This window comes from Myxocyprinus asiaticus, chromosome 26 (assembly GCF_019703515.2).
Source record: "Myxocyprinus asiaticus isolate MX2 ecotype Aquarium Trade chromosome 26, UBuf_Myxa_2, whole genome shotgun sequence".
Taxonomy (NCBI): domain Eukaryota; kingdom Metazoa; phylum Chordata; class Actinopteri; order Cypriniformes; family Catostomidae; genus Myxocyprinus; species Myxocyprinus asiaticus.
Genome location: NC_059369.1, coordinates 4,819,042 through 4,891,130, shown reverse-complemented (window position 1 = coordinate 4,891,130; position 72,089 = coordinate 4,819,042).

The window sequence follows — 72,089 nt, the reverse complement described above, 5'->3', positions numbered from 1 at the left end:
CCAGTGGGCGATCCTCTGTTTGGAGACAGCGCTTCCTTTCCGCTGTCCACCAAAGCAGACTAAGAGCTGCTCGGAGCTCCTTAAGCTCTGCGTGCGATCCAAATAGATGCATAAAGCTAGCACCGGACACAGCAACACCAAGGCTGTGTCTGCCTCCTCCTGGGGCAGCACTTGCAGGTTCACCACCTGATCCCTAAAAGGGGTCGTGGGAACCTTGGGCACATAGCCCGGTCGGGGTCTCAGCTGACTCTAAGGGCTCAAAGGGAGCTTCCTGTAGACCCTGAAGGACTACAGAGAGGACCCACGGGGGAACGAGGCATGGTCTAGAGGGGTTCAACCTCCTAGTGCCTCTCAGGAACCTGATGATCAAGTCATGCTCCCCAAGTACTTACCATCTACTGCATCGTGATGAGCCGAAATAGCAGCTACATACACCTTCATGGTGGAGGGGGACAGCTGCCCCTCCAACCTCTCCTGCAGGAAGGAAAGCACCGATCTGACTGCGCATCTCTGGGGGTCTTCCTGTTGGGAAGAACCCCACTTAGCGAACAGTCGTAGAGGGAGCCCTAGCCTGAGTGATCGTGTCTACCACCACGGGCGGTAGGGCACTTAAGTCCTCCGCATCCCGTCCAAGGGCCAGATGTGGAGATTCCAGAGGTCTGGTCATGGGTGCCAGATGGTGCCCTGTCCCTGAGAAAGAAGGTCCTTCACTCAGGGGAATTTGCCGGGAGGGGTGGGGGGCTGTCGCGAAAATACACCATGTTTGGGTGGGCCAGAAGGGTGCTACTAGGATGACTTGCTCCCCGTCTATACTGAGAGGTGCCTCGGTCAGGGCGTACCAAAGCGGGCATTGGGAGGATTCCCGGGAAGCAAAAAGGTCTACCTGTACTCGACCGAATCGACTCCAAATCAGCTGGACCACCTGAGGGTGGAGTCTCCACTCTCCCCTGAGGGTAACCTGACATGACAGCACGTCCGCTGCGGTGTTGAGGTCACCTGGGATGTGAGTGGCTCGTAGCGACTTGAGACGCTGCTGACTCCAGAGGAGGAGATGGCGGGCGAGTTGTGACATGTGATGGGAGCGTAGGCCGCCTTGGTGGTTGATGTAAGCTACCGTCGCTGTGTTGTCCGTCTGGACCAGCACGTGCTTGCCCTGGATCAATGGCCAGAACCTCCACAAGGCGAGCAGTACTGCCAACAACTCTAGGCAGTTGGTGTGCCAACGCAGCCGTGGGCCAGTCCAAGAACTGGCGGCTGTGTGCCCGTTGCATATGGCACCCCAGCCTGTCTTGGAGGCATCTGTTGAAACCACGACGCATCTGGAGATCTGCTCTAGGGGAACCCCTGCCCATAGAAATGCCAGGTCGGTCCAAGGGCTGAAGAGGCGGCGACAAATCAGTGTGATGTCCACGCGATGTGTCCCGCGGTGCCATGCCCATCTCGGGAATCGAGTCTGAAGCCAGTGCTGAAGCGGTCTCATATGCATCAACCCGAGCGGTGTGGCCGCCGCTAAGGATGCCATATGCCCCAGGAGCCTCTGAAAATTTTTCAATGGAACCGCTGTCCTCCGTCTGAACGCCTTCAGACAGTTCAGCACCAAGTACATTCGTTCGTGAGACACGCTGTCATCGAGACCAAGTCCAACTCCAGACCGAGAAAAGAGATGCTTTGAACTGGGGAGAGCTTGCTCTTTTCCCAGTTGACCTGAAGCCCCAGTCGGCTGAGGTGTTGAAGCATGAGGTCCCTGTGTGCGCATAGCAACTCTCGAGAGTGAGCTAAGATCAGCTAGTTGTCGAGATGGTTGAGAATGCGGATGCCCACTTCCCTTAGCGGGGCAAGGGCTGACTCCACGATCTTTGTGAAGACACAAGGGGACAAGGACAGGCCGAAAGGGGAGGACCTTGTATTGGTACGCTTGGCCCTCGAAGGCAAACCGCAGGAAGGGTCTGTGTCAAGGTAGGACCGAGACGTGGAAGTACACGTCCTTCAGGTCTACCGCCGCGAACCAATCTAGATGTCAGACGCTCGCTAGAATGCGTTTTTGCCTCAGCATCTTGAAAGGGAGTCTGTGAAAGGCCCGGTTCAGTACTCGCAGGTCCAAGATTGGTCACAACCCACCGCCTTTCTTTGGTACAATGAACATTGAAAATTACATTTTTTTATTTATTTATATTACGATGAATTCTCTCATAGAGTGTTTTTTAATGGCGACGGCTTAAGATGCGCGTGGTATTTATTTCGCACACTTTATTCATCAGAAAATGGCCACCGAGTTAGGCCTCGGAGCATGTCCAATGAGACTCGCACTTTCGCTCAGGGGGTGGGCGACAAGCACAAGGAAGAATCCGATGTTCGTTCGCACTCCAATTCTTTCAGACACAAAGCCGAAAACCAAAATGGCTCCCGCACACTGAGCTCCAAATCTGCAGGCTGTGGAACCGGAAAAAGTGGGGATAACGCCTCGTGGTGAGAAATTGCGAGCCTCAAAAGCACTGCTGTCCCCGTCAGAACCTTGTAACGTTTGGAAAAACTCAATAAAAATTGCTCTGAAATTTACACTGTATAAATCACATCCTTATGTGTTTGCCACTCAAAAGCAAGAATTAATAATCCTTGCTTCGACATGAGTCCCTAGAAACAAACACGGGCTTAGACAAAATCGTGAACTGAAGAACAGAAAATCTGACTCAATGGCGTGAAAGTGAGCACCTTTATGGAGCCCTTGATGTAGCTCCCTAGGGTCGTTGTTTAAGCGCCATCAGCCAATAAATTGGTGTGATTGTATAAGGGCTTCAGACCACATGACACTTAAATGTGTCCCATAGCAATTACGCAGCTCGAGTTCCTATGAAAGAGAACCTGCATTTGCAATTGCAGCTTAATTTATAATGCAGTGCAGCTATTTAACTGCACTGAACTGCAGGTAAAACATACAAACTACAGCTCTACTGCATTGATTTGAAATTGTACTATACTGAACTGCTATTATTTTGCAATGTACTGCAGTTATACCAGTGTGGAATGCAGATACACTTCACTGAACTGTAGTAATACTTCACTGACCTGCAATTGTACTGCAGTGTACTATATCAGTACTGCAGTTAAAATGCATTGTAAGTGCAGTACAGTTTGACATTGTGCAGTACAGCATCATTGTTCTACACAAAACTGCATTTTTTACTTCATAGATTGCAGTACTACTTCAATCAGACTGCGGTTTTTCTGCAGTTCATTTTTGTAAGGGTAGTAGCATTAGCCAAAGTTAAACCACATCCTTCATTAGTCGAGGTCACTGGGGTGGAGTGGCTTTAGGTATAAGTCTGAGTTTATTCACCATCTTACTGCAGCCATCATGTCTTGTCCACTCAAAGGCTCTGAGATCTTTATCACCGGATGACTGTGATTAGATCAGCACCAACGGCACAGAGATAACATGACCTTATGCAAACTACTAAGTACTAGCTGACTCTTGTACATGCAGGGTTGCTCACAAGGTAAAAGAAAATATATCTACATTGTTTTTAATATTAGGTTCTCTATATTTATGTTCTTTTCACTTTTCTACCATTATATCAATATAAAAATTATTGTACATTCTTTATCTTTTGTGTTTTGAGACTAACTGAGTAATTTGGATGAACAAATAGTTTTTAATAGGACAATTCTGGTAACTTTCCATACACGGCAAAAACATCCTTAAAAAAAACAAAAAACAAACTTAAATTCACATATAAAGCAACATTGCATGTGATATTAAAAGTTGTTCTCAGAGAATGTGTCTTGAATACAATACACAATATACTGTATAAAGAGTGACACCACACTGAAAATTCAGATATTTGAAAACACTACATTAATGTTCTCTTTGTTTTTGCTATTAACATTTTTATTGATTCTTATATGAAATATGGAATAAACAGAACATATACACACAGAATCAACTTAACTCCCTCATCAAATATCTCTGTGGTCAAAGCCTAAATTATACTATGCACACATAAGCAAACAAACAAAAGAAAATATTTGAGAACATATAATATATATATAAATCAACAAACAAAGAGAAAAGAAAGAATTTCACAAAGAATAAAATTTACAAGTACCACCACAATTCTGTTTCTTTCCACATGTTCCTCACTGAGAGCCCTCCAGAAAGGCCAAATACCTATCCCATTTCTTACCAAACGTGTCTATTTTGCCAAGCTGTTTATATTACATCTTTTCAAATGCTGCCACCCTACCCAATTCGGTGAACCATACATGAAATGAGGGAGCGCCAAATGACTTCCATCCTCTAAGAATGATCTATCTGCCAATCATTACACTAGTTTGGACCCAGCTTTTTGTATATTTGTCAACTACTTTAATGACCACCCCATCACCCAATATACATAGTCTGGGGCAGAATGAAATTTAAGTATCTAAAACCTCATAGATAAAATTCTGGACTCTTAACCAGAATTCTTGAGTCTTACTGCAGATCCACAGAGCATGGGCCATGTCTCCATCCTCCAACTGACATCACCAGGAGGTAGGTGTGTCTTTTAGACCAAGCCTAAATAATCTAGAGGGAGTCCAATAAAAACGATGCAAAATCTTAGACTGAATAAGGCGCACTAGACATAGTTTCCCACTCCCCAGCCTCCAATACCAAGTTCAAATCTTAATCCCAAAACCTCTTAAGAGCAGTTAAGGCCCAGTCACCAAGACTCTGAATCAACGAGGAATAATACACTGACGCTTCATGCACCTTTCCAAAGGCTGTGAGCACCATACATAGGGTGTGTGCAGCTTTAGGGGGCTGTGTACTACCACCAAAAATAGTACAAAGTAGATGGCGCAACTGTAAATACCTGAAAAATTGAGACCTAGAAATCCCAAATTGCTGGGTAATATTTTCAAATTATCTCAAAGCTCCGTTTTCATAAAGGACACCAAGTGTAGCAACACCTCTCTCAATCCATTCTTTCCAGCAAAAGCGGGACTTGTTAATACATAATTTGGTGTTCAGCCATATACTTGAGGAAACATTTAGGTAAGTATCAGAATTGAACATGTGAGAAACCTTTGTCCATACTGAATGTAAATGTGAAATAACAGGATGCATTTTTTGCTTCTCTAGGCAATTTCATAGAAATAATTTGCAATGGTGTGATTGGGGCAAGGACTGCTTGTTCAATGTTGTAGTATGGAATGAAAAAATGTAATTTTTTTTTTTTAACCTTTATGTTATTTCTGCAACAACTTAATGCCAATTATAGAGCAGCACATAATGGACTGCAGCAGAACAGCAACAAGGATATCAGTTACTGGGGGTGTGTGTGTGGGGGGGGGGGGGGGAATACAATTCATTTTTATAACATTGACCTTCCCTACTATAGATAGATGTAGTGAAGCCCACCTATCCACATCACACGAGAACATTTTCATTAATGGGTCAAGATTAACTCTAACTAAATCTCTCCAATTTGCTGAAATAAAATGCCTAAATACCTAATGCCTTGCTTGGGCAATTGAAAGGCACCAGGTTGGAAAGCCATGCTGTCAATATGCTGTCAGAGCAAGAGCTTCCGATTTAGACCAATTCACCCTGTATGCTGAAACTTTGGAGAAAGAATTAACAATTCTATGGAGGCTAGGCATAGATCATTTAGACAAATAATAATATATCATCTGTGTAGAGTAGAGCCCTGTTTTTAAGAATGAGACTGATCAGGGCTTGCATCATGGTTGGCGGTAGTTCACCTTTTTATTTATTACTCTGTGTAAAATTCTAACATAAGTGGAACCAGTTCTGTGACATCAGATCAAAACAATTCTGTGGCAAAACCATCTGGCCCCAGTGCCTTACCTGTTTTTACCTCAACAAGCTCCTCCAAAGTAATATCTGAGTCAAGAAAGTATTTTGCTCATTCGTCAATTTAGGAAGTTCTAATGGCTCTACGAAGTTGCTAATATCCTTATTGGAAGATGTGGACGTGAAACTACAAAGATCAAAGTATAATTTTTTTAAAGGCTTTATTAATATCTGTGGGAGAAGTAAATATATTGCCTCTAGAAGACTTCACTGAAGGAATGGTGAATAAAACCTCTCTCTGTTTTATGTATCTGCCAAGAAATCTCCCTGCCTTTTCCCCCGAATCAAAATATGGCTGCCCTGAATAACCAAAACTCTACCTTCTGTGACAAAATTGTATTGTACCTATATTTTAGCTGAGTCTCTAACTCTCTAAGACCACTGTATGACATTCGGTGCTTCAGCTATGCTTCAGCACTTTTAATACTCTTTCTCCAATTCCCTTAATTCCTGTGCTTTGATCTTTTTAATGAATGAGGCACATTGAATGAACCAGACTCAAAGAACTGCCTTTAGCGCCTCCAATGCCACACCTACAGAGGATATATATATATATATATATATATATATATATATAGTAAATCTTATGAATTTATGAAAAAAGAAATGGTGTAGCCCCTCCCAGATGGGTTCAGAAGTCTTCAAATGTCTGTAAGAGTAAGATTTTTACACATCCTCTACATCCTCTACTATCATTGCTCTAAAGGGTTGACACACCATTGCATCATTATGATCAAGGACCGGATCCATTAAAAGACTGTCCCAAAGTCTCCACCCAAAACCATATCATGAAGGATCCCAGCAGCTTGTAGCCTACTCTCAAGATCTATAAAAAAGTTCTGATCATCAGCGTTGGGTGCATAAATATTAGCAGGGTTGGGAGGGTTACTTTTGAAATGTATTCTACTACAGATTACAGAATACATGCTGTAAAATTTAATTTGTAACGTATTCCATTAGATTAATCAAGGTCAGATTACTCAAGGTCAACGTATTCTAAATACTTTGGATTACTTCTTCAGCACTGGTAGATTTTTTCACTTGTTTTGACTATAAAAACTCTGCCAGTACAGTAAGACAAAATACACATGCTAAAAATACATTCTCTGACAAACCATAAATATCATGCACTGTTGTTTCTAAAACAAGATAAAACAAACTGATCTTGTTTTTAGGATTTTTAGATATTTTTACAGGAAAACAATACAAAAATTATTATCAAGAATACGATTTTTGCCCTAATATCAAAGGTCTTACAAGAAAAAAAGAAATTATGATCCAACGTGAATTTTCTTGATAAAAAAAATATGATCATGCCTGGTAACGTGCATGTTAAATGGCTTAGAATAGCATTTTAGCTTAGCGTAAAGCTGACAATTTACACAAGGTTTATTTCTATTTCTTCTGCTCCAAACTTACTTCAAACTTACTTCTCTGTCTGCTCGTATGAATGTAACACATCATAAGAAAGTGTTTCACCACTGTTCAAATGCACTTTGGATCGCATCATTTATATGTATAAATGTTTTCCATCTGAAAGGACTAAATATTAAATGAAACAAATGACAATAAAATGCAAAGTAATCTCTTCAGTAATCAAAATACTTTTTGAATGTAACTGTATTCTAATTACCAATGATTTCAAATTGTAACTTTAGTGGAATACAGTTACTTATATTTTTTATTTTAAATACGTAATCCCGTTACATGTATTCCGTTACTCCCCAACCCTGAATATTAGCTACCAGATTGCTCAAATCTGGTGAATTTTACATATACACTACCGGTCAAAAGTTTTGAAACACTTGACTGAAATGTTTCTCATGATCTCAAAAATCTTTTGATCTGAAGGCGTATGCTTAAATGTTTGAAATTAGTTTTGTAGACAAAAATATAAATGTGCCACCATTTTAATTTATTTCATTATAAAACTAAAATGTAAAAAAAAAAAAAAAAAAACATTTTTGAAATTGATGACTTGGACCAAATAACAAAGAAAAGCAGCCAATAAGTGCCCAACATAGATGGGAACTCCTTCAATACTGTTTAAAGAGCATCCCAGGGTGATACCTCAAGAAGTTGGTTGAGAAAATGTCAAGAGTACATGTCTGCAAATTCTAGGCAAAGGGTGACTACTCTGAAGATGCTAAAATATAACACAGTTTTGATTTATTTTGGATTTTGTTTAGACACAACATAATTCCCATAGTTCATTTTATGTTATTCCATAGTTTTGATGACTTTACTATTATTCTAAAATGTGAAGAAAAAAAATTATAATAAAGAATAAGTGTTTCAAAACTTTTGACCGGTAGTGTATATATATGTGTACATATAATTTTTTTGTTTGTTTGTTTGCTTTTTTTTTCTTAACATAAACAGTGCCATTAAACTATACATAAATATGATCAATAAAATGAAAAATAAAATAGACCTCAGTGAACAATAACATCGAACCCACAACGTGAGCAAATGAACTCTACAACAGGTTAACAAAGTGAGAAAAAAATGGAAAGAAAAAAAGAGTCAGGCAGTTGCCAGTGGGCAGACAACAGAACAAAAAACTTTATCAGGCTGTATAAGTAAAAAGCACGATTTGTAGTTGTTGATCGAGTGCAGGCAAATTTACTCACTCCATTGATTTAATGAAAGCCATAGCTTGTCGTGGGTATGTAAAAATTCTTGCACCCATTCTTGCCGTCAATTCTCAGCTTACCTTCTGTTGGTGTAGCAATTTGTTACACTCTTTGAATCCGTCCCGCTTCGCTTGAGTCGATCTAGCAAAGTCCGGTAAAACCATGACGTTGTGGTCCTCTTGCCTTTATTCCTCGCCGCTCGTAGAACAAAGTCTCTGTCAGCCGATTCCAACGAAACGAACATTATTACGCCTGCTCCGAATTTCCATACTCTCTAGTTTTTCCCACATGCGTTCCATATGAGCCTTGGAAGCAGGCGGATTAGCCTGTAGCTCTATTTCGGCCGACATCATCCATTCTTGTGATCAGGGTGGAATGTTTCTCCTCCACAGATGGGATCGGTTGATCAACCCTCGCATAGCATCACGTGACTCAATGTTCTCTTTGTTAATGGTTAATAAAGGGGTTATATCACACTGATGTAAAAAAAAAAAAAACAAAAAAAAAAATGGTTTTACCTAGTACTTTTCACCTCTTCATGCTCATTCACAGTATATCATTTAATAAAGCCTGATGACCATTAAACCATACTGAACATTTATGTACAGATTTCTAATGTTTGCAACTCTGTAATAAATGCTTCACATGTGTCCACTTTACAATGGGAAAGTGTTCTAATGTAGAGTAAGTGTAATTAAGCATTTATAACAAAAGAGTTAATATGGCTTAATATTTGGCAGGTATTGCATGAAAGTCGCCTTTGTATCCATGATATAATCGGGGCAGATTATGACTAGCAAGGGCCCCAGGGCCAATTTTCTTTTAGGGCCCCCCCGGTCCAATTATCTTTTAAAGTTGAGATCTATGCAAACGATTTTCATTGATTTAAGTCTCTTTTAATACCTGTTCTGTTATTTACAATCAGAATAACTCAAACACACAGCACGGATGTGGCAAAAAACCACTCAACCAAAACACATTAGCTGAACAGCCACTGTTCTTAAATACACAGTACCATTTTAACATTTGTTATACATAATATAAACTCAATGTAAATACTACAAATTACGCATACAAAATGCATATATTTAAAGGGGCCATAATAAATTATGAAATATTTTAACTTCATCAAACACTTTAAATATTGATGAATTTAACAAATACAGTAGGTTCCTACAGTATCTATGCAAGTGTTTGGTGAAATTTGGCGAAGAGCTCAGACAGTTCTGGCTTGTGCTGGTATATCGTTTCTAACTCATCTCAATGATGGAGTGTGTTCCATTCAGAAGTGACCATCCCTACACCCTATTTCCTTCAAAGAGTTTACCCTTAATTGTGAAAGCTTTTGATGGGCTCAAAAATAGTGGTCATTTGGTCATTTCTTTGGGAAATTCTGTTTGGAACAACCCTACAGCTTGGCTAGCATTATTACTCTTCCATCAGAAAGCCTTGCTGAGGCATAATTTAAGACTTTTCAAAGTGTATAAAAATCCCCTAGACTACATTACATTTGACAGAATATTTAAATGAGCTACGAGTCTGTTTTGGAATGTTTTTGGGATGTGGAATTTCAAACTTCAGCTGTCAAAATTTACACACAAGCCCTTTAATCTGCTTTAAGATGGACTAGACTTTCTTTCTTTCTTTCTTTCTTTCTTTCATTCTTTCTTACTGTTAAACCTGTAAAAATGTCTAACTTCAGGCATTTAAAACTATTTAAAACTTTCAGACAAGGTTTTATCAGACCAACATTATAGTTTGTCTCAACAAACTTTACATATCTAGTTTAATCAGTACTTCTGAACCACACAATATAAAATATCAATATTTTCTTTTTCCCAACCACCTAAGCCAAGTAATTTTTTGGAAATGTAGGGCAATGAGTAGTATAAAATTTTTGTTCGACAGCCCTTTTATACAAAGAATAAAGCTTAACCATATAAAGTCTAGCATATGAAATAATGGTCAGAAAACATATATTTTTAAACCTGTTTAAACCTATTTTTATATGAAATAATGACATTTTAAGCACATGAAAGATTTCACATAAAAAGATGGGTGCATCAAAATATGAAGGTAACTGTTTTGAAAATAATTTTACCATGTCTTGTACATCCAGAAGAGCATGGAAACTTTCACCAGGTGGCGTTATAAGATTAAAGAGTGGCTCAAAAAATTTAATGAGAAACAGGATGTCAAAATGGTCCTATAATAGTGCTGGGGGCCCTCATAGTCACAGGGCCCTGTTGAGGGGGCCTTGTATAAGCTGTGGGGCCCACATATTTAAGCATATACAAACATTTGTTTTTAAAGTTGTTGGGCTGCGAGACCTTGCAACCCACTGGCTCGGTCTGTAATACATCTATGACTATAATGCATTTTCAAATTTATAATGCATTTGTAAATGACTTATTGGTAATTAATGAACCCCTTTATAATCCTTTAGCAAAGGGAACAATAATGTAAAGTGTTACCAAATTATTTTCTAAAATGTATAAAAGAATGAAGAGGAAATATTTAAGATTCTCTCTATTCTCTCAAATCGAATCAAATTTGTGACATTGACAATGTATTTTTTTTTTACATTGCAGCACACAAGATGCCCTTTTGAACATTCTCAAATTATGATGCACAAAATTGTTCAAATGCATGCTGTATTTTAAGTGAAAGAGGGGCATGCCAAATACTAAGACATTGTAGAATTCATATTAATTTGTCAATTCTGCTTTGCAATCAAAGTGTTGATAATATAATTTGTATAAAAACAATCTGTAAAATTGCATTAAATAATGCCAAAAAATAAGCATTTTCACAAGTACACTTTTGAACTCCTCTGTAATAGGTGAAATCTTGGTCCGAGGAAAATCCTGAATCCTGTTCAACCAGCTTTCAGAGATTTGTGATAAAATGTTACTCGTGAACTCACTTTCTGATGTCTTCCCTACATAAGAACCCCTATCGTTTTTCTCTCTTGGCTCTCCTGTGGCGTTTATGTCGCCTAGCATAACCCGTCTGGAAACAGTCCAAAACCCTCACTTGAAAGAAATCCAAGCTTTTGTAACTAGATCAGGAATTGGAGATGCTGGCCTGCCACAACAAATTGGCCTTGTTCAGTGAGTGATAAAAAGTGAGAGAGGGGTGGTGGGTTGTGTGTTGGGTTTAGGCTTGGAGATATCGCTCTGACGTAACGTGAGAGCTCTTGTGGCCGCTGTGGGTGAAGGGGCTCGGTTTGGCTGTGACCCAAGAGCTTCGATGATGAACATCACATCAGTTAACCTTTTCTTCATACCATGCATGCATCTCTTGACTGCTCTTTGTCTGTCACTCATGGTGTAATGGTGTTTGCCACAATGTGTCTTTGTGCTTGTCTTTTTATTATTGTATTTAAGACTTCTGTCCATGTGTCTCTATTCATATTTCAATACTAATGAAACTGTCTACTAATTTAACACTAATATACTGTCATTCTTGGTGTTTTTAATTATATAATTTAGGGATTGATCTAGTGTCCTACACAAACGTTTCATTTATGAAGGGAAGGAGTGGGAAAATACAGGCCTACATGGAAAACTACACCCCAAAACTAAAAAATGTAATCATTTACTCACCATCATGCCATTTAAAACCAGAATGACTGTCTTTTTGGAACACAAAAGAAGAAATATTGAAGAATGTCCCTGGTGCTCTTAACCAAACAATAAAACTGAATGGGAATGGATGCTGCCAAGTTCCATAAATTACAAAAAGGACATCTACTTAACTATCATAAAAGCAACTCGTACTTGGGTGCTATATTCCTTCTTGAAGTCTTCTGAAGTCATATGACTGGCTTTGGCCAGTTTTGTCTCATGACTCACAAGACATGCAAGATACATTAAGTTTTCGCCTAATGATGTTAAATCTATTGCAGTGGGTGCGAATTCAAATTATATTTGCTTTACAATAAATACCCTGTAAAAAGTATTTGTAAAGCATTAGTTTATAGGTAACTGATCATTTATTAAATATTGTTCCTACATTATTAATACATTAATAGGCTACACACAATAGTATGTTATTTGTTGATATCTACTGCAGCAATCTATTATTGGTAAATGCATTCATGGATCATTAATGGATCAAGAAATGGATAAAGTAATAGGTCATTAAAAAATGTTTAATTAGGCATATATATATATACACACTACCACTCAAAAGTTTTGAATCACTTACTCATTCTTTATTATATATATATATATATATATATATATATATATATATATATATATATATATATATATATATTTTTTTTTTCTTTTTTTTTTCTCACATTTTAGAATAATAGTAAAGTCATCAAAACTATGGAATAACATAAATGGAACTATGTGAATTATGTTGTGACTAAACAAAATCCAAAATAAATCAAAACTGTGTTATATTTTAGCATCTTCAGAGTAGTCACCCTTTGCCTAGAATTTGCAGACATGTACTCTTGACATTTTCTCAACCAACTTCTTGAGGTATCACCCTGGGATGCTTTTTAAACAGTATTGAAGGAGTTCCCATCTATATGCTGGGCACTTATTGGCTGATTTTCTTTATTATTTGGTCCAAGTCATCATTTTCAAAAACATTTTTTTTATTTTTTATAACATTTTAGTTTTATAATGAAATAAATTAATTTGGTGGCACAATTATATTTTTGTCTACAAAACTAATTTCAAACATTTAAGCATACGCCTTCAGATCAAAAGATTTTTAAGATCATGAGAAACATTTTAGTCAAGTGTTTCAAAAGTTTTGACCGGTAGTGTATATACTAATAAATTATAATAATTTAATTAATTTATAATAATACTTTTATTTATCACACATTTGCATGTATACAGTGAAATTCTTTTTTTTTTTTTTTCACATATCCCAGCTAGGCTGGGGTCAGAGTGCAGGGTCAGCCATGGTACAGCACTCGTGAAGCAGATGGGGTCAAAGGCCTTGCTCAAGGGCCCAGCAGTAGCATCTTGGCAGTGCTGGGGCTTGAACCCCCAACCTTCTGATCAGTAACCCAGAGCCTTAACTGCTGAGCTACCACTGCTCCTGAATTATTTTTTACACACACACACACGCACGCGCACGCGCACGCACACGCACACGCACACGCACACACTCTCTCTCTCTCTCTCTCTCTCTCTCTCTCTCTCTCTCTCTCTCTCTCTCTTCAGGTCACACAAAATACTAAGCTAGCAATTGGTTATTGCTTTATAATGACCTTTATAAAGCATGTATTGCTTTAAGAGTATGTGTTTTTGAAACTGTTATAAACACATTAAGCATTAATATATGTCCAGTTCAATACATATATACATCATGATGGCGCCGCGGATGGCCACCTCGGTGTGGAGCGCTCCTATTGTTTTGTTGTTTTTGTTTGTTTGTCCTGTGTTTAGTAATCTTTTTCCAGTCAGTTTTACCAGAGATGAACTGCTGAACATTCAACAGCATATACCAGTCAATCTTTTCCCGGTTTTTGAATATTCAGACATTTTGCTGGACATTTTAGTTGGAGGCGCAGCTCTGCTGTTCAAGAGATGCAGGCGAGGGAGATGAGCAGGCGCACTGGTCAGGCTCATCAGCGCGGCTTTCGAACAGCACTGCCAAGCATTAATCTAGCGAATCTCCGCTCTCTTCCTAACAAAATGGATGAACTACATCTCCTCACCCGCACAAACAAGGACTTTTCAACCTGCCTTGTGCTTCACAGAAACCTGGCTGAGTGAAGCCATTCTGGACAGCGCGTTACATCTGCCGGGCTTCCAGCTGTTCAGAGCGGATCGCTTTGCGGAGTTAACGGGGAAAACGAGAGGCGGTGGAACATGCTTTTACATCATATATCAGTTTCTGTGAGGATATGTGCATCCCTACTAGGACTTATTTAATATTTAACAATGACAAACCATGGTTTACAGCAGAACTCAGGCAGCTTCGTCAGGCCAAAGAGGATGCTTACAGTGGTGGGGATAAAGTCTTGTACAATCAGGCCAGGAACACACTGAATAAAGAAATCAGAGTGGCTAAAAGAAGATACTCACTCTGAGAAGCTGAAAAACAAGTTTTCAGCTAACGACCCTGCATCAGTGTGGAGTGGCATGAAACAACTTACGAACCCCAACCCTGTGGTGGATCAACAACTGGCTGACGACCTGAATGTGTTCTTCTGTAGATTTGAAAGGCCCAATCTCACACCCTACACCCGCTCTGACCTTCACTTCACACAAACGGCAACACCTCCTGCAACCCCCCTCCTCCCCCCTCCTGCTACTCAACCTGCACTTAAGATCTGTGAAGATGATGTGAAGGCTTCAGGCCCAGATGGCATCTCACCAGCGTGTCTTCGATCCTGTGCTAACCAGCTGGCCCCCATCTTCACACAGATCTTCAATAGATCACTGGAGCAGTGTGAAGTCCCATGCTGCTTCAAACGCTCTACTATCATCCCCATCCCAAAAAAACCCCAAAATCACAGGACTTAATGACTACAGACCTGTCCCCTGACATCTGTGGTCATGAAGTCATTTGAGAGACTGGTGTTGGCACACCTGAAGGACATCACTGGACCCTTTCTAGATCCCCTTCAATTTGCTTATCGAGCAAACAGGTCTGTGAATGATGCAGTCAACATGGGATTGCATCATATCCTGCAACATCTGGACAGACCAGGGACATATGCAAGGCTCCTTTTTGTGGACTTCAGTTCGGCTTTCAACACCATCATCCCAGCTATTCTTCGGACTAAATTACACCAACTCTCTGTTCCCACATCTATCTGTCAGTGGATTACAAGCATTCTGACAGACAGGCAGCAGCTTGTGAGACAGGGGAAATTCACTTCCAGCACCTGTACAATCAGCACTGGTGCCCCCCAGGGATGTGTGCTCTCCCCACTACTCTTCTCCCTCTACACCAATGACTGCATCGCCAAGGACCCCTCTGTCAAGCTCCTGAAGTTTGCAGACGTCACCACTGTCATCGGTCTCATCCGAGATGATGATGAGTCTGCATACAGAAGGGAGGTTAAACAGCTGGCTGTCTAGTGCAGTCGAAACAACCTTGAGCTGAACACGCTCAAAACGGTGGAGATGATTGTGGACTTTTTGAGGAACACCCCAACATTGTCCCCCCCACACCATTCTAAACAGCACTGTGGCAGCAGTGGAGTCATTCAGGTTCCTGGGCACTACCATCTCACAGGACCTGAAGTGGGAGACCCACATTGACTCCATTGTGAAAAAGGCCCAGCAGAGGTTGTACTTCCTTCGCCAGTTGAGGAAGTTCAACCTGCCACAGGCACTGCTGATACAGTTCTATTCAGCAGTCATTGAGTCTGTCCTCTGCACTTCAGTAACTGTCTGGTTTGGTTCAGCTACAAAATTGGATATCAGAAGACTACAAAGGACAGTTCGGACTGCTGAGAGGATTATTGGTTGCCCCCTGCCCTCCCTTCAAGAACTATACACTTTCAGAGTGAGAAAAAAGGCTGGAAAAATCACTCTGGAACCCACTCACCCTGCCCACTACCTTTTTGAACTGTTGCCTTCTTGCCGACACTTCAGAGCTCTGAGCACCAGAAACGTCAGGCACAGGAACAGTTTTTTCCCCCAGGCTATCCATCTCATGAACAGTTAAAACTGCCTCATTGGGCAATAATTAATGTGCAATACACAGCTTAGTCTTTTTATATTATCCAACACATCAACACACTGCATATGAAATAACGATTGAGTGTTTGAAGCAGCCTGGGACTTCACACTGCTCCAGTGATCTATTGAAGATCTGTGTGAAGATGGGAGCCAGCTGGTTAGCACAGGATCGAAGACACGCTGGTGAGACACCATCTGGGCCTGAAGCTTTCCTTGTCTTTTGTTTCCGAAAGACATGGCTCGCATCATCTTCACAGATCTTAAGTGCAGGTTGAGTAGCAGGAGGGAGGATGAGGGGGGTTGCAGGAGGTGTTGGTGTTTGTGTGAAGTGAATGTCAGAGTGGGTGTGGGGTGTGAGATTGGGCATTTCAAATCTGCAGTAGAACACATTCAGGTCATCAGCCAGTTGTTGGTCCACCACAGGGTTGGGGGTAGGAGTCCTGTAATTTGTGATTTGTTTCATGCCACTCCACACTGATGCAGGGTCATTGGCTGAAAACTTGTTTTTCAGCTTCTCAGAGTATCTTCTTTTAGCCACTCTGATTTCCTTGTTCAGTGTGTTCCTGGCCTGATTTTAAAAGACTTTATCCCCACCCCTGTAAGCATCCTCTTTGGCCTGATGAAGCTGCCAGAGCTCTGCTGTAAACCACGGTTTGTCATTGTTGAACTTTAAATAAGTCCTAGTAGGAACGCACATATCCTCACAGAAACTTACATATGATGTAACAGTATCTGTGAGCTCATCCAGGTCTGTGGCTGCAGCCTCAAAAACACTCCTCTCCGTGCAATCGAATAAGGCTTGTAGTTCCCTCTCTGCTTCAAAGTCCATCTCTTTACAGTCCTTACTACTGGCTTGGTTGATTTTAATTTCTGTCTGTAGGTTTGAAGAAGATGAACCAGACAGTGATCAGAGAGTCCCAAAGCTACTTTAGGGACAGAGCAATATGCATTGTTTATTGTTGTGTAGCAATGATCCAGTATGTTCCTGCCTCTGGTGGGGCATGTAATGTGCTGTTTGTATTTGGGCAGTTCACGTGTGAGACTTGCTTTGCTACAGTCCCCAAGAATAATAATAACTGAGTCCGGGTATTGTTGTTCCATGTCTGTGGTTTGATCAGCCTGCTGTTGCAGCACTGCATTCAAACATGCTTTTGGCGCGATATACACATACCAGAATAAACGAGGAAAACTCCCACGGCGAGTAGAAAGGCTTACAGTTAATAAAGAGCGCTTCCAAAGTAGGAAAGCACATCCTCTTTAACGTTGTTACATCTGTACACCAACTTTTATTGATGTAAAAGCATGTTCCACCGCCTCTCGTTTTCCCCGTTAACTCCGCGATGCGATCCGCTCTGAACAGCTGGAAGCCCGGCAGATGTAATGCGCTGTCCGGAATGGCTTCACTCAGCCAGGTTTCTGTGAAGCACAAGGCAGCAGAGGTTGAAAAGTCCTTGTTTGTGCAGGTGAGGAGATGTAGTTCGTCCGTTTTGTTAGGAAGAGAGTGGAGATTTGCAAGATGAATGCTCGGCAGCATTGTTCGAAAGCCCCAGCAATGGAGTTTGACCAGCGCACCGGGTCGTCCTCCTCGCCTGCGTCTCCTGAACAACAAAGTCACGCCTCCAACTAAAATGTCTAGCAAAACGTCTGAATATTCAAAAACCGGAAAAAGACTGTCTGGTATAAGCTGACGAATGTTCAGCAGTTCGTCTCTTGTAAAACTGACTGGAAACAGATTACTAAACACAGGACAAACAAACAAAAATAACAAAACAATAGGAGCGTTCCACACCGAGGCGGCCATCCGCGGCGCCATCATGATGTATATCAGAAACAAGTGTTAGACCTATAGCGCTCAGGTGTGTGCACCCTTACCACTTTCTCTCTCTCCGGATGAACACTCCACCTCGCCCCCACCTCCACATACCCACATACATTTATGTATGTGTGTATGTATGTATGTGTGTATGTATGTATGTGTGTGTGTGTGTGTGTGTGTATATATATATATATATATATATATATATATAGTCTATTGTGTATTCTATATATACTTTATTTTCTTTTCAATATTTATTTATTTATTTTTATTCAATTTTTTATTATTTTTTAAAAGTCTTGTTGCTGTTTTGTATTGTTGTGTACTGGAAGCTCCTGTCACCAAGACAAATTCCTTGTATGTGTAAGCATACTTGGCAATAAAGCTCATTCTGATTCTGATTCTAAAATGTATAACTAATTTATTTGATTAATTATGGATTTATGTCTTCTTAATTTTCTAATAAACTCTTCTTGACCACTGGTTTGCATCAACTGAAATACATTAGTTGGGTATGGTTAATAAGCTTTTTATAAAGGATGAAAAACAGTTATCAAACTACTTATACTTTATATGAACTTATTAAAAATAATACATTGTTTGCTACATAAAATATTAAGAATAACATACTATTTGTATTTACTTTTTTAATGTATTTACAGTATAGGAACAATGATTTATAAATAATTAACTATTAATTAATGCTTTATGAATATGGTAACACTTTACAATAAGTTTACATTCATTTACATTAGTTAATGCATTAGGTATCATGAACAAACAATAAACTATATATTTTTTACAGTGTAATTTAATCTTTGCTAATGTTAGTTAATAAAACTACAATTGTTCATTGTTCATTAATGTTAGTTCAAAGTGCATTAACTAATGTTAGCAAGTACAACTTTTGATTTAAAACAAATATATAGTATATGCTGAAATTAATAATAACTAAGATTAATAAATGCTTAAAAGGTATTCTTCATTGTTAGTTCATGTTAACTAATGTTAACAAATGGAACCTTATTGTGAAGTGTTACCACAAATACTTTATATCATGTAATTACCATAAAGTGTTATCGATTTAGGATTAGATTTGGACAACTTTATTTATTTATTAGTTTGTTTGTTATTTATTTATTTAGTCATTTTTGGAACTCAGCAACACCTATCCACATTAATTTATAATAAAGTCATTTGAGTTTGGAAATATGGGTCATATGAATCGGGTAACTGATGAAAGAATTTTCATTTTTGGGGAAACAATTCCTTTAAGGGCTGGTGGGATAAGTCGTTCCTCGTCACATAATTTCTTAGACACAACATAATTGAACCAAGATTTGCTTCTGAGAAGCCTCCACAAATTCCTTTTTTTTTTTTTTTTTTTAGGCACACTAATAACACTTTAACTTTATCTTTTTTGTTTATTTGTTTATTTTTTTACCTGTCTGTCACCATATCACCTGGCAACAGGTGTGAATAACACATATTTCAGCCTGAGGTCTGTGTGTGGACCTGTCTGAACATTACAGTATTTCACTATAAATCACAGGCTCCACTTGTTGGCCTGTGCTGTAGCAGCTTCAAAATGGCATTTTTTAGTTCTGATTAGACAGATTAAGATATATTAGTTCTCTAATTTGAGTGGGAAATGTTAAAATGATTGCTGATGGGCAGATTTACATAACATCTAATTATGAATTGTACACTGTAAAAAAAATGCTTAAACCACACTGCAAAAAAAATTGTTTTCTCAATTTGTATTTTTGTCTCATTTTCCAGTAAAAATATTGGTAATACTTTAGATTAATATTCTCTTTGTTAAGGGTTGATAAAGAGGTTCATTAATGACTAATAGGCCATTTACAAATGCATTAATTGCTATGCGGTTATACAGTAACAACATGAATAAAAGGGCAACTTTAATGCAATACTTGCCAAATAGTGAGACATTTTAACTCATGCTATAATTGCTTAATAACACTACTTCAAAATTAATAACCTATGAAAATGTATCTTGATGTAAAGTAGACACATATTATATAAAGAATTGCCATTATTAGAAACCTGTACATCAAATTTCAGCATGGTTTAATGGTCATCAGGCTTTATTAGATGCATCATTATACTTATTGTTATAACCACATATAAATTATTTATAGTGTATTTTCAAATAACTGATTAGTCATTAATAAACCACTTTACAAACTCTTAACAAATGGAACATTTATGTAAAGCATTACCAAAATATCAAAACATCTTTAAAGGAAACTTTCTTGAGAAGCAAAATTTAATAAAACACAAATCAAATAACAGAAGTTTGTGAAGCTTTTGCATTTAAAAATAAAAATAAATAAATAAATCAAGATATTGCCTCATTAGGATAAATCATGATTGTCTCCAAAAGCCCCATTCACACATGCAGCAAATTTATCTCTTGATGTTGCTAGTCTCTATACCGTGAAGTCACTAGTGAGCGTTCCTACTGCTGTCGCTCTAACATTATTGGTGGACTACACGTCTATCCATGCCTTTATAAAATATGAACACAGATGAGACATATTGCTAGTACAACAAACGTTTCATTTTAATTTGACAAGGAATCTGTATGTCGCTTCTATTCATAGAAGTTACATTATTCTGAATTTTTGGAAGTTGCTGGACAAGAAGTCACTTTCATTTCAGCTCTCATTGAAAATGAATAACATTATGTTGCTTTGTCGCTAGAAGTCAAGGCATGTGTGAACGTGGCTTTCGGATTAATCGCTTTTGCTGTATTCCTCATTTGTATGTTACTTTGGATAAAATGAATGAAATGTAAAGATATATTCTCTCAAAACTATTACTCTTCTTTAGGCACCCTTTGAAAAAGGACAGTTCTCTGAGGAACTAACAAAATAAAACCACTGAAATTTAAGATTTGCATTGATTCCTGTAATGTCCCCATCATACAGGAAATGTTTTGTGGAACTTGAGAGCTATATATTGAAGTTTCTGGAGTAGGCATACACATATATTTCATACACATTCAAAAGGCAGTCTAGAGGTTCTCTGGAGAGTTCAGATAGTGTGGCGGTAACGTGTAATACATATTTTAAGAGTTACACACTGAACTATTCACCTTTTTTCCTTGTTTTTCACAGGAACCATATAATTTGTTTCCAAACTTATCTACAAATATGTAGTTATCTTAACAAAAAAATAAAAATAAATAAATCTTCATAAAAGCAAAAGTTTCAAAATAATGAATGATCACCTTTTCAAAGAAATCTAGAGTTCTGACGAAATAGCCACAAACCACTAATTATTTTCACATACAAAAGAGTATGTGATTCGCTGCAGCAAACCTTTAGCGACAATGGACAATTTACCACATGTTTGCTGCAAAGCTCATTTGCATGTGAAAATGATCAGTGGAATAATTTGCCATGAACTCTAAATTTTTCTAAGGGCATATGAGGTCAGAGAATGAATCTGGCTGACAGCTTAATCTCCTCAGATCAGACATTTCCTTCCATAGGAAGTTCCTGTTGCCAGAGAGGCCATACAGCTCCTCATTCTGATGTGATGAGACTAATAAAAGCATAATGTCACCTTATATTGCTCCCTTAATGTATTTTTATTATTATTATTATTATGAATCCTGATAATTATTAAATTTTGTGAACAGTGTAGCACAAATTAAAAATCTTTTCAAGTAACTTAAGTATGTGCTTTATGTAACATCTAAATTATCTGAGTTTATTCAATTATAACATTTTATCTTGGCTGTATGAACCTGAATAAATGAGGTTACCCAAACAAAAGTAATTTTTAAGTGTCAGATCAGGGATAAACAGCTATTTAAAGGTGAATTATGTCATTTTTCACCAAAAAGATTTGCTAACATTGCAACTGATTTCAAACAAATTTCCACAAATATTCCTCCAATCTGCCATTGGTCAGATAAGCTGATAGTCCATCCCCAAAGTCACATTATTGTTTTCACACCTGGCTCAGCTGGAGCATTTGTTTTCTCCCTTAGTTTTGTTCGTTTAGGCATATTTGAACATGGCTATCACATTCTGATCCACATCAAAACAATTGTTCCACAATGATGAGGTAGTCTTGGTCCAATTTCTAACGAACTCTGGAACAGTTCGCTTGTGGTGAGAATGTAATCTGACCCAATGGACCAACAAACCAACTGATATCCTTACAATAACCATGAGCATACCTGATGGATCTTCAGAGTTGAAATCTGTATAGGTCAGCACCACACTGTAATTCATAATGCAAAAGTGGATTTATCCTTTCATTGAGTACTGGAAACCTTTTTGAAGATGACTATATTAGATTTTCACGATGACACATTTAATTTTAATATGTTATTTAATGATTCCAGAGGTAATTTTATGATCGCTTTTCTATGTTGGATAGTGGCAAAACAGACAGGTAGGAACATCTCAGTTACGTACAAAACCTTAGTTCCCTGAATGGGAACAAGATGCTGTGTGATGACGCAATGGGGAGCATGTAAGTGGTCACGTGGTCTGAAGCCCTTATACAATCACGGCAATTCATGCAAACCATAAGAAGCTATGTCATAGGCTCCTTATAAGCGTCAGCCTATAGCGGCATCCCTCAAATTTTCTGCAAGAGGCATGAGCCTATGCAGCTCCTAGAGAGTATGGCCAGCTACACAGCATCTCATTCCCACTCAGGGAACCAAGGTTCCCTATCTGTCACTCACTCGACGTTGTGTCGATGTAGTGACACTAGGGGTTGAACTTGGGAGCCGCAATCACCTCTGATATTTGAGAAAAGGTCAATGAGAATTGGCAGGTGGAATTTGCATACCACTCCCCCGGACATACGGGTATAAAAGGAGATGGATTGCATCCACTCATTCAGATTTGTTCTTCGGAGCCAATCAGTGTAGAGCTTCCCACTGGCATTCCATTCACCTCTAAAAAAAGTGTACAAGCTGTTGGATATGCAGCACATTTACAGCGGGTTCTCTCTCCTCACACAGATAAGTGCAGAGAACCCCCCTGGGTGCTTCAGAAGCCACACATCTAAAAGAGAACTTTCTCTAAAAGAGCAAAGCACTGGCGGAGAGTGTCTTTTTAAAGATGACTTTCCGTCTATGTGCAGTTCCTGGTTGCAGTCGGTATCTTTCATCCTCTGATGGCCACGATCGCTGTCTCACGTGTATCGGCTGTAGTCACGCTGAGACAGCATTCGTGGATGGCTCATGTTCTCACTGCAAGAACATGACCATGGCAACGTTGCGATCACAGCTTTCTTTCTTTCATAGAGAGAAAGCCACTCCAGTCGCTCCCCATCCTGGTTCTTCTGCTTACAAGCACAAGGCCGTGGCGGTTAGCACTGGGGCGATTTGGGGGCTTCAATGGGAGCATTTCCACTGGGTGAATCCCCACGGACCTCCCATTCCCCAGCACACTCGTTTCCACCAGTCAAGTTCATGGATGAGTCAGGTGGCCCGCCCCAGGGTGTGCTTAATGTCTCATTCGGGGCTTGCGATGAGGATGAGGTATCGATCACAGCACCGAAGAGTGGGCTTTTGCAGTCTGACGCTGAGGACTCGGCTGGGCTCCCACCATCTGGTGCGGTCGCCCAGTCAGAGTCCGACGCGGAGCTGACGGCCATGCTTGCCTGGGCCGCTGTGAGCATCGGGCTGGAGTGGAACCCTCCACTCCGCCCTGAGCATTCGCTACTGGATGATTGGTTCCTGGGCTCAGAGTGCTGCACACAGCCATACTCTGCCCCTGTTCCTTTCTTCCCAGAGGGGGCTCAGAGTGCTGCACACAGCCATACTCTGCCCCTGTTCCTTTCTTCCCAGAGGTGCATGAGGAGCTCACAAAGTTGTGACGGGCACCTTTTACTGCCCAGTCCTGTTTCATGGGTTCATCCGCTCTCACTACCCTCGATGGCGGGGCGGCCAGTGGGTACACGGAGGTTCCTCGGGTGGAGCAGGCAATTGCGGTGCACCTGTGCCCGCAAAACACCGCCACCTGGCAGAAACGTCCTAGGCTCCCGTCCAGGACCTGTAAGTTCACTTCATCCTTGATGGCCAAGGCTTACAGTGCTGCTGGACAGGCCGCCTCTGCCATTCATGCCATGGCCATCCTGCAGGTCCACCAGGCCAAGGCTCTGAAAGAGCTGCACGAGGGTAGTCCTGACCCGGGATTGATGCAGGAGCTGTGCTCTGCAACCGACATAGCCCTGCGGGCAATGTCCACTATGGTGGTCCAGGAGCACCACCTGTGACTCAACCTTGCAGAGATGAGGGACGCCGACAAGGTTCGCTTTATTGATGCCCCATCTCTCAAGGTAGCCTGTTCGGCGACACTGTCAAGGACTTTGACCAGCAGTTCTCGGCATTCAAGAAGCAGATGGAGACGATCCAGCACGTCCTGCCCTGGCGTGATTCCTCCGCCACCTACAGGCAGCCGAGATCCCGTACCCCGTCTGCTAATCGCCGAGGGCATCCACCTACGGTAGCAAAACCGGCTTCGCCACTGCCCAAGCCTAAGGCTCGGCCTCAGCATAGAGCCTCCTGCAGGAAGTTGATGCCCCCCGCGACCCAGAGGTGAGGAGACCCGCTGTCAATCAGGAGGTGGTACACCGACCACTTTGTCCCCAGTGGAGGGCCGGGTGAGAATCTTTGATTCCCTTTTTTATTATTTCACCGCATGCCCAAGGGGCACCGGCACTTTCATTGTCAAAAAAGAGCGGTTTCCTCATTCTCTGGGTCACACACTCACGACAGCCGTACATTGAACACTTGCAGCAGGGATGCTGCGGATAGGAGTCTCCCACCTTCGCATACCCAGCTGCATTTCTATGGGCAGGGGTTCCCCTAGAACAAGTGTCCAGGCATGTCGTTGTCACAACAGACGCATCCAAGCCAGGCTGGGGCAGCGTTTGCAACGGGACAGCCTTGGGCTCCTGGACAGGACCTCGACTGCGTTGGCACATCAACTGCCTCGAGTTGCTGGCGGTATTGCTGGCTTTGCAAAGGTTTCGACCGTTGATCCGGGGCAAGCATGTGTTAGTCCGGACGGACTCACGGTAACGGTAGCATATATAAATCTCCAAGGCAGTTTATGCTCACGTCTCATGTCACAACTCGGCCGCCATCTCCTTCTTTGGAGTCAGCAGTGACTGAAGTCATTGCGGGCCACTCGCATCCCAGGTGAACTCAGTCACGTGGTGGACATGCTGTCGTGACAGGTGATGCTCAGAGGAGATTGGAGACTCCACCCCCAGGTGGTTCAGCTGATTTGGAGTCGATTCGGAGAAGCGCATGTAGACCTGTTCGCTTCCCAGGAATCCTCCTACTGCCCACTATGGTACTGCCTGGCTGAGGCCCCACTCAGCAATATGTGTCCCCCCCCCTCCACACACACACATTTTTCAATACACACATACATTACACACTCTGACATCCATACTAACACACCCACACAATTTTAGATGCATTTATTCATTTATGCTCTATATACAGCAAACAGAAAATAGGAAAAAAGCATTTATTTGCTCCATAGGCTAAACATGAGAAATATGGCGCCATCTGATGGAAAATATAAAATAAATAAACTTTGAAGCCAGGGCTCCAGAATGAAAGCATAATATCATATAATTCATGATTTTATGCTTTAATGGCACTGGGATCAAATATTGCAGTTTTAATGGGTTTCAATGGGGACATTTTTGTCCTTAAGGTCCTGAGTGTAACTATTTTGTGTGCACAGTGTATTATAGATGTATAATAGGAAATGAGATTGAAATATCAAAATTCCTCCAAAAATACACACCTTTGGCAAAATTTATGCCGTTGGCATTAACACAGCCAAAATAATCGAAAAAAAAAAACAAAAATGAAAAAATGTCCCAAAGGTCATTCTTCATTTAGAAAAAAAATGATTGAGGTCAAACTTGAAAAAAAAAAAAAAAAAAAAAAAAAAAGAAAATGAAGATAAACGTCATATAAAGGTAGGGCTTCTAAACATCACATCTCTTTCAACCAAAGCACTAATTGTCAATGAAGTTATTATAGATTATAGTTTGGATGCAGTCTGTTTGACTGAAACCTGGTTTGAACTGGATGAATATATTAGTTTAAACGAGTCTACTCCCCCAGGTTATTGTTATAAAAATGAGCCTCGCCTGAAAGGTTGTAGATAAGGTGTTCCTCAAATTTACAGTGAAGATGTTGGTGTTACTCAGAGGACAGTATACAAGTTTAAGTTTTTTGAACTAATACTGCTTAATGTCACATCATCAGATATAAATAAATAATATCTCTCATATTGTGCCCTTACTACAGTATAGAGATCACCTGAGCCATGTTCTGATTTCCTTGGTGAATTCTCATAATTTTCCTCACAAGCAACTTCAGTCCTTCGCTGTCATGAAGATCTAACAAAACTTATCAAAACATCAAAAGCAAAAACATGTACCTGTATGTTAGATCCAATACCAACTAAGCTTTTAAAAGATGTGTTCCCTGTAATCTCAGAATCTCTTCTTAATATTATTAGCTCCTTGCTATCCTTAGGACATGTCCCAAGAAACTTTAAAACATCAAACCATTTATTAAAAGCCACAGCTTGATCCTGGAGAATTGTAGGCCGATTTTAAATATCCCATTTATGTTCAAAATACTAGAAAAGGTAGTGGCCTCCCAACTATGTTCATTTCTGCAAAGAAATGGTATATATGAACAATTTCAGTCAGGATTTAGGCCCCATCACAGTACAAAAACTGCACTTATCTAAGTTACAAATAACTTGCTCTTATCATCTGACTGTGGCTGCATTTCTCTTCTAGTGCTTTTAGATCTTAGTGCTGCCTTTGACACCATAGATCACAACATACTCTTGGATAGGATTGAGAATTATGTTGGCATTTGGGGACTGGTATTAGCATGGTTTAGGTCCTATTTATCAGACCACTACCACTTTGTCTGTGTAAATGAGGAATTGTCAGATCAAAAAAAATTGAGTATGGAGTGCCAAAGGGATCAGTTTTAGGGCCTCTGCTTTTCTCTTTATAAATGCTCCCCCTGGGAGACATTATCAGGAATCGTGGAATAAGTTTCCACTGTTATGCCAACGATACCCAACTTTATATTTCTTCGAAACCTGACAAAATTTCACAATTCTCCAAATTAGCAGAGTGTATCAATGAAATCAATGATTGGATGGCCAGAAATTTCCTCCTACTCAGTTCTGACAAAACAGAGGTACTAATTATTGGACCAAAAACCTCTAAAAATAGGCCGCTAAACTATAATTTGACTCTTGATGAATGTACTGTTACGTCGTCTTCTACAGCAAATAACTTAGGTGTTATATTTGATACCCATCTGTCCTTTGAAAACCTAATTTCCAGTGTTTGTAGAACAACATCCTTACACCCTAGAAATATTGCTAAGTTACGATACATGCGATTAGTCATGTGATGCCATGAAAGGTTTGGACGTGTGAATGGCGAGCTCTGCGCACTTTGCTAGTTTTAATACTTTTTAAAAATTTCATGTCATAAACCGGTGAGATTTGATACACCCTGATCCTTAACTGTTCTAGGAAGACAATATGTCAAAGGAATCAAAATCCTCGGGCTCTGGAGACATTAAAATACACTTACGTGCTCAAGCTGATGCACCCCAGAGGCTGCAGACCAGGGAGTCAATTTGGCCGGAGAAGTGAAGGAGATGCGGCGTGAATTACTGAACGTATCGGCGATGCAGGTGAAGGTTGTTGTTGACTTGCAGGATCATGCTGTAATATGTAGATTGATCACTGCCATGGAGATGGAATTCACTGATATGGTTACAAGAATGGTGGAGGTCGAGAAACAGATCGATTATCTGGAGTCATCAGAGAGGGAATTAGCTGCTAATCCACTAGCGACCAAAGTAGATTTGAAGTGCTTCTGGAAAAAGTTGGAAGACTTAGAGAATCGTAGCTGGCAAAATAACATCCAAATTGTTGGAATTCCTGAAGACGAAGTAGGTCGAGATATGGTGAAATTTCTGGATGGCCTCTTTCCGAGTCTGCTCGACATAACAGGCCATAAGTTGGAAATCGAGCGAGCTCACAGGGTTCCAGCTCGGAGATCTGCAGAAGGAGACAGGCCCCGATCAATTCTGGCCAAATTTCTGAGATCATCCGATGAAGATCTTGTGTTACGCAAGGCGAGGATTAAAGGAAGGCTTTCTTGGAAGAACCACAGCATTTTCTTTTTCCCACACTTTGCGAATACGACCAGAGAGAAATGTGATAGATTCAAGTAATGCAAGAAACTCTTACATCAGCGGAAGGTCGCTTTTGCACTGATGTTCCCGGCCAAATTGAGAATAGATGCTAAGGATGGTCGCAAAATATTTACATGCCCTCAGCAAGCAATGTCCTTCATAAAGTCATTGGAGTGAGTAAGTCATTGTGTGAAACTCTCTATGCAGCCGAGTGGGCCTGACTCACTGAACATTCACTTGACTGTTTCTTTTTGTGCTGGTTCTGCCTAGCAGCTGGAGTTTGTTTTGTGGAATTACTCAGGACAGTTATGTGGATGAATCTACATGCTCTTTGTGCTTATGCCTCCTATTGGCTGGAGTTTGTTTTATAGATTATTATCTGTTGTGTAATTCTGTCTCACAAAATTTGTATAGAAGAATGTTAATATGAGCAAATTGTCGAAAGGTTATATAATTTCTTAAACATAAGAAATATGATATAGTGTTTCTTCAAGAAATGCATCTTTCCCTGCAGGAAGCAGAACAATTTGGGAAGATAAGGGGAGGACATGTTTTCTTTAGTGCTGGCTCAAGTAAGAGCAGGGGAGTCATTACATTGATAAGTAAGCATCTACAATTCAAATGTCTCAAACAGATTAAAGATAAATTAGGAAGAGTCATTATTGTTTTAGAAGAAATTCAGGGGCAAAGGTTGATTTTGGCTAATATGTACGCACCTAACATCAGGGCTTTTTTATAGATCTTGAGGGGATGTTGCAAGCCGCTGGCACCCCTCATGATATAACATTGGGAGGAGACTTTCATCTTTTAATGGACCCAGTCCTTGATCATAGTTAAGCAAAAGTGTGTAAGCCCCCTAGGGCAACAGTGATGCTTCACAGGATGTGTACAAATCTTGGTCCTACAGATATTTGGAGACTTTTTTTGGAAAGTCTTTATCTTTGGAGATATTTTTTTTTTCATCAGTCCATAAGATTTATTCTAGAATATAATTTTTTTTAATATATCTAAGTCCCTCATTTCATCTGTTATTGATTGCCCAGTTGGAAACATCTTAGTCTCAGATCACGCCCTGGTGAGTTTAGAGGTGTTGCCACATACGGAGAAAAAGAAATAATATAGTTGGTGCTTTAATGTATCCCTTTTGCAAAATCCTGAATTTCAACAAATGTTAAAGGCTGAAATCAGTGTTTATATGGAGATCAACTGGTCCTCAGTATCCTCTGTGGGCGTGGCTTGGGAGGCACTTAAGGTAGTTCTTAGGGGTCGGATCATACAGTATGCCTTATTCATCAAAAAATCCAAAGCACGAGAACTCGTGGAGTTGGAAGGGAATATTAAAAGTGCTGAGACAGAGCTGAAGCACCGGATGTCATCTGATGGCCTCAGAGAATTGACCCGATTGAAACAGATATAATACTATTTTGTTACGGAAGGTGGAGTTTTGGCTATTCAGGGCAAGACAGTCAAACTTTGAGTCAGGGGACAAAGCAGGGAAGCTTTTGTCTAGATATATAAATCAGAGAGAGTCTTTTTCTACCATTCCCTCAGTGAAATCTGCTGGTATTCTAATAACATTAGCCGTTTCATGAAATATCATGTGGTCTGTGGCGAATGATCAGAATCCGGTCGATGCCATCTCACTTGACGCTGAAAAGGTGTTTGATATGGTAGAATGGGATTATCTTTTTAAGATTTTGGAAATGTATGGGTTAATCCAATTGGTTGGACTAAGTTACTTTACAGACACCCGGTAGTGGCAGTAAAAACGAGATTATTTTACTCTGGATAGGGGCACCTGGCAGTGTTGCCCTCTTTCCCCATTATTGTTCTGTCTTGCCCTGGAACCATTAGCAGCCATGATAAGAAAGGAGGATGATTTTCCAGGGGTGGTGTCAGGAGGTGTGGCGCATAAACTTTTGCTTATGCAGATTATATTTTATTATTTGTCTCCGACCCTACTAGATCTATGCCTTGTCTCCACAGAATTATGAATTCCTTTTTTAAGTTCTCGGGATACAGAGTTAAATTGGTCTAAATCCGAAGCTTTGGCTCTGACAGCATACTGCCCGGTAACGGCTTTTCAGCCGAGCACCTTCCAGTGGCCCAAACAGGGCATTAAGTATTTGGGTATTTTATTCCCAGCAAATTTGTGTGATTTAGATAGAGTTCATTTTGACCCTTTAATAAAAAGGTTTTCGAGCGATGTGGGCAGGTGGGCTTCATTACATTTATGTATGATTGGGAAGGTTAATGTTATTAAAATACTACAATCTCTCCTTATAGATGTCCCCCTCTCTTATTTCAAGCAATTTGATAGCATAGCGAAGTCCTTCATTTGAAATGGTAAACATCCCAGATTACATTTCAGTAAGTTGCATAGGCCTATTGACAAAGGTGGGCTAGGCCTACCCAAGATTTTGTTTTATTATTATGCATTTGGTTTCAGACATTTGCCGCATTGGCCGGTTCCACCTGAGAGAGCCCCTCCCTGGTTTTGTATTGAACAGGAAGTTCTTGCCCCTATTTCACCACTGCAAAGCCTTTCTATCAAACTAATCAAAAAAGTTAAGTTACACCTTGTTATCTCGCATTTGCACTCGGTATGGACAAAAGTGTCCAGAGTGTTTAATTCGGACATTTATTTAAATGTTGCTTCGAGCATATGACTGAACCCAAAATTATGCATTAATTAGTCCCCTTTCTGCTGGACAGAGTGGATTGTGAGGAAGATTAATACACTCAGAGACCTATATGAAAGTGGAGTGTTGAGATACTTTGAAAATTTGGTTGAACATTTTGGGATTCCCAGATCTCAGTTCTTTGGGTATTTACAGCTATGCCACCTGCTCTGTACTATCTTTTGGAGTAGTATACACCCCCCTAAAGTGGCAGATACTCTGGGAGTGGTGATTACTGCTTTTGGGGAAGGTCATGAGGCATCAGTGTATTACTCCCTGCTAATTCAGAGTCTGGGGATGGAGCTTTAACTTCTTTCAAGACATTATGGGAGAAAGATTTAAACTTGGTATTGGAAGAGGGAGTGTCGGCTATGATTCTAAAAAACATCAAGTCTGCATCTACAGATGCAAGACTTCACCTTATGCAATTCAAGATTTTACATCGATTCTATTGGACCCCCTCTAGGATGTATAGGCTTGGTCTTAAAGACACACCCACCTGCTGGCGGTGCCAATCAGAAGATGGAGACACAACCCATGTTTTTTGATGGTGTGTTAAGATCCAAGAATTTTGGTTGAGGTTTCAGAGTTTTATGTGTGACATATTGGGTACTCAAATTTCATTGTGCCCCAGACTCTGTATTTTAGGCGATGGGGCGGTCATCATTATAGGGAATAAACATGTAAAAAATTAACCAGTGTTAGGAAGACTATTCCATAGTTTAGGAGCCAAGCAGGAAATTATCTACCTACTTTTGTGGATTTTGATATTCTAGGTACTATTAACAGGCCATAATTTTGTGATTGTAATGAACATGATGGAAAATAGCGTAATAGAGGGTCACTTATGTACTGTGGAGCTAGACCATTCAAAGCTTTGTACGTAGTTAACAGAATTTTTAAATTAATAAGAAATTTAATAGGTAGCCAATGTAACAACAATAAAATGGGCTAATATGATCATATTTCTTGGTTCTAGTCAGCACTCTGGCTGCTGCATTAAAGTGTATTTATTGAACTTGCTGGACATCCTCCCAGTAATGCATTACATTAATCTAGTCTTGAGGACATGAACGCATTAATTAGTTTTTCATCAGCAATAGAAAGCATGTGTTGTAACTTTTTTTCATGTCAATGTTCAAGTTTATTTTTTATGATTAACATTTTTATTGATTCATACATTGAACACAGAAAAGCAAAACATATATACACAGAATCAACATTTACACCCATTACCACCCCTCCCCCTCCCCCTCCCCATTCCCAACCCCACCCGGCCCTCAACAAACACTCCTGTGGTCACACATGAGCACATACACTATATTGCCAAAAGTATTTGCTCACCCATCCAAATAATTGAATTCAGGTGTTCCAATCACTTCCATGGCCACAGGTGTATAAAATGAAGCACCTAGGCATGCAGACTGCTTCTACAAACATTTGTGAAAGAATGGGCCGCTCTCAGGAGCTCAGTGAATTCCAGCGTGGTACTGTGATAGGATGCCACCTGTGCAATAAGTCCAGTCGTGAAATTTCCTCGCTACTAAATATTCCACAGTCAACTGTCAGTGGTATTATAACAAAGTGGAAGCGATTGGGAATGACAGCAACTCAGCCACAAAGTGGTAGGCCATGTAAAATGACAGAGCGGGGTCAGCGGATGCTGAGGCGCATAGTGCGCAGAGGTCGCCAACTTTCTGCAGAGTCAATCACTACAGACCTCCAAAATTCATGTGGCCTTCAGATTAGCTCAAGAACAGTGCATAGAGAGCTTCATGGAATGGGTTTCCATGGCCGAGCAGCTGCATCCAAGCTATACATGACCAAGTGCAATGCAAAGCGTCGGATGCAGTGGTGTAAAGCACGCCGCCACTGGAATCTAGAGCAGTGGAGACGCGGTCTCTGGAGTGACGAATCACGCTTCTCCATCTGGCAATCTGATGGACGAGTCTGGGTTTGGCGGTTGCCAGGAGAACGGTACTTGTCTGACTGCATTGTGCCAACTGTGAAGTTTGGTGGAAGGGGGATTATGGTGTGGGGTTGTTTTTCAGGAGCTGGGCTTGGCCCCTTAGTTCCAGTGAAAGGAACTCTGAATGCTTCAGCATACCAAGAGATTTTGGACAATTCCATGCTCCCAACTTTGTGGGAACAGTTTGGGGATGGCCCCTTCCTGTTCCAACATGACTGCGCACCAGTGCACAAAGCAAGGTCCATAAAGACATGGATGAGCGAGTTTGGTGTGGAAGAACTTGACTGGCCTGCACAAAGTCCTGACCTCAACCCGATAGAGCACCTTTGGGATGAATTAGAGCAAAGACTGTGAGCCAGGCCTTCTCGTCCAACATCAGTGTCTGACCTCACAAATGCGCTTCTGGAAGAATGGTCAAAAATTCCCATAAACACACTCCTAAACCTTGTGGAAAGCCTTCCCAGAAGAGTTGAAGCTGTTATAGCTGCAAAGGGTGGGCCAATGTCATATTAAAACCAATGGATTAAGAATGAGATGTCACTTAAGTTCATATGCGTCTAAAGGCAGATGAGCGAATACTTTTGGCAATATAGTATATATATATATATATATATATATATATATATATATATATATATATATATAACAATCTCGCACATTAACAGCTACCCCTCCCTCTCCACTGCTCCACTCCGAGAACCCTCCAAGAATGCCAAGTATCTGCCCCATTTCCCAACAAACAAATCCAAATTCCCCAGTCTTCTATATGCCCCTTCTTCGAAAGCCACCACCCTCCCTATCACCGAGTACCACTCCTGAAATGGGGGCGTTCCAGCTGACTTACAATCCCTTAAAATCACATGTCTGGCGATCATTAAACTGTTTGGGACTCAGACACACTATCTCAGTTTAATCTAGACTGAAGACACATCTATTTAGTCAGGCATACGCTTAATTTATCCATAAACTTGTAGTTATGCTGCTTTAGTTAGGTTTGAAACATTTCTCATATTCTATAACTCTGCAATAAATTGAATGGCATCTATGCAGATATTAGTCTATATGTTTCCCTGTCTCAACCTCGGGATTCATATCCCAGAGGTTACCAGAGCCTGCCTGATCCAGCTCCGTTCTTGCTTGATATCCAACCCCATTGCTACGTGTTGCTGATTGATGATGACTAACTGTAGCCTGTGCCAGCCATACATCACTTTGGTCTTCTACGATGGACTTCAGAGGATGAACTGAAGCCACCTCCAACCGTGAGACATGAGATACTTAATGTGCCACTGCCTGAACCTTGGATTTAGGATGGACCTCACCAAACCTCACCAAAATGACCTGCCAGTTGAACTGCAATACACCTCAATAAACTCTGTCAACTTAGTCTAATAATGAACTACAGTCATAAAATAGAATAAATAGACTATCAATTAATTACTAACAAGCCTACATTAGCCAAATAACAAAAGACAATGCGTCTATATGAATTTAAGCAGTTAATCCAGGATAGACTTCAAAAACATTATCATTAATCTTACAGTTCATACAAAATCTTGTTGTTTAAACATTGGCCCTTAACACTTAATTAGTTTAATCATTTTAAACCATAACTTTCATTACACACAAAAACTAATATTGACATTATATTCATGCTGTTTAGCCAGAGGGGAACTAGCCCCCACAGTGAGCCTGCTTTCACTATTCCATGATCTGAGGATGTAATGTCTATTCTCCGGGTATCAAACCCTGTAAGGACAGGAGATCCGCCCCCAAATTCAGGCGGACATGCACGGCTTGTAGCAATATAAGAGCGTACCCTTCCCTGACAGTCGATGTAAGACACCACCATCCTTACAGTCTGCTGGATTAAAGCGCAGAACTGTCCCGATGGTGACACAGGGGCATCCAATAAAAGGGCCTTATCCTTCTTAAAAATGCTGTTCCGCTGCCATGAGGCCTGCCATGTTCCATCCAACTGCCTGAGTGATGTATTTGGTAGCCCATAGCGCCAAATCAGAAGTTTGGCATAACTCCATGAAGGCCTCTGCATCCAGTCCAGCTCCCTCATCCCTTATAAAATGGGCTTGGTAGGCTTGCAAAACTGCTAACGTGTGCAAAGCCAAAACCGCTTGGCCTGAAGCCAGATAGGCCTTGTTCAATAAATTCGAAGTTAACCTGAAAGGGTTCGAGGGAAAGGCAGGCCTCAATCTCCATGTGGTGGCCGATGAAGGAAAGAGATGGGCTTCCAGCGTCTCTTCCATTGCGGGAACCGAAGTGTAACTGCACGACATACATTAGCAAATTCAGAGGCTGAATAATTTGTAATCCTAGCCTAATACTACTGATCCCAGGACTTAGAAATCTCTTGATGGAGGTCTGGAGAGAAAGGGACCGGCCTACGAGGCATTGTCCACTAGACAATGCCATTGTTAGCCCACTTTATTGTTAGCCCACTAGAAAGCAGTCATCCAGGATGGACTAATGTTCTTCTAACAGAATCTCATCCAGCTAATCCAAGTGAAGCTTCTCCCCTGCAATAATATCCTCAAGTAATTCCTTGTAGGTTACCGAGGGCCTGGAAACCTGTCCATTGGGTGGCAAGGCATTGGCCTGGCCTTTGGTGAAGTCTTCGGAACCCGAAGCGGCCGTCAGCATGGCTCTTCATCCGCAGTGCCGAAGGAAACCGTGGTGCGAGCTTCAGGGCTGGGACACAAATGCCCACGTGCAAATTCCACAGGTGAATGTAGAGCCGAATCCAGTGAGAGTGACAGAAAGGACTGAAGGTCCGTCTGCTGTACACCTCCCATGTCCTTGGCCTCTGCGCCGGCTTCCCACGTGTTGAGTGGCCGTGTATCGCTAGCAGACACGTGGCCAGAGTGAACATACTGCTTGACTGACTACCCGAAGGAAGCGAGGCTCATGCGGAGCGTCTGGACATTCATCAAATCACAATGTGGTCAGTATGGTCCCTGCAATGTGGCCTATGCATGGCAAAAACCCAGACAGCTCACGTACATGTTGTGAGTATTTCCACCAAGGATGAACCACATACATAGAGGTAAGCACTTCTTGAAAGACATCCCTGCGTTGCCACTCAAAAAAGGAGAAATTATCTTCCTCGCTCCGATGTGAATCTCTATAAACAACAAAGGCTTAGACAAATGCACTGAAGTAAGAAAATCTGAGGGATGGTGCTATGGGCTGACATTTATAAGGAGCCAATGATGTAGCTCCTTAGGGGCGTCGCTTAAGCACCATCAGCCAATGAACTGTATAAGGACTTCAGACCACGTGACAACAGACGTGCTCGCCATCATCATGCAGCATTGAGTTCCAACGAAAGGGAAATTGACAGACAGTATTTTCAGATAAAGAACAACAAATTCTGGCTTGAAGGCACTGATTTTGCCTTAATACTTGACAAATTGTAGCAGATGACTCATTTCTACCATTTTATCATAACAGATATATTGGTATATGAGATGAGAGGAGACACGTTCTACTTTTTTTAATACAAATTTGGTCCATTTAGAAATGTTGCCTTATGAATGCAAACTGATCCAAGAAGAAAATGCAACACTGTAACAATGTTAGCTTCTGTTTTTTTCCAGCCTGACATTTTGAAAATGACTGTGGCAACAGTTTTGCTAAATGACATGACATGAGTCCTTAAATGTATCACAGCAAATCTGAGGTGAAATTTCCACTGTGTGGTGCTAAAAGCGAGTTTAATATTCTCCCAAACAGATGAGATTTTTATGATTAATACCCTACCCTAAACCTTAAACCTAACCGATAGTGTCATTAAAGCAAATGAGTGATGAAAAAAACGCAATTGCTGAAGCAACCACATCATTTTGTGGTGCTTCAATGACACTTTCTGCTCACATGTTGACACATGCTCTTCAGGACTCGTACCCCAGTGCTATACATCGCAAGTGCAATGCTCTATTAGTTGAGCTACTGCGTAATTTGATTACATTTAAACAAGCTTGTAAATGGGGCTGGTTATATGTAAATGTTAAAATGTATCTCCATTCAAAATTTGTGCTCTAGTAAAAGTGTTGTGGTGTCATGAGATTGTGGGAGCAACAAGGCGAAAAGTAAGTATTTATGAATCGCTAATTTGCTGTTTTATTCCTGATTTGTGTGAAAATGAATAAGTCGTTGTTGTAGCACCTATTGTGTTCATTTCACCACAAAACTGCCACCAGACGTATAAAGAGCCAAGATTTCGCTTCAAAACCAAAGTATACTTTGGGCTTAAGGACTATATTACAAGTTAGACTTTGATCATCCCCACTCCTATTAAAGCAATAATGCAGTCCAGACACATTGTCTTTTATCTACCTCATTGTATTTATTCTAGTTGTATAAATGATGTTTTTTTTAAATGACTTCTATTTCTCTTTTTCTATTTTTTTAATTTTTTTTTATTTTTTTATTTGAAGTAGTAGTTTGTCAACTGTTGCTTTTTCTGAAGGTTTCCATACTATATTTAGTTGTATTGCATACAATGGTAATTAAGTGTCTTATTAATATTAGGCACAGGCTAATAATATAGATGCTTTATAAATATTATTTTTACAAGAGTAAATAGCAACAAAAAGCAAAAAAGCATTGCTCTAAGTGCAAATAGTGTTAAGTGCTATTTTAAATACTAACATACAGAATAGGGGCATCACTGCAGTGTGTTTATTTAGAGTCCCACAGACACCTTACACCCACCTCTACCCCTAAACCTAATCCTAAACTTATCTCTCAAATAACCATGGTTTTACTACAGTAACCATAGTAACACCAGGGTATTTTGTAATAAAATCATACTAACCACGTAATAAACATGACTAGTGTATTATCACCATATTACTGTAGTAACACCATGGTTAGTTGCATTAAAACTAAGGCTTCCGCCAAAAATCAAAAAAATTAATAACAATAAAAATAAATAAATAAATAATTAAACATGGTTGCTACAATATTACTATAGTAAAACCATGGATAATTTTACAAAAATCAAACATTTCTCTCAACTCACTGGGAGGAAATCAACTTAAAAAAATAATGTTTTTTTTTTTTTTTAATTATTATTATTATTGATTATTATAAGTGGTATTAAAGGAAATATTAAGATTGGAGACAGGAAACATTATGGGAAAAGGTGGGACATAAGGCAGATATGAACCCAGGTCGTCCGCACAACAAAAAACAAAAACAAACAAAAAAACACAACCACAAAGTTATTACACCCCATGCCACTGCAGTGACACTGGAAGTGCAGTTTGTCTTCAATTTTCAGACATTGTAACAGCCATTATAGTGTCCACGGCCCACCTCACAACTGGGGCAGTAAGATTATAGTTTGAATTCAGTGTGTTTGTCTTGATTTGGTTTCCTTGTTGCTGAGTTTTATGCTCTCGTCTATAAAAGTCTCTCCCCCATGGAGACCCACATGTGTGCAGTTTGAGCATGTTTTGAAGTAACAGCAGTTGGTCACATATTAAAGACAGCATGTGATTCAGGCGTGACCCAACAATACTTATATCCAGAAAATGTGGTCCATGGCAGAACATAGTTTTGATGACTTCAAATCACACAATGTGCATTCATCCAAATGGCGAGTATCAAAAAGGAAGTATCAGTACTCGTACTCTTCTAAAAAATAAATAAATAAATAAAATGGTATCAGGACATCTCTACTTTCTATGAATTTTAACTAATTCAAATGGAACAGCAAATATTGTCAAAGTCTGTAATGGACTGTCTGTGTGCATGACAGTATACACAATTGACTGAAACATTTAATTATGTTTAATTTAATTTCATATAATTGACTAAATCTGATATATTAACCTTAATAACCATGCAACCTGATTATAAGTAATTTCAGGGACATTTTCTTATCTTTTACCAATTTGAGCACAAAGACGATGAGACACAAGTACTATTGATTCCAGAGAACTGAACTGCCCAAAGACTGTATCTGGCAGACCACAGTTATTATGCCTAAAGCAATTAAATACATCACAGGGTCGTCAAAACCCTGAATGATACTCAAACCACTTTATACCAAGTACAACAAAACAAGACCCTTTCAAACTTACCAAGGGAACTTCCAGATCTGGCTTTAAAAGGATGACACTGATGAACTTTATTTACCATATATGGAGGTTTGCTGCTGCTGTCGATAAAAGAGCCTCTCATCTCTCATTAAATGACTGTGTAGCAACACACTATTCAGAATCAGAATCAGAATCAGCTTTATTGCCAAGTGTGCTTACACATACAAGGAATTTGTCTTGGTGACAGGAACTTCCAGTGTACAACAATACAAAAACAATACAAAAACAGCAGCAAGACATAGATAATAACAAAAAATAAAAAAAATAATTATACACATACGTACATACACACACAGACACACACATACATATATACACACATACACATACATAGTGCAATCTAATACAAATCTTTTATCTGTTATGTATAGTGCAAATGTTTTTTTTTTTTTTTTTTTTGCAGCTACCAAGATAATTCATTTCTGTTGCAGATTTTGGGAGATCATTGTTGCTAAATCATAATGTGTAACTGACAAAAGGGTCAAAAGAGATACTTTGCTCCTAATACTGCATCTTTGAAAGCTTAGAGGGTGGTGTGTCATAGTAGGTAATGCTGTTAATGGAGCTGGTAATTCAACAACATGATTACACAGGAAATTAACATGTTTGTTTCGAAAGTTCATGTCCTTGAAATCGACCCCATTCAACCAAATTACTGACACGCGCCATTCCCCATCAGACATTTTGTGAGGACATTTCCATCTAGCGAGACATATGATCATTCACATAAACAATGGTGAGTGAGATTCGGAGGTTGCATTTTCATTTTTAAATGAGATATATCTAAATTATATTCCTCCACAGATGGCTAGGTTTAGTGTTGGGGTCTCACTTTCAGCGCCACTCTGAAACTGGAGCTCACACATGCCCAAACGTCCAACAACACTTCCAGTTCCTGCCACTGGGGGCAGTGATTCATATGTCAGTAAGCACATACCGATTTCAGCAGCAGATATTTTGGCCTATTGTCACCAATTTCTCTGTGAAATCAGTCCTGAATTGAAAGGTTGCTGGTTCAAGCACTATAAGGAATAGCAATCCTTTCAGAGAAAATGTGCAGAGTTGTACCTTTAGGGGTTCAATAGCTTGTCATTGGGGCACTACCCTTAAAGGTACACTCATTCTACATTATTACACATAAGGTTATAATATGTATATTAGATAGATTAGTTACAATATTAGACCGAGAAGCTAACTGTTACTTAATGTCACATTTGAAAATAATACAGTTGTGAACATAAATCTGATCAACAACAAAGACCAAGTAGATTTGAAATTTTATGAAGAAAACGTGAGTGGCGTTTCCCTGCGCAAAACTCACCACTTGGGCTGGGTATTGATACAGATTTCCCGATTCGATTCCAATTCACAAGCATTCAATTTGATCCGATTTCGATTTGATATTGATTCATATGGCAATATTTCAGTTATAATGTTCCTTTTGAAAGAAATTCTCTCTAAACTAATGCTGTCAATTATACAGGGGACCTTCTAATTAGGTACATTACAAAAATATTAATTTGACTAATTATATTTTATTAATTTTTCATCATTTTCCTCAAATTTATCTTTTTTAAGATAAATGACCACATATTTACGAGAGAGACTTGAACGGCTTTACATCATCTGTGCTATTCGTGATTAGAATGAAATGTTTCTTTTTTGTTGTTTTTGATCAACAACTGACTTTAAAGAACAGGAAGTGTACTAAAAGAGACAGTATTCAATGACAAATGCATTGCGTGGATCTGGCCTTTGGACACACATTACACGGAACAACTTTTACTCACAACACACTGTGAAAGGCTCTCGCTGCTGAATAATTCACCACTATACTACATGATCACCGGTGAGTGAATTCTAAACACTTACCAGCCAGTTGCCAAAAACATACATTTCAGTCACTGTGGTGAGTAGGGCTGAGCCGAACGGCGTCTGGGCAGAGCGAGGCCGGGAAGATAAGTGGCGAATGTCTTTCACCTGCGTGCCACACCGGTCTCGCGTTCCAGCGAGGGGCAGCGGGAGTACTTAAGGAGAGGAGAAAGCAGCAGAAGAGAGAGAGAGATGCGTGAAGCTGTTTGTGTTTGTGTTGAGCTGAAAAACAAACAGAATAATGTGAAGTGAAGCTGAAAAGCAAACCTTTTGTGTACCGCTGAAAAGCGGCCTTATTGTGTGCGACTGAAAAGTGCAACAATTAATTTCTACATGTTTTGTCAAGCCGTCCCCAGCATCCTCCTTTCCACGAACGGTGACAGTCACATAGCGCGAAATTTGGTTGCAAATGTGAACAATTTCCTCTCATCATAGTAAAGGGTTGCGCACAGAGTAAAAGATCGATTTTGGGATTTGAGAATCAATATCAAGATCTTCAAATGAAGACTGCAATGTGGCGGAAAATCTATATTTTTACCCGCCCCATACTTGCTTTTAGCGCCACACAGTGGACATTTCACTCCAGAACTATTGTGATATGTGTAATGTACCACATAATCAAATTTTGCAAAAATGCCGCTACAGTCACATAATTTTCATGAGATCAGGCTGGAATGTGTTAATGAATCATTTAGGACTGTAAGTTTGCCAGTGCAGCCGAATTACAGAAAAATCTGATTGACATGGAAGAGGTTCTTTATCACTTGTTTATCATTATCACGTCACAGCTGGTTTCGACACGGTGTCATCGTCATCACGCACTATACTTTACATTGTTAGTGCTCTTTCTTAGAAATGCAGCTAAGACCAAAGATGTCAGATATATTATGTTAAGACAAATGCAGCTTGAGAGTTGTTTTGTCTCATGCATTAGTAACACTGTGTCTACATACAGCGAACTGCATGTCATCATCGCAGTGATGTTGAGCAGTAATGAGAGAATGGAAGCTTCCAGAAGTGATGTCTGTGTTCTCCAGATGCTATTAATGATTAAAGTGCTGCACCACCTTGGATGGAACCCACACACTATATGACTTAAATGAAATGGTTAGCACTAGTAAAATGTTTACAGCCTTTCATATGGTAAAACCTTTTTTTTTTTTTTTTTTATTTTAGGAAAAATGATGTGTTGCTACACATACAGCAGGAGATTTCTCTGTGTTTAAGAGGGGGGGGGTCACCAGACGCGTGGTTTATCACAATAAATGCTTGTTGAAAGAACAGTGTCCTGCAGTGTTAGCTAAACAAACGTCTGAAAATGATCACCTTTCCAAAAATGTGAGAGGGGATAAAAGAAACAAAAAAATATGGGGAAAAAAGCAGTTGTGCATGTTTAGCTGGATTGGACAAATCCTTCTGTACAGCCAGCTACAGTATAATGACAAAAGCATAAAAAAGCACGTAAAAGTAGTCCTTAAAGGGACAGTTCACACAAAATTTTATTTACTCACCCTCATAATATCCCAGGTGTGTATGATTTTCTTTCTTCACCAGAACACATTTTAAGAAAAATAGAAAAATGTCCTAGCTCAGTAGGTCCTTAAAATGCAAGTGAATGGAGATGTAATTTTTGAAGCTCCAGAAATCACAGACAGTCAGCATAAACGTCATCGGTATGACTCCAAAGGTTAAATGAATGTATTGTAAAGCGATACAATCACTTTTGGTGTGAAAAAAATATCAATATTTAAGTGCTTTTTAACTATAATCCATCGCTTCCATTAGGCTTCACGAGAGGGTGGAGTTCAAGCGGTCTCTCGTGTGACGTATTCACGTTACCATGATACCGAAGTAATCTCACGTTGTCCACTTGGTTGAAAGCACACAAACGCACCATTGTGAGTAAAGAAACAGATAAATACAGATCTAAACCAAAACCAACCAAGCTTCTGTACAGTGTTCCTCCTACTCACTTGTAAAAAGCACTGCTCTTCCGGCTGTTATGCACGTGCCCCAGTTCTTGCGTGTCTCACGTGCAAACATGATTGCGTCAAACGTGTGTACTGCGGCTGACCGGAAGCATGATTTAGAGTAAAAAAAAAGTGCTTAAATATTGATCTTTTTTGCACCAAAAGTGATCGTATCGCTTTAGAAGACATTAATTTAACCACTGGAGTCATATGGAAGACAATTATGCTGACTGTCTGTGATTTTTGGAGCTTCAAAAGAGAAATGTCCATTTATTTGCATTTAAGGACCCTCTGAGCTAAGATATTTTTCTGTTTTTCTTCAAATGTGTTCTGATGAAGAAAGAAGGTCATTCACAGCTGGGATAACGTGAGGGTGAGTAAATAATTTTTGGGTGAACTATCCCTTTAAGACATGTGTGCCACAGTCTAATTCTTCTAAAGATATCAATATTTAATATCAACATACCTACAGTAAATAAACCTCCTTAAACTAGTCTAAGGTGGTTAGATGGTCCTCATGCCTGGCCTAGATGGTTAGGCTGACATGTTTTGATGAATTTGATAGAGGGGTTTGGGCACTTTCCAGCTGGTCAGGCTGGGAGACCTTCTGACTCACCAGTTAACCAGTGTTACACCAGCTAAAAACAACCCTGGACAGGCTGGGAGAACACCTAGACCAACTTAAACCATCAAAGAACAGCAAACCACCTTAGGCTGGTTTAAGATAATATGTTCAGCAGGGAACATTTAGGTAATTATTGCCTGATAATATTGCCTCCACCCTAGACCTATGGTCATCGTTTTTTTATTTTATTTTTTATTTTTTTATTTATGCTGTTATTGTGAATGTGACACTTTTGATTGTAAAAGCATGATCAATATTTAAGAGCTTGGATGGAAGTCAAGATTTTGAGTGAACAACGACTTACATTTTTGTCTGTTCCTCACACTGTTCCTATCATATAGCTTAAGAAGACTTAGAGAATAATGCACCCAAAAATTATAATTCTCTCATCATTTACTTACCTTTACGACGCCTCAAACTTGTATGACTTTCTTTCTTCTGCAGAACACAGACGAAGACATTATGGAGGTATGATGTGAATACAATGCAAGTCAATGGGGTCCAACAATTCCAAGCAACCAAAAGGACATAAAGGCAGCATAAAGGTAATCCATACGACTCCAGTGGTTTAATCTATGTCTTCTAAATCAATAAGATTGGTTTTCAGTGAGAACAGACTAAAATGGAACTCCTTTTTCAATATAAATCTTGACATCTGCAGTCTCCATGGCACTATCATGATTTGCAGCTCGTTTATACTTCCTCGCGTATGACACATGCATAGTTCGCTGTGCAAGAACCAATCATATCGCTTTAGAAGACATAGATTAAACCACTGGAGTTGTATGGATTGCCTTTATGCTGCTTTGTGTCCTTTTTGTAGCTTAAAAGTTTTGAACCCCATTGACTTGCATTCTATGAACAAACAGACATAATATATACAGACATAACATAATAAAATCCTTGTTTGTTTTCCACATTAGAAAGAAAGTCATATGAGTTTGAGATGGTATGAGGGTGAGTAAATGATGAGAGAATGGTAATTTTTGGGTGAACTGTTCCTTTAATTGTGATTAAATATTTTAAACGATTGATAGACCTAACAATATTATGTACAATGAAAAACGGTTAGAAAAAACAGTGGAATAAATTGACGCTCTTCCCTTGACTCCATCAAAGTGTGTGTGATTATAGGCAGGGCCGTAGCAAGGTATTCTACCCCCACTGACTGAATATTGCTCTGGGCCCCTTTCCTATAAAAAAATACAGTTTAGGATTTTTGTGAGGCCCTTCTGGACCTGTGGGCCCCTAAAACCGTTACCACCTTTCACCCCACTAGCTACGGCCCTGATTATAGGGCGGAGTGTATAGCTGCAGTACCCGCAGGGGGTTTAGGTGTTGGGTTAGTACAGGGTTGGCAGTTCTGGAGCAGGTGTACACACTTACCTGAACTCCTCACTCACAGAAGGAGCTCTTTGTCTCTCTTGCCTCCCCTCCACGTTTCTCTGAGTGAGTCAGCCAAGAAGGTGTGTATTACTGGCACATCCCTATAAAACTGCTAATTTACTCCTGAGAGCAGAAGCTGAGTATAAGTGTTACACAATCACATACACTGAGGACACAGGTCAATGTAGAGTTTTGGGTTGTGGTAAATCAAGCTCAAGGGGGAAATATTTATGAATTCATTTATGTATTATCATGTGTCTTAAGAAGACTGAGAATACAGTGAATGAGTCGTATGGTCTACTTTTATAATGCTTATGTGGTGCTTTTTTTGTTCTTTGATGAGCTTGATAGTCCCTGATCAACATCCAATTAAATTATTTTTTTGGAAGAGTGCGGCTCAGGAATTCTGCTAAAGTTTTTCTTTGGTGTTCCCAAACTGATCTCACAGTGACATCTGAAACAGAATGTTGAGTTTTCTTGAGCTAAAATCGGTCTGTGCTCACCGAAATTCGAAACACTGCCCCCAGTTGCTGAAGCGGTAAGTGTTGTTGGGATTGGCACGTGTGAGCTCCATTTTCCAGATCAAATGCCCACAGAAGGATGTCAAAAGTGAGTTGTAAAGTGTGCTTCTTTTAGCTGTAAATATGTGATACAATGAAAAGGAATGCCTATTTTATCAACTGTACCCCCTAAACCAAACCCTGTGCCCTCCTACACGGACATTGTGTTTTGTCTTCACTATATTCTATGCATAACTTAATTTAATTTAAACTGACTGATCTCAGTTCAGGACACTCTGGGCTACCAAATTCATTAGAGGGTCAAACTTTTGACTTTTTGTCAGTCAAGTGACAAAACAACATGTTTGAGTTTGTCTTGGGAGAAACGGCAACAAAACTACATCTGGTAAGAAACCTCAGTAAGTTTTTACATTGAAACCTGTTTGTATCAAAAGAGTAACATCTCTTGTTTCATCTGATATGGCAGTTTAAAAATTTCAGTGATTTTTCACGAAACAGCACACTGTTAAACATGATGACCTCCGACGAGGACGACTGGACTAATTTACCTTAGAAATCCTATATTCACTGTGCATTATCACATTTAGAATCAATGGGTTCATCCAAAAGATGGAAAATGTTGGTTTCAGAGACACTATATGGAGTTAGGTTGAAAATAAGGTGCATTTCAAACTGTTCTGAGACCAGTGCAGACAGACAGCACACAGAAGGTTAAGTCATTCACTTCATAGCATGCAAGGGAGCAAGGGAGCATCCTATAGCTTTTCTATGTGGCCAAGTGCATTCACACCAAACATCTGGTCAGAAATTCAGTTTCAGGCTGTAGATGATGTTTGGACCACTCAACATGTTTGGCAGACATGGAACAATGATAATCACAAAATAACATAGGCCCGCTGTCCCCATATGTGGACATCAGTTTTTAGGAAATCTACTTGCTCTTATTTTTTTATTATAATTATTGTTACTTTTTTTGCATGTTTATTGGGGCTACTAGTTACAAATCAAAAAGATAAATGAAAAATGCTCACAGCAGTCGTGCTTAGTTCTCAGGAGGTTAAGAGGGAAAGATAACCTCCAAATCATGCTCATCACTTATTATGTGGACACAATTACTTTCTGGATCTAACGCTGGACAAGAACCCGGGTCTCCCATGCTGCTGACGCAACATGATTCTGGTCGTGACACAGGATAAGGTAAAGATATTTAAACTGGTGCAAAAAAGTCTGATGGGAGATGGTGCTTGTCAGTAACTTGGCATGATGGGGCCAATGTCATGGTACTGGAACATTCAGAAGCAACATGCCGACTTCCTTTGTGATCATGTTGCAGTTGGTGTTCCACAGAAAAACCTAAGTCATATTCAATCCATACAAGAGCTGTAAATATAAAGTCAGTCTGTGGGTTTCAGTAAAGAGACAGGAATCCGAGAAATGATGTGTTATATATATTAAACTTCCTGTAATCTACAGTAGCACTAAATGTCTACTCTGGATTATACACTCTCCACCACAAACACACGCAGACATTTTTACACCACACACATATACACCCACACACCCACACACACACACACACACAGCGACAGATCACAAAGGAAGTGCTCTCCATTGTAGTTGTTGGGAATGTACAGAAGTGTTTTCTCTTTGTAACTCACTTCCTCCCAGCTGCTTTAAAAGAGTAGCTTTCAAAGCAACTGTTTTCTAGGTATGCTGCACTTCTCGCTTCAGTTTGCTCTTTCACACACTTTGGATTTACAGTAACTTGTTCATGTTATAGAAATGCTGTGCAGCTCTAATTCACCACATTACAAGGCTCTTTAGATTTTTCACAGAAATCCAGACAAGCATTTTTGCACCAATAACAGTCATAATTTAGTTTTACATTAAACGGTCTGTTTGCTGGTGCTATGCCTTTAAGAATTCTATGTGTAAATGAGCTATGCTATGATTGGCTAATCTATTCACATCAAAATGAGTTATAATAGGTGTGTTAGACTTAATGCAGCTCTGTGCAGACAGACTGGTGTCTGGCTTGATGCAATGCATGCCAGTTAGAAATGTCCAATGGTGCCGCTGCTGTGTAACCCATTATGATCGCACATAAAGTCAGCATGTTGTTTCTGAGAGTTCCAGTACCCTAGATTTGGCCAGCTCACCGTCAAGCGGAATGTCCTACCAGATATTTTAACATCAGGTCCAGCATGTTTACCTTTCGCTGCGGTGCAACTGAAAGTAAGTAACATCAGTAGCGTGGTAGACCCGGGTGCAGAACCTGTATTGAAACCAGGAAGTGATCACTAGGGGTGTGCAGAGAAGCAACTATCTGTATCTGTATTTGTTCATATGCCAAAATGATCTGTATCTGTCTCTGTATTCGGATAGAACTGGATGTGGGTGGGGCTTAAACCAGAAGTGCATCATATCTAATTTTTAAGTGTTACTCTTACATGTATAGTTTCTGTTAATAAAATATGCCGTGTATATGCCTTTTAAAGATAAAAGCCAAATAATAATGTAATAATAATTACTATTATTGTTATTATTATTATAATTATACAATTATTAATTCTTTTTTATTACCAGATGAAGCTGAATTTGTAGGCCACATTAACTGTGGAATATGTGGTTTCTCCAGGTATTTCTGATATTAAAATCTGCATGAAACAGAGTTTTCAATTGTCTGTGTGTTGCAATGAAGGAGGTCACAGGTGCAGGATCTAAATGCAGCTTATTTAATAACAACAAAACAGAATACAAGGCAGGATAAACACAGAAACAGGGCAAGACAGGAAACCAGGAAGTAAAACAAAGATAAACAAACAGGACTGGAACTGGAGCATGAACAGGGGAGAAACATTAACAACCGACAAAGGTGAACAGAAAACAGGGCAATATATACAAAAGGGAATAATTAGGTAAATGTAACACAGGTGAAAACAATAGAGAACAGCTGGTAGCGATCAGGGCAGGGAATCATGGGAATTGTAGTCCAGGGGAAAACAGATGACAGAGGTTAAACACAGGGCAAACAAGGAGGGCAGGAAGGGGAGGCAGGGCCTAAATGGAGCAGGAGAACAAAGAGTCCAGAGCAGATCAAGCTGGTAGCCTGAGGACCCAGGAGATCAGATCAGGCAGATGACCATGAGACCACGGAAACCAGGGCAGATCAGGCAGATTACCAGGGGACCAAGGAAACCAGGGCAGACCAGGCAGATGACCAGGGGACCAAGGAAGCCAGGGCAGATCAGGCAGACGACCAGGGGACCAAGGAAACCAGGGCAGATCAGGCAGATGACCAGGGGACCAAGGGAACCAGGGCAGATCAGGCGGATGATCAGGAGACCCCGAAGACCAGAGCAGAACAGGCAGACGGCCAGGAGACCCCGAAGACCAGAGCAGATCAGGCGGATGGCCATGAGACCAGGGAGACCAGAGCAGATCAGGCAGATGGCCATGAGACCAGGGAGACTAGAGCAGATCAGGTGGACGGCCATGAGACCAGGGAGACCAGAGCAGATCAAACGGATGGCCAGGAGACCCAGGAGACCACCTCAGGATAGGGACTGGATCAGGAGGCCTGTTTGGCAGTCACAGGGCTGAAACAGGGTCAGGAGACCTGGAAGATGACCACAGTCTAGAGACTGGAGCCATGGAAGGCAGAGCCGTAGGAGACTCAAGCCTTAGGAGGCTCGAGGGGTGAAGCCGTGGAAGGCGGAGCCGTAGGTGGCTCAAGGGGCGAAGCTGTGGAAGGCAGAACCATGGTAGGCTCGAGACTAAGAGTCCAGGATGACTGGGAAATGACCTCAGTGGTCACGAACATGAGCAGAGTCTTGGGAGTGACCTCTGTGGTGGTGGGCATGGACAGAGACTTGGGAATGACCTCTGTGGTCGTGGGCATGGACAGAGACTCATGAACGAGCTCTGTGGTCGTGGGCATGCACAGAGACTCAGGAATGACCTCTGTGGTCGTGGGCATGAACAGAGACTCGGGAATGACCTCTGCGGTTGTGAACATGGGCAGTGACTTGGAAACGACCTCCATGGTTGTGTACAAGGGCAGAGATTCGGAGACGACCTCTGTGGTCGTGAACATGGGCAGAGACTTGGAAACGACCTCTGTGGTCGTGTATATGGGCAGAGACTCGGAGACAACCTCTGTGGTCGTGAACATGGGCAGAGACTTGGAAACGAAAGCCTTTCTCCTCCTCCTCCTCCTCCTCCTCTGGGAGGCCGAAATTGGCAGTGCAGGCTCTGGGACGGACGAGGCTGGCAACGCAGGCTCTGGGATGGATGAGGCTGGCAACGCAGGCTCTGGGATGGACGAGGCTGGCAACGCAGGCTCTGGGATGGATGAAGCTTCCAGCTCGTTGGCCGTGGCAGGTATGGGCCTTGACTTGTTGGCCGTGGCAGGCGAGGGCATTGACTCATTGGCCGTGGCAGGCGAGGGTGTTGGCTCGTTGGCCGTGGCAGGCATGGGCTCATGTCATGTTCTGGCTGTGCACATGTGAGGAAGGGTCTTCATGACCCTACGCACCGACATCAGTGGTGGATAATTCAACTTGGAGACAAGGGCCGAGAAGGGCTTCAAGCAGGAAGTCACGGAAGGCAAGGTTATGATGTGGCATGGAACCAAATCATACTTGACTGGGAAATGATGTGGAGCTGTCTCATACTTGACTGGAACATGGCATGGAGCGGATTCAGGCATGGCTGACTCGGAAACCGGGATCGGGATTGATTGAGGAGGATCCGCTGAAGCAAATGTTTCTAATACCAGCGCAACATATTCCTCCCACATGTAATCTCCGGTCACCGGCAACTCCTTCCACTAGTGAGAAATAAGTCCAATCTGATACATGGATTTCAGCGTAGAATCAAAAAAATTCTGTGTATTTGGCCAGGATGCAAAACAGACTTGAGTATTCTTGGACAGGTAAGTTTGCTCAGCTCAGCTGAATAAAGGGAACTGCTAGATCCATTTCGTTTGGTCAGTTGTTCTGTTGCAATGAAGGAGGTCACAGGAGCAGGATCTAAACGCAGCTTCTTTAATAACAATAAAACAGAATACAAGGCAGGATAAACATGGAAACAGGACAAGACAGGCAACCAGGAAGTAAAACAAAAGTAAACAAACAGGACTGGAACCGGAGCATGAACAGGGGAGAAACATTAACAACCGACAAAGGTGAACAGAAAACAGGGCAATATATACATAAGAGAATAATTAGGTAAATTTTACACAGGTGAAAACAATATGGAACAGCGGGTAGCGATCAGGGCAGGGAATCATAGGAATTGTAGTCCAGGGGGAAACAGATGACAGAGGCTAAACACAGGGCAAACAACAGAGAATCGTAACACTGTGCATGTTTAACATAATTATTCTGGAGGCAGTAAGTGTCAAGCAAAATGTGAAATGTCAAGCACACATTTTTCAGTGAATAATAAATACAAATTCAAACATTAAAAGAAATAAAAATGAATCAATATAGCCTACAAACAGATGAAAGTCCGTAAGTCTATCTGGCATTTTTGCAACCTGGTCTCAAGAGACTAGGCAGAATTTTTAGGATAGGACAGCATTATTTAGTTAAATAATAATAGTAATAATAATAATAATCTTAAATTTATATAGTGCCTTTCTAGAGCTCTAGAACACTTAACATTCTCAAATTTAGCACAGTTAATGAAGGAAGAAAAGATGGAGCATGTTTCAGTTTCTTCGTTTTACTTAAGGAGGAATATTCCTAATAGATTTATCCTCTATGGAGCATTTAATCCTTTTTGGAGTATTTTTACTTTTTTTGGAGTAAAGTCTTAACCAGTTAATTACCTTAATCACTGATGTGGATATAAATGTGGTCAACTTTAAGAGATGGATAGACAAGCTCCGACGTGAAATCATCACTTTAGTTCAGGAATTTAACATCACATTGAGGTTTAGACTATAAATAAATACACTGGAATCATCGTGTGATACATTAACACTTTAAGAAGTGGAAAATGTACATTAGGTCGTATCTTAGTTAATGTTATACTTAAGAAGCTCCAGACGCGCACAATTAACAGAGACAGCAATAATAAGTTATTCGGCTTCAGGCACATCCCTAGTGATCACATTCGCATAATCAGTGACGAGTGTGATTCAGAGGTTGCATTTTTCCCTCTAACATTACATTTTTACTCAACTGATGGTTAGGTTTAGGTTTGGGGTTTTGGTTGTAGGGCTTCAGTTTATAAAACATGCATCCCTCTTCACTGTATTACAGTATTTACAGCTGAAAACAACTCACTTCACAACTCGCTTGTGGCACCCCTCTGTGGACATTACACCTGGGAAATGGAGCTCACACATACCCATACGCCCAACAACACTTTCTACTTTGGCCACAGGGGGCAGTGTTTCACATTTGGGTAAGCACAGAGTGATTTCAGCTAAAGAAAATGTCTCGGTTACTGTCGTAACCTCTGTTCCCTGATGGAGGGAACGAGAAGTTGTGTCGATGTAGTGACACTAGAGGTCGCTCTTGAGAGCCCCGAACACCACAGATCTTTGAGAAAAGGCCAATGAGAATTGGAGAGTGGCCACTCCCCCGGACATATGGGTATAAAAGGAGCTGGCTCGCAACCACTCATTTAGGTTTTGTGCTGAGGCGCCGAGACAGGGTCCTGGCCATTTCAGCGGGTAGTACAGCGTTGTGGCAGGGGGACACAACGTCTCGTTCTCTCCATCAGGGAATGGAGCTTACGACAGTAACCGAGACGTTCCCCTTCTATCACTCACTTGACGTTGTGTCGATGTAGTGACACTAGGGGTCCCTATACGAAACGCCACATCTAGCTGAACCGTGTTACATGGACTGCCGGTGCCGGTGCAAGCAAGCTGCTGCATGCGTAGCAGCAGGTGCACTGGTCTGCACATAGCCTCCCCCAATGCCCCAAAAAATGTCATATAGTTCCCCACATCCCTGGGGGGGAGACTTATTTTGTATGGAGGCAGGCCGTGCCAGTTCTCTCTATGTTTTCTCTCCACAGAGTATTCAGTTATTCGTCTGGGGCCATTTTAACGCTCAATATATGTGCCGGGGAAGGTGTTCTACTCCTATCCTATTCTTTCAGGGAGAAAAGACCCCGCGGAGACCACATCCTGCCTGGAGGGGAGGTAACATGTGGCAAGCACATCATGTGGGCTCAGAGCCGCACATGCAAGAGGCATGGTGGTAGGTCCTGCCTGAAAGGGAAGGAGCTCTACAAACACAGCAACCGGGACAGAGAGGGCTCTGTCGAAGGGAGACGCAGGTCTGCCAACAGGGAGACCGTACTGCGTAAAATATATCACAGGGGGTTACCGGAGTAACCGGCACCTGTGGAGCACCTACCTATGTAAGGGCATATTAGCACATGTACTGGTTCCGGCTGTGAATTCCTCTGCTGAATTCTCAAGCCACAGGGCTAGGGAGGAAGGACATCCAGGATTCACGGATTTGTGAACTCGCATGGGAAAAGAAGTGCACATCTTAGCCTCTTTGGAGGGGAAAGGTGCTATATGCAAGCGATACATCCGGCCAGCTGTCCGTATTCCCGAACTTACCTGTTCGTTCCTCACAGACCACGGGACGAAACCGGCTCAACCCGGAGATTGTAAAATCTCACGAAGGTATTGGGTGTCACCCAGCCCGCTGCCCTGCAGATGTCTGCTAGAGAGGTGCCATGGGCCAGTGCCCACGAGGATGCTAGACTCCTTGTGGAGTGTGCTCGTATTCCTGAAGGGGCAGGCACGGCCTGGGCCTGGTATGCCATAGTGATGGCATCCACGATCCAGTGGGCAAGCCTCTGTTTGGAGACAGTGTTCCCTTTCCGCTGTCCGCCAAAGCAGACAAAGAGCTGCTCAGAGTGTCTAAAGCTCTGTGTGCGTTCCAAGTAGATGCGCAAAATATGCACTAGACACAGCAACAACACCCCCTCCTTCTGGGGCAGCGCTTGCAGGTTCACCACCTGATCCCTGAAGGGGGTTGTGGGAACCTTGGGCACATAGCCCGGCCGGGGTCTCAGGATTATGTGAGAGTCACCCGGACCGAACTCCAGGCAGAGAACGCTGACAGAGAACGCTTGCAGGTCCCAGACCCTCTTGTTGGAGGTGAGTGCAATCAGGAGGGCCGTCTTCAAGGAGAGGGCTTTCAACTCGACTGACTCTAGCAGTTCAAAGGGGGCTCCGCAAAGGCCCAGGAGGACCATGGAGAGATCCCATGAGGGGAACAGGCGTGGCCTAGGAGCATTCAGCCTCCGGGCGCCTCTCAGGAACCTGATGATCAGGTCCTGCTTCCCTAAGGACTTACCATCCACTGTATCGTGGTGTGCCGCCATGGCGGCCACATAAACCTTCTAGGTGGAGGGGGACAGCCATTCCTCCAGCCTCTCCTGGAGGAAGGAAAGCACTGACCCGACTGCGCATCTCTAAGGGTCTTCAGCTCGGGAAGAACACCAATTCCTGAACCGACACCACTTCAGGGAATAAAGCTGCCTCGTGGAGGGAGCTCTGGCATGAGTGATTGTGTCTACCACTGCTGGTGGTAGGCCACTTAGGTCTTCCACATCCCATCCAAGGGCCAGATGTGGAGGTTCCAGAGGTCTGGGTGTGGGTGCCAGATGGTGCCCCATCCCTGAGAAAGAAGGTCCTTCCTCAGGGGAATTCGCCAGGGAAGGGCTGTCATGAGGAGCGTGATGTCTGGGTGGGCCAATACGGGGCCATGAGGGTGACTGCTTCTCAAACGCATACTTGCACAGCCCCTGGGGCATCTGGGCCGAGGGGGGCCCCTGTCAGATAATACCAGAGTGGGCAGTGGGAGGTTTCTCGGGAGGCAAATAGGTCTACTTGAGCAAGTGGCGTGATGGCCACGCGATGTGTGCCGTGGCACCATGCCCATCTCGGGACTCGAGTCTGAAGCCAGTGCTGAAGCGATCTCATATGCATCGACCCTAGTGGCGTGACCAGTGCCGAGGATGCCATATGCCCCAGGAACCTCTGAAAGTGTTTCAGTGGAACCGCTGTTCTCTGCTTGAACGACTTCAGGCAGTTCAGCACTGACCGCGTGCACTCGCTCGTGAGGCGCGCTATCATCGAGACTGAGTCTGACTCCATGCCGAGAAAAGAGATGCTCTGAACTGGGGAGAGCTTGCTCTTTTCCCAGTTGACCCGAAGCCCTAGCCGACTGAGGTACCTGAGCAGGAGGTCCCTGTGTGCACATAGCAACTCTTGAGAGTGAGCTATAATCAGCCAGTCGTCAATGTAGTTGAGTATGCGGACACTCACTTCCCTTAACGGGGCAAAAGCTGCCTCTGTGTCTTTCATGAAGATGCGAGGTGACAGGGACAGGCCGAAGGGGAGGACCTTGTACTGATTCTCCCGGCCGTCGAAAGCAAACCGTAGGAAGAGTCTGTGTCGAGGTAGAACCGACACTTGAAAGTACACGTCCTTCAGGTCTACCGCCGCGAACCAATCTTGATGCCGGACACACGCCAAAATGTGCTTTGGCGTCAGCATCTTGAACGGGAGTCTGTGCAAGGCCCGGTTCAGAACTCGCAGGTCCAAGATTGGCCGCAACCCACATCAATGAAGTAAGGGCTTTAAAACCCTTTCTTCATCTCGGCTGGAGGGACAGGCTCTATCGTGCCCTTGCGCAGAAGGGTCGGGATCTCCGTACGCAAGGTTGCAGTGTTCTCGTCCTTCACCGAAGTGAAGCGGACGCCGCTGAACCGGGGCGGGCGCCTGGCGAACTGAATTGCGTAGCCGAGTCGGAGGGTCCTGGCCAACCACCACGACAGGTTGGAAAGCGCTAGCCACACGTCCACGCTTCGGGCAAGGGGCACTAAGGGGACGATCGCGTTTAATGTACCTGTGGGTGGGGCCTCATGGCAGGAGGGAGCAGAGGACTTTTTGACCATCCTCGTAGTCCGTCACAACCACCTGGCTGTGGGTGTGAGTCTGGTGCAACCGGACGTGAAGGCGGGGGGCCCGCGTTCGCGGCATCTAAGTCGCAGGTGCTCAGTGCCCGGTTGCTGTGATAACGGCGGTCGTAAACACTGGCTATGTGACCCAGGGAGTGAGGAAACTGCTCTTTTGAGAATGTGGGCGAATATAAAAGAAAAGGAAACCAAGGATTTACCTCCTGGCCCTCCACCGGGGGATGGAGTGGTCTGGATACCAGCTCCGGGTTTGCAGCAGACATCTCGCTCCCTGGGTCGTCCATCTCAGGGGCACTTAGGAGCCTACTGGGTCCTCGTGCCGGCCTGTGAGGCGGGGGGTATCAGCTTCCTCTGGGGGGCTCTATGCTGGTGCCGAGAACTGGGCTTGGGCTGAGGTGGAGCCGCCTGGGCTTTCGCCGCCGGAGGGGGATGCCCTCGGCGAGCAGACAGGATACGGGATCTTGAGCCGTGCCGGGGAAAGATGTGTTTTATTGCCTCCGTCTGCTTCCTCACCGCCGAGAACTGCTGGGCGAAGTCCTTGACGTGTCGCCGAATAGGCCGATCTGGGAGATTGGGGCTTTGAGAGAGAGCAAACCTTGTCCGCGTCCCTCATCTCGACCAGATTCAGCCACAGGTGGCATTCCACAGGTGGACGCGCCATGACCTTCATCGCCCGGAGGGTGAGGTCGGTCGCCAAAGGCAGCTCCTGCATCACATCGGGATCAGGACTACCCACGTGCAGTTCCTTTAGTGCCTTGGCCTGGTATACTTGCAGGAGGGCCATGGCATGCAGGGCAGAGGCGGCCTGACCAGCGGCGCTGTAGACTTTGGCCGTCAGAGATAACGTCGTCCTACAGGCCTTGGAAGGGTGTGCCGGGCAATCATGCCATGTGACTGTGCTTTGCGGGCACAGGTGCACTGCAACCGCCTTATCCACCTGAGAGACCTCCGTATACCCGTGGGCCGCCCTGCCAGCAAGGGTAGTGAGAGCGGACGAGCTGGGAGGTTGGTTTTGGGCAGAAAAAGGTGCCCTCCACAACCTCGTCAGCTCGTTGTGCACTTCCAGGAAGAAAGGGACCGGAGGGGGGGGCGTGGCTGTGAGCGACGTCCTGAACCCAGGAACCAATCATCTAACCAATCAAATTACCAGAACACAACATAATACTTATCTTATATATAATGTTTATTAAAGAGCAATTAAAAATGATTTTAAAACAACACTGACTCTTTTGTTGGTATTAAAATAATATAGGCTTTCTTCTTTTTAACACAGGCACTGTATTGACATATTAACATATTAAGTGTTTCTGGTTATTAATAACACTGTAACATTGGAACATCTGTTTCTCTGACAATTTTTACATCTAATGTAATCACAATACAGTTGCATACTATGGGAAGCATAAAGTATCCGACTTGACTGCTCTCTTTTCAACTCCTCCTATAACTGGAACCAGCAAGGTGAGGAGCAGTTAAAGTCGAACACACCTAAAGGCCAGAATATGTGTACTTTTTTTTACATATTCTGTGCCGATTGTGAAATGGATTTAAACATGGTAAAATTTGTATTATATGTATTAGTAATAGTATTAAATATAATAGAGCATACTACACTTACTACTAGCTGAAAGCATACACTTTTTTTTTTTTTTTTTTTTGTTCTTTTTGAATAGCCAGTAGTCTTCAGGGTACTGTAGTATCTATGAATCATGATTTTCTACTTGCATTTGTCAGACAATGGCAGGTGATATTAGGGGGAGGGACAGTCTCATTTTATAGAGCATCTTATTGGACAAACATTTGTATAAACCACTCTGCATAAGATGAGTCATCAATATTTTTTGGTCTGATTTCCCAAAAGAGAATGACTGTAAAGTATTTAAGATTAAAGATTTTGAAGCTAATCAATTTTGTCAACTTAATGTAGAAGCCTAGACTACAAATATAGACATGAAATAAAAGCCACACGACTCAAATTTCAGTTTAATGGGGTCTTTATACTAATGTCTGTATTTTTAGTGTTTTGTTAGTATCAGCCTTTTATTTGTTTATTATAATTTTTTATTAGTAGGGCTGTCAATGGTGTAACATTTCTAATCAAATTAATTAGATGGGATGCAGATTCATTGAATTAATCGCAATTAATCGCATATATTTATTTTAGCTAAGAAAGCCCCCCAAATAACAACAGCTAATTCAATATATAGTCATTTAAAAAATGGCTGTAGAAGTCGATGTATTCAAAACATAGTGTATTTCCATATCATTGAACATAAGCCAATCACTGGCCAACAATCCACAGCAATTCATTTTGCAATCGAGTTTGTCAAATCTCAAAATGTTCTCACAAGCCGCATTCTTGCATTTGTATGCATTATTTTTGTTGGTCTATGTACATCGGCATCAGTTGAACCCTTTTGGGGGGTCTCGTTGAAGTTGCTTCGCATTCACTGGTTTTCAGAATCTTGCACCAAAATGGCGTGTTTTTAGGACGCTGTGTCAAGTTAAATGTAGTTTGAAAAAAAAACAAAAAAAACAAACACACATCTCAAGACACCTGTATTCTGTTGATCATAGTACAGCTGTCTTCAAAACAGGCGTCGGTTTGTTAAATGGACAGTTGTGCGTTGCGCTGACTGCCCCATGCTGACTGAGCCTCGCAAAAACATGAAGGTTCTATTTTAAAGAGTTACTTCATCCAAAACTAAAAAAAAATAAAAATAAAATCTTGTTTCATTTACTCACCCTCATGCCATCCCAGATGTGTGACTTTCTTTCTTCTGCTGAACACAAATGACATTTTTTAGAAGAATATTTCAGCTCTGTAGGTCCATACAATGCAAGTGAATGGCTGCCAGAAATTTGAAGCTCCAAAAAGCACATAAATGGAGCATAAAAGCAATCCATACAACTCCAGGGGTTAAATCCATGTCTTCAGATTGGTGTGGGTGAGAAACAGATCAATATTTAAGTCCTTTTTTACTATGAATCTCCACTTTCACTTCAACATTCTTCTTTTGTTTTTTGGTGATTCACAATCTTCATGCATATGAGATTTTTAGTAAAAAAAGGACTTAAATATTGATCTGTTTCTCACCCAGACCTATCATATCACTTCTGAGAATTCACTCCTGAGATTAATTTTATGTTGCCTTTATGTGCTTTTTGGAACTTCAAAGTTCTGGGCACCATTCACTTGCATTGTATGGACCTACAGCACTGAGATATTCTTCTAAAAATCTTTATTTGTGTTCTGCAGAAGAAAGAAAGTCACACATCTGGGATGGAATTTTTGGGTGAACTATTCCTTAAAGCCTGAATCAAATAAAAAATTCCTTATCACAGAACCCTAACCCTAACCCTATGTAATCAGTTGAACTGAATTAACATGATACAAGTTAAAAATCTTCATAAGAAAGACAACAGCTGAGGCTCATATTGTGTTTATCTTTCTGTTCTTGTAGTCTCATAGATCTCATTTTCTGTCTTTGTCCACTTGGGGTTAATAACAAAAGTGTCTTGCACAGCACCTCTGCTCTCAGTAAAACCATCGCTCTCCCCTTCTTTTAATTTGATGGTTTTGTAACAGAATTTGAAAGCAATTGGTGCTCAATTCCTTTGTCAGTAGACAAGAGGACACACCTGTGGTCACTTTTTAATTTGCTGAAGTGCTGACTGTTTATTGCAGTGGGAGACTTTGATATACTGAGTTGATGCAAATCATATTAATAACTCTACAAACACAGTCAAACGTCCCCCACTGACCGATGTCCATCTAATCCACGCTGTAGCAAGAGAATTGAGCTGCGAAACAAATTATTAGTGGGTGACGTCTGGCTGTAGGGCTGTAAAGTCCCTCCTTTCTGTGAATGTGTAGGGGGTGAGGAGAGAGACCGAGATAGTTTAATTAAAGCTGTCTGATGAGAGCTGTCTGGGAGACTAACTGTCCTCACCATAAAGACAGCACATAGACCCTTTTTTTTTATACTTTAAAAGAGTAGTTCCAAATATGAAAATGATGTCATTATTTACATACCCCCTTGTTGTCCCATTTGACTTTCTTCCTGCCATGGAACACCAAAGGAGAAATGTTGAAGAATGTTGACACTGCTCTATTCCATTCAACAAAAGCATTTAGAGACCACAGACTGTGAAGGTCCAAAAGGACAAAAAGCACTAGAAAAAAAATTTCATACCACTTGTGTAGTATTTGTACTCTGTGTACTGGGTCTTTCCCGGTGGGCCGTTAGCAGGCCGATGCATATTGTGATGTTAAAAATAAACAAATAAATAAATAATAGCCATTTAAACAAATACATTTCCTTTAAAATATGATATCATTGATGTACAGTATATTTAATTTTGAAAACAAACAAACAAACAAACAAACAAACAAACAAATTCCAGAATGCTTCACATGCCCATATTTGTCACTGGATTATAAAGCATCAAAGAAAGAGAAAGGAGCCGTTCACACAGAACACACCCGTGCACTATAAAAAAACAATAAAAACTGCACTGTGCCATAAGGCCTAAATAGCAGCAGTTCCTTATCTGTCACTCATTTGACGTTATGTGGATGTAGTGACACTAGGGGTCACTCTTGGGAGCCCGAAACACCTCTGCTTTTTTTTAAAAAGGCCAATGTGAATTGGTAAGTGGAATTTGCATGCCACTTCCCCGGACATACGGGTATAAAAGGAGCTGGTATGCAACCACTCATTCAGATTTTCTCTTTGGAGCCGAGAGGTTGTGTTCAGTGCACTGAATTACATTTCCCTCCAAAGACGCACCTCAAAACTGCTGGATTTACGGCGCTTTTCAGCAGCTTCTTCCCCTCTTCACTCGTGGAGTGCAGAGAACGCACCTGGGTGCTTCGGCAGAGCGAAAAATGAGAGTATATTCTAAAAGAATATATTTTCATTCACAAAAAGAGCGGCACACACGGAATGTCCTTTTAAAGATGCCTTTCCGTTTGTGTGTTATTCCTGGTTGCGGTCGTTATCTCTCCACTTCTGATGGCCACGATCGCTGTCTTACGTGTCAGGGCGCTGCCCATACGGAGACATCTCTTCGTGGCCGACGTGGAATTGATGGACATGCTTTCCCATGTGGCCGCGAGCGTCGGGCTAGAACGGAACCCTCCACTCTCCCCTGAACCCTCACGGCTCGACGATTGGTTCCTGGGCTCGGGGCACCGCCCACGGCCATGCCCCACCCCGGTTCCTTTGTTTCCAGAAGTGCATGAGAAGGGTGAAGGGTGAGAACACCACTACCTTGCGTGTGGAGATCGCGACCCTTCTGCGCAAGGGTGCGATAGAGCCTGTCCCTCCAGCCAAGATGCAGAAAGGATTCTACAGCCCTTACTTCATTGTACCAAAGAAAGGTGGTGGGTTGCGACCAATCCTGGACCTGCGAGTACTGAACCGGGCTTTGCACAGACTCCTGTTCAAGATGCTGACGCAAAAACGCATTCTAGTGAGTGTCCGGCATCAAGATTGGTTCGTGGTGGTAGACCTGAAGAACACATACTTCCATGTCTTGGTCTTACCTCGACACAGACCCTTCCTGCGGTTTGCCTTCGAAGGCCAGGCGTACCAGTACAAGGTCCTCCCTTTTGGCCTGTCCTTGTCCCCTCGCGTCTTCACAAAGGTTGCAGAGGCAGCCCTTGCTGCAGTATGGGAAGTGGGCATCCGCATCCTCAACTATCTTGATGACTGGCTAATCCTAGCTTACTCTTGATAGTTGCTGTGTGCACACAGGGACATCGTGCTCCGGCACCTTAGCCGACTGGGGCTTCAGGTCAACTGGGAAAAGAGCAAGCTCTCCCCAGTTCAGAGCATCTCTTTTCTCGGTTTAGAGTTGGACTCAGTCTCGATTACGTCGCGCCTCATGAACGAGTGCGCACAGTCGGTGCTGAACTGTCTGAAGTGTTCAGATGGAGAACAGTGGTTCCACTGAAACTTTTTCAGAGGCTCCTGGGGCATATGGCATCCTCAGCGGCAGCCACACTGCTCGGGTTGATGGATATGAGACTGCTTCAGCACTGGCTTCAGACTCGAGTCCCGAGATGGATATGGCACTGCGGGACACATCGCATGGCTATCACGGCAACCTGTCGCCGCCTCTTTAGTCCTTGGACCGACCTTGCATTTCTACGGGCAGGGGTTCCCCTAGAGCAAGTCTCCAGGTGCATCGTGGTTACAACAGACGCCTCCAAGATGGGTTGGGGTGCCGTATGCAACGGGCACACAGCCGCTGGCTCCTGGACTGGCTCACGGCTGCGTTGGCACATCAACTGCCGGCAGTACTGCTCGCCCTGTGGAGGTTCCGGCCATTGATCCAGGGCAAGCACGTATTGCATGTCACAACTCACCCACCATTTCCTCCTCTGGAGTCATCAGTGCCTCAAGTCACTACGAGCCACTCACATCCCGGGTGACCTCAACACCGCAGCGGACGCGCTGTCACGACATGTTACCCTCAGGGGAGAGTGATTTGTAGTTGATTTGGTCGAGCACAGGTAGACCTGTTTGCTTCCTGGGAATCCTCCCACTACCCGCTTTGGTTCACCCTGACAGAGGCACCCCTTGGTATAGATGCGCTGGCACACAGCTGGCCCCCTGGACTACGCAAATATGCGTTTCCCCCAGTGAGCCTACTTGCACAGACCCTGTGCAAGGTCAGGGAGGACGAGGATCAGATCGTCCTAGTAGCACCCTACTGGCCCACCCAGACATGGTTCTCGGATCTCACGCTCCTCGCGACAGCCCCCCCCCCCCGGCGAATTCCCCTGAGGAAGGACCTTCTTTCTCAGGGACGGGGCATCATCTGGCACCCGCGACCAGACCTCTGGAATCTCCACGTCTGGCCCTTGGACGGGACGTGGAAGACCTAATTGGCCTTCCACCCATGGTGGTAGACACGATCACTCAGGCTAAGGCTTCCTCTATGAGGTGCCTGTATGCCTTGAAGTGGCGTCTGTTCGCTAAGTGGTGTTCTTCCTGACGCGAAGACCCCCAGAGATGCGCAGTCGCATCGGTGCTTTCCTTCCTGCAGGAGAGGCTGGAGGCTGTCCCCCTCCACCTTTAAGGTGTATGTAGCCGCTATTTCGGCTCATCACGATGCAGTAGATGGTAAGTACTTGGGGAGCATGACTTGATCATCAGGATCCTGAGAGGTGCTAGGAGGTTGAATCCCTCCAGACCATGCCTCGTCCCCTCATGGGACCTCTCTGTAGTCCTTTGGGGTCTACGGGGAGCTCCCTTTGAGCCCTTGGAGTCAGCTGACCTTAAGGCACTCTCTTTGAAGACTGCCCTCCTGACTGTGCTCACTTCCATCAAGAGGGTAGGGGACCTGCAGGCATTCTCTGTCAGCGAATCGTGTCTGGAGTTCGGTCCGGGTTACTCTCATGTGATCTATGTATCTATGGGCTATGTGCCCAAGGTTCCCATGATCCCTTTTAGGGATCAGGTGGTGAACTTGCAAGCACTACCCCAGGAGGAGGAAGACCCAGCCTTGGCTTTGCTGTGTCCGGTGCGAGCTTTAGGCATCTATTTGGATCGTACGCAGAGCTTTAGAAGCTCCGAGCAGCTCTTAGTCTGCTTTGGCGGAGAGTGGAAAGGAAGCACTGTCTCCAAACAGAGGATCGCCCACTGGGTCATTGACGCCATCGCGATGGCATATCAGGCTCAGGATGTGCCACCCCCTGCGGGGTTACGAGCCCACTCTACCAGGAGTGTGGCGGCCTCCTGGGCCCTGGCTAGTGGTGCCTCTTTAGCAGACATCTGCAGAGCAGCGGGCTGGGCAGCACCCAACACTTTCGCAAGGTTCTACAATCTCGGGGTTGAGCCGGTCTCGTCCCGTGTATTGGCAGGCATGAGCAAGTAAGTTCCGGGACAGCTGGCCGGGTGTACTGCTTGCGCATAGCGCCTTTCCCCTCCCTTGAGGTGAAGACGTGTGCTCTTGACTCCCAGTCATGTTCACAGACTGTGATCCCTGGATGACTTTCCTCCTTAGCCCTCTGGCAGTTGAGTTTGCGGAGAAACTCGCTGCCGGCCCAGTACATGCGCTATTGAGGCCCTGTACTGAGGTAAGTGCTCCACATGTGCTGGTTCCCCGAAGGCAACCCCATGTGATATCTTCCACAAAATCGTTTCCCTGTCGATAAACTGCATCTTCCTTGGGCAGAGGCCCCTCTGCCCCCGGTCGCCATGCTTTGTAGAAACTCCTCCCCCTTCGGGTAGGACCTACCATGGGACCTCTCCACATGACATACTTCCGACAAGACTCGGTAAGACCATGTGACGTATTCCACTCAAAATACCCCCCTCCTTTTGGGTGGGGTGTGGACTCCGCGGTGTCTTCCCCTTGGGAGAGAAACCCCCCAACATAGACACTTATGGTTCCCAGTCAGTTAACAAATTCCACTCTTTTTGGGGAGAAAAAAGAGGAAAAGAGGCCTCAGCTGGGCTTGCCTGTCCCTATTGTTGGGCAGTCGACTTGTTCCTGAAGGACCATTCGATGCTCATAAGAGCGTTGGGGGAGGTTACGTGACAGCCTGGTGCGCTGGCTACGAGGCACACAGTGGTCTGCCTGTCACGCACCACCAGTTCACGTAACACAGTTCAGATAGTTGTGGCGTTTTGTACAGGGACCCCTAGTGTCACTACATCGACACAACGTTGAGTGAGTGATAGATAGGGAACATCATGGTTACTTTCGTAACCTCCGTTCCCTGATGGAGGGAATGAGACGTTGTGTCCCTCTTGCCACAACACTGAACTACCCGCTGAAATGGCCAGGACCTGGTCTCAGCTCCTCAGCACAAAACCTGAATGAGTGGTTGCATACCAGCTCCTTTTATACCCGTATGTCCGGAGGAGTGGCATGCAAATTCCACTTGCCAATTCCCATTGGCCTTTTTTAAAAAAAGCAGAGGTGTTTGGGGCTCCCAAGAGTGACCCCTAGTGTCACTACATCGACACAACGTCTCATTCCCTCCATCAGGGAATGGAGGTTACAAAAGTAACCATGACGCTGGTGTTATATAATGGGAAATGCTTTGAACCATACAATGCAGATTTTTCGGTCTTTACTTAAATTAATGAAGTTTTCTTTCTATATAAAAATGTGTGAAAAAAATTATTTCAGATGTTGCTAATCATAAACTTTTTTGTTTACTACTTACTAATTACTACTGAATAACTGAACACATTTCCGTTATTGCTATTAGCCTATTTGCCATCCAGCTGCATTTAGATAAACACCCGAGAGTAAATGAGGTTGTGTGATGTGTATTATAACAATTTAACCGAGTCATCAATTACATCAGTCAGTATCTTTTCTATTTATGTGCAGCGTAGCCTATGAAAAAAAAAAACCTATACAAACAACATATAAATAAATAAATACAGTTATTGTAATAATAATAATAATAGATATATTATATGGTGAAACCTATGTTCAGAGGGCCACAAGAATCCTGAAATTTCTGGTAAAATTCTGGTCTCCCAATCTGACCCTGTACTGACGTAATACAGCATCTAAAACATTTCATTTTATTTATGAACATTTTTAGAGACAAACAAATGTTTACAAATCCTTATTAAACTCATGAATAGTAAAACTTTTGATCGGTTGATTTTAATGTATTTGTAATCAATAGGATGAATTAAATGTTCAATGCCATTATAGGTATGAATTTAAATGTTCATATGCACATATACATATATATATATATATATGCATATATATATATATATATATAATTTTTTATTGCATTTTTTGGCATTAAGAGGGTTAACATCAAAAATACAGTACAAAAAATATATAATGTAACAATAATGTTCTGTATAATTGTAACAGAACACAAACTTAAAGGTTCAATGTCATAACATTTTTTTTTTTTTTTTTTTTTTTTTTTTAATCATTACTTATAATTGCATTTTTTTTTTTTGGCAATAAAGGGATAGTTCACCCAAAAATAAATAAAATAAATAAATAAATCTTCTCATCATTTACACACCCTCATGCCATCCCAGATGACTTTCTTTCTTCTGCAGAACACATATGAAGATTTTTAGAAGAATATCTCAGCTCTGTAGATCCATACAATACAGTTAGAACAGATACACTGAATTATGTCTTGGTTAACATTAAACAAAATCTGACAGGATATATTTGCCAGTATTTCTCCCTCACCCATACTTTTGCACTGTTCTTAACAATACATTAATAATAAGTATCAAAATCAGATAAATTATCCATTGCACTTTCCCCCTAAGAACTTAATAACATTTTCAAATAATTTGGTATTCATGTGTACAATTTGGATTTTTTTAACAAAGAAAGAAAAAAAAATGTTGTCCCAATTACAGTTGTCATTTCAACATGAACACATTTCAGAGAACAATTATTCTAGTTTCAACTGAAGATAAGATAGAAATGAGAAGTCACACTAAAGTTTCGACAGTAGGTGTCCCATGTACCGGAATATGGGCCGTTCGCCGGGGGGAGTGGTCATTTCTCCTCCTCTATTCCTGCTTCCGTGAAAACCATCGACAGACAGTCAGATGGCAAAATTAGGGAACCCTTATGACTAGTTTTTGATATGCAAGGTAATGTGATTTTCTTGTGGGTCTTACCTTTAAATGCTTCTTTAAATTACATGTCGGGTCCTTGGAAAATCACCGCATCTCCACAACTGGAAGGTAGCCTCTAAATTGCACTGATCTGTAATTTTGTTTCCTTTTTCTCTTTTGAAGTGACAAGAATGTTGGAATTTCCACAAAAATTATAATATTTCTCCAGTGGCCATTGCAATGAAACTGCCCTTAATGGTTTGACATAATTTGCCTCGAGAGCGCAGTGTTGGTCAAGAATACGATCAAAGAACTTATTTCAAATCAACAATAAAATTGGATAATATTGGAATCATAAATTGTGCTTCTTTACCTCATATTACGCTAAAAAACGCAATTTTTCCGTCCTGTATAGCTAATGTGTGTTAGCGAGTTGATTGGCAGGCGATGTCTGTTTCTAAAAGGTGACTGGCTCTTTCACCTGTAAGGCGGGACTTCCTTTCTACATCCGTTGACCGTTGGGTGCTAGAGTTTCTTGGTTGGGCTTTCCAATTTCTCCCATTCATTTAAATAGAAGTGGCCCATCTCTGCTAAATAATCTCTGGCTATTGCACAAGATTCTGGAAAAAGTGTAATATGTAGGTGGGTCTGTAACATAAGCGTTAAAATATATAGTTTTTCGAAGATGCGTTAGAGCAAAAGTGTGTCGACATCATAAAATAGCAGGTTCTGAGTAACAGAGATAAAAATAAGCATTTATAAAGTCATAATCATCTATTAAAGTCATGATTTGACTGAAAGTGAATAAAACACACAGTTGTTGTAGCTCCTCTAGTGTTCATTTCACCTGGCAACTGAAGGGAACTGTACCTGGAGACACATAAAACAAGTTTAGCATACATGCATATAGAGTCACATTTTCACTGTGAGACCAGGTTGGTTTACTTTCCGTCACTCTCCAATGCGCGTTCATGAGAGGATCGAGTTCAGGCAGCCTCTCGCGTGACGGAAACACGTTGGCATGTTCACGTGAGAACTGACAAGTGAGCGATACAACAGGAAGTGCAGCACGGTTTGTTTACAACAGAACGCGATGGGAGAAAGGTGCCTCAGGTTGTTCCTGGCAGGGTAATCATCCTTACAGGCTCCATATGGTTATGATTAGGGTGGGGAGTCTGCTGCCTGCCAGGAAAAAATCTTAAAATGGTTTTGCTTTCAGTTGAACACACCAACGCATGACCTCGGTCCTCTCATGAACGTGCATTGGAAAGCGACTGGAAGTAAACAATTATAGTGAAAAGGACTTAAATATTGAACAGTTTCTCACCCAAAGCGATCATATATGATAAGAGAATTTACATTTTTGGATGAACTAATACTTTAACAGGGTTCAAGAAAATCACATTCATGCAAACATTTTACACACCCGACATAAACATCTAAACATGATAGCCTTTCAAGCCTAAGCTAAGTAACATTAATTTACATTTTATTTTGTTCGCCGTGGAACAAAGAATATGCTGCAGTTTAAAAAAAAAAAAAAAAAAGACTATAAAATACATGACAAAAGCACCATAAAAGTAATAAATTATATTTGTGTGCAATAATCCAAGTCTTCAGAAGTCATATGATAGCTGTGTGTGAGGAATAGACCCAAATTAAAGTTGTTATTCAATAATCTTCGTCTCCATCCACCGTAGCTCCCATAACATTTAAATCCTGCACTCATTTAAACATTCAAAAATTGCTGCTGCAAGAAGTGTTACCACACATGTTGCATGTTACATGTTTTAGATTTTTGAAAAGCGGTTGTATGTTTAGGGGTAGGGTTAAGGGACCTAAAATATCTACAGTATAAAATAGTCAAAGTATAACTAAAAATATATTTATAATAATATATAAAGGATGTGTAAAGGATTTGTCATTTTTTTTTATGTTTCTAAAGCTGTATATATATATATATATATATATATATATATATATATATATATATATATATATATATACATACACTATATGGCCAAAAGTTTGTGGACACCATATGTGCTTGATGAACATTTGATTTCAAAACCTTAGGCATCAATTTCCCCCTTTGCTGTAATAACAGCTTCCACTCTTTTGGGAAGGCTTTCCACTATACTGTATGTAGTAATATGGCTGCATGGATTTGCTCTCATTCAGACACAAGGCTATCAGTGAGGTCAGGAACTGATGTTGGTCGATGGGGCCTGACTTACAGTTGCTGTTCCAGTTCACCCCAAAAGTGATCAGTGGGGTTCAGATCTGGGCTTTGTGCAGGCCAGTCAGTTTCTTCCACACCAGACACAGTAAACCATTTCTTTATGGACCTCACTTTGTTCACAGGGGCATTGTCATGCTGGAACAGAAAAGGGCTATCCCCAAACAGTTGCCACAAATTTGGAAGCACACAAAGCCCAAGCCATTACATAAAGAAACATTAAGATTTTTCTTTACTGGATTTAATGGAACCAAATTCGTTAATTAGAAAGGGGTGTCCACAAACTTTTGGCCATATAGTGTGTGTGTGTGTGTGTATATATATATATATATATATATATATATATATATATATATATATATATATATATATATTTTTTTTTACATTTTAGAAGATGTCCATACACGTCCAAACTGTATATTTCAGCATCTCTCCAAAATGTACAAAAATGTACATTTTTATATACAAATAGTAATGAGATCAGGCTGGGACTATAGCCCTCAATTTGTATGCACTACTTTTAGGGTACTTTAATGGTGCTCCTTTGTCCTTTTGAAGCTTTTGTTTAATGGAGAGAAAAAAAAAAAACTTGTTCCATTGAGAATGTAAGTCAAAGTGGAGTGATTATAGCACAATTTACATTCTTTGGTGAACTGTTCCTTTTATTTTACCCGACATGATGCGTTTCATAGTTTACATGCTCTTGACTTGATGTGTTGCTCATGTAGGTGATAGAGGTGTAAGCCTGCACTGCAACATATTAGATTCCCTCCTCTCTTTCCCTGATAATTTCCTGTCACTGTCCACTGCATCCATCTAATAAAGAGGAACAAAGCCCACAATTAGGTTCAGTTTACAGGTCTTTTTGTTCTTGCTGTGGTTAAAGTAATAGGCTTCCCTTCTCTAGGGTGTCATCTAGCAAGTCTTATGTTCAAGTTCACTATAATTTGGACACGTCCGGCAGTGTGTTCATGTATGCACTTGACTCCCTCCGCCCTGAGGGAATGGGCTTTATGTTATCCTGTGGGTGGAGACCTGACCCTGCATGACCTCTCACCTCTCATTACGTAAGCTCCAGTGTTCTCACCGGCATCTTGCTGCCAACGAACTGAAGTGCAGAGAGAGACTTCAACGGCTCTGAGACACTGCCTATCATGTTCCATGTCATGTATCATGGCCAGAGAGACTCAAGGGTGACAAACAGCTTGTGCTTGGATAATATAACAGCCTCTGAATTCATGTTTGACCTCAGTCATGTAATAGTCATGTACAGCTTTATGAGTGAGGTCTTTCTTAATAACATGCCTGTGTTTACTGGGCTGCATAGCAATTTATGATAAGAACTTATACGAACTCTGATTTTAAATGCATCTTAAAAAGGAAGAATCAAATATAAAGACTTTTTTTTTATTATTATTGAAACATATTTATATTTCCTGTAATGCACACACCAAATGGGTGAATCTAACAACATCTGTCTGTGTCATATTTCACCCCAAATTTTGAAACAAAGAAATAAACATTTATATTTTAATTAAAGAAAATGAAGCCAATTTTAGGGTCGTTAAGGGTCGATTATTCAATATTCTTTTAGTCATTTATTTTTTTTTTTTTCAGACAAATATGTTTTGAGAACTATAAACCATTGTTATTGTATACGACATTAAATAAATTATGGTGTCTACTACCTTTTGTCCTATGTAAACCTACAATAAAACTGTAGTAACTTGGTGTTAGCCACCATTATCATAGGAAAAAGACATTAAAATGATTATTATGAAAACAATGAAGCTTACACTGTTTGAAGGAGATTCCATAATAATTCATTATGATTTTTGAGTGGTAAGGTAGAAACTATGGTACTTTTTGTCAAGGTTATAAATATTAGGTTATACATGCACTGATGCGTTGGAGCAGAGCTTCAACTAGACTTTTAAAGGCACATTAGTGTTTTGATTTTGGTGACACACAAAACAATGGCAGTATTACATCTGACAGAAGACAAACTTGGTAATACAGCTGATAAATTCTCCTTTGGTCAGGATAGATCAAATTGGTGTCAACTCTTTGTACACTCTTTGAATATACCTGAGGGTTTGCTGTCTGTCAGCGTGCACACCTGAGACAGGACAACCAAAGTTGTAATCAAGCTTTTTGTGAACACGGCTCACTCTATCTTCACTCTGTCTTCTATCATGTCAGGTCAATTTTATGCTTAAATTAAAATAAAATAAGAAGTAATATTATGCATAAAGAAAATGATGACTTAATTTGCATGACAAATAATGCATTTGAACATTGTAATTTTACAATTTTTCCCATTATGTTTAAAGGTAATTCTCTTTAGATTGTCATTATTGTAATACAGTACATTATTACAGTAAAAAAGTATTGTAATGCAATTATTATTATTATTATTATTATTATTATTATTACTATTTAAATCAACATACATTTAAGGAGGTATTACAGATACTATAAATTGTTGCATAAATACTGCATTTTTCAATTAAAATTATATATATATATATATATATATATATATATATATATATATATATATATATATATATATATATATATATATATATTGCATTACATTAATAAGAATGAAATATTTTTGAATTACAATATAAAGAATTGGTGTTTAAAACATGCTTAAATGCCATGACAATAATGCAAATCAATCTTGATGGTCCAAAAACAGGCTTTATTCATTACAAAATATAAATTCTTATATCTTTCCTTTAATTCTGGAGTGAAATATGACCCAGATATGTTATTGAAAGGTTTTACAAGATTCATGCTCGTTAAGAATATGAGGAATAAACATGCTATGATTTATAGGTTTTTTTTTTTTTTTTCTAAAAGAGAACACCAGCCTGTTCTCATTGGCTCATGATTTACTGTTTACAGGTAGGAAAAATAGTAAACAAAATAATATAATCAGTAACAATTTATAATGACATGCATTAATAAATCATTAACAAACATTATAATGTTTAACAGATCATTAGTAAATGTATATTCAAATAGTTAGAATTATGAGATATTGCACTTATTTATGTTAACTAATGAATTTATCTTACATTAATTAATTGTCTTTTAAGCATTATGTAAATCCAAATACTTACAAACTTTCATTCCTATTTGGACTTGCACTTTTTAACATCTACAAATGAACAAATGTTATTTAATGATTTACAGATCATGTGTTAATGTGCATTTGAATGCTTACAAATATCATTAAACTTTTTTTATCATTTAATATTTTCAGAAATTATTAGTATTTTTTACCACTTCACACACTATGCATGCTTACAAATCATTCATTAATGTCCAGTTAATTATTAACCAAGCTCTGTAAAGGCCACACATTTGCTGTTTGTTGGTTGAGGTATGTATGCATGCTTTTACTATTTACACATCATTGCAAATCATTAAATGTTAATATTTTTGCATTACCCAATCTAGTTATGAAATTATACATCCATTATAAACGTTTATAAAGGTTTACTAATGTATATTTTTACCTTTAAGGACATTGGACTTTGAGCTACTGTAACAAAGTTTGTGTATGATTCGGCATAAGGCATATGATGATGAACACAAAACTGAAGTAATTTTTTAGTGAAAATCTTGACATCTGTTGTGCGTTCATGAGTGCATGAAGCTTGTTTACAGTGGCACACTTGTTGAGAACTTTGTTGTTTTAGTGTTAAACAATGCTTGAAAATGTCTAGCCTTAAAATCTGATTGGTTGTTAGAAATGTTGTTCCAGGATCAACAAGGATGTTGGTCCAAGGAACATGTCCTACTTGGTAAAATCACAGTAAGTATAAACTAAAATCTCATTCAGTACGGAGATACCCAGATAACTGCAAAAGATATCCAATTGTTGGT